This window comes from Myodes glareolus, chromosome 14 (assembly GCF_982192425.1).
Source record: "Myodes glareolus chromosome 14, mMyoGla1.1, whole genome shotgun sequence".
Lineage (NCBI taxonomy): Eukaryota > Metazoa > Chordata > Mammalia > Rodentia > Cricetidae > Myodes > Myodes glareolus.
This window is the reverse complement of record NC_142039.1, coordinates 75,960,779-76,021,726: the sequence shown is the minus strand read 5'-3', so window position 1 is coordinate 76,021,726 and position 60,948 is coordinate 75,960,779. Positions and strand designations below refer to the sequence as shown.

Here is a 60,948-nt window from a genome sequence, read left to right as displayed (position 1 = left end):
AAAACTCCAATAAAATGCCCTGCTAGCCAGAGCCGCCAGTGCTCACAGAAGTGCATGTAGCCATTTCTTCAGTTTGCTGTAACTGTGAAGCTTTGAAACAAGAAAGTAGGGGTGGGGTGGGTCAGAGGGTCAGGGGTTAGGCTGGGCTGTTGGGCTGTTTGTGGTACCTTTTCCATCAGATGCACTAATCTTGGCTAACTCCTGATCTGCTTTGCATTGCTGTCCACAGAGGAGCTACAGGCAGTATTTCACAAGCAAGCAGAGTTCCCAGTTATTGGCTGATGTAGACTAAACTTGAACCCATAGAAAACCTCAACAGTGCCTTTTAGCAGCAGTCCATTTAGAGGTCTGGATGCAAGATTCTTACACCAAAGACGCTGCCCTTAGAAACATTCCTAACTCAGGAGGGAGGCTGCACAGCAATTTTTCTGCCCTGCCCTGTCTCCTCCAGCGTTCTAGACATCTTTGGGCAGAGAAGGGCTTGAGGAACATAGTGCATATTCATCTTGGTCCCGGGAAGCAGGCAGTGATTTGGTTTAGCTAATGTGTGTAGAAGTTTAAGGTATCAAGCAAAACAGCACAGATTGTGGCATAGGTATGAAAACCAAAATGGTTGGTGGTTTGCAGTGTTCAGTCCTGTGGGTGTGCTTGACATTTTATTGTGCATGCCCTTTAACACAGGGGGAAAACCACCTACTAATGCAAGAATTCTTTGGTTGTACCTTCAGGTCCTCCATGACTTAGTCATCACTTGTGAAATAGCTTGCTACAGGAGCAGGCCTTGCAGCAGCTGACAGGTGGGATTCGTGTTCAGGCATAAACTGGTCAGGGTGGAGACCAGAGGAATTCACAAGGAACCTTGGTAAGTCGAATACCAACACAGGCTTTTTTCTTCCTACGGTGTTTTCTCTTTTCTCTCCTGGAAGAGACATTTAGCCCACCTTTTGAATGGACATATATTTAGTACTACTCCATAGAAACACTTCTCTCTTTTTAAAAAAATGCATTGAACTTGTAAGCAAATGCTTGGCTTAAATGAGGCTGGTGGGAAACTTCCCAGTAAATGAATCCAGATTGAAGTACAGGGAGGGTTCCCGATGCCTCCCAGTTTAGTCACTGTTGGCAGGGGGAATTATCCTACAGGCATCTAGATATTTTGGGAAGAATGAAATCTTAAGCATTTTTTTAAAAAGCTGTTCTGAGGTCTGGCAGAACCCCAGACGTGTTTGCTGTTTTCAGTTTAACTTTTGCTGAACATCTTTCTATTAACTTAGGAATCTTAGCGCAGTTCAAGGGCGGCTGCCCCCACACAATGTGGTTCTGATTATTTGCATATAATCCAGCAAAGTAGCTTTGGGAGGAATTATTTATTTATTTTTTCATCTCTTTAATTCTCATTAAATCTCCATGATCTCCCCTCCACCCCATTTCCTTTCTCTGGCTTTAGTTTGCTGAATGACCTTTTTGTGAACAATAAAATATTTGCATTTGGAAGGTTCAGATTTTGTCAGACTACCCAGATTCTTCAGTCGGACATGATGTATCTCCCCTGAGGAATGAAAGTTGGGGTTGTATGGAAGCCGGGTTGGGGCTTGGAACTCTCACTACCTCTTTTATTTCTCGAATCCCTTTGGTTGGCAATTCTTCAAGCTAATAGGGTTAGTGAACATGTGGCCACTTGAGGACAAGAGCAAAGAAGAGGTCTCTACTCTTCTTAACCCGCGCTGTGTTTCCCAGCAGCCGCCTCAGGGATACTCCTGAGAACGGCTCCTTTAAGGGGAAAAGCAACTCCAGGGTAACCTATTGGAGGAATTTGAAATATGTTTCACGAGCCAAGAACGGTTGAGAGGGCAAGGGAGTGTTTGCAAGGCCTCGGCTGCGTGCGTGCGTGCGTGCGTGCGTGCGTGCGTGCATGCGTGCCTGCATGCGTGCATGAAGAGCTGGGTGGTGGCCTTGTGCGTCTTTTTAATTCTTCTAAATGTCCCTCGACTCTTGCTTGCCTAAAGCGCAGTTGCCCTGTTTGTCTATATTTTACAACAACAACAACTTGCCAAGGACAGCCCGGCTCCCAGACTGCTGGGCTGGGGGCGGCCCCCACTGCTTTCCACAGCGGGGAACCAGTGGGAGGACAGCTGGTAGCCGAGGAATCCAGGAATCAGGCAGGTCCGGAGGCCTGTGGAGTTGCCAACCTGGCAGCCCTGTCTGATTGCACAGGGTTCCAACGTTTTCAGCTGCCCCCATCGACCAGTCTAGTGCTCACACAACACTAGCTAATTTACGTGGTCGTCTGCATGGAGAGTCCATAGCGGACTAAAAAGCCAAGAATACGGGGATCCAGTGCTCAAAACCTGTGTGTTAAAAACAGGTCTATTTTCCTCACCTATGGAACGTATCTGCCCTGAAAACACCTCCAAGTCGAGGTCTTGCATCATGACCGGCTCCATTTGCGTGCCCTTTCTAGCTTTAATTTATGATATGCTCTGCCCAGGGCTTAAGCTGTATTTCCTTTTTAGCAACGCAGTTTTTACTTCAACTTTATAAAGTATTTAATAACTTGTTTGGCTTCCAGGATCACTGCTTGGGGTAGATTGGAAGGTCAGGAAAGCAAGGGAAATACAGTTACATGAAATACAACTCAGGAATGAGATCTGGTTTTGCAAAGTGACAGTCCCGTAGAGATGAATCTCATACATACTAAGAGTCGACCACTTAAAGTAGACCTTTCAGTTTTGGTGATCTGTTCACAAGGTTGGGCAGACATCACTGTAGTCCAGTTCTGAATATTTTATCACCTTAAAAGAAACCCTTTCTCTCCGCCCCTGTCAACTACTAATCTATTGCCACGGACAGCTCATATAGAATTATAGAATGCATGGCCATTTGTGACCAGTCCGCTGGTGTATGAACCAACACTTTATTCCTTTTGCCAAATGGTGTTCAACTGTATGGTACACTGCATTTGCTAAGTGATTAGTTGTTGGATATGCAGGGCCTTGTGCAAGTGCTTGTGCGAACACATGTTCTAACACACCCTGAGGAGTGGCATTGCTTGGTCATATGGTCATTTTTAATAACTGTCTGATTTCCAAAAGTGTTGTGTAAATGTTATAGTCTCTGAAGACAGGGAACAGGGGCTCTAATCTCTCTCCACGCTTACAGGCCCTTGTGTTTCTTATTTTTACCATGGAGTGAGCGTGAGCTGGTGCCGCTGTGGTTTGGTTTGTATCTTTCTGTGACTGACAGTATTGAGCATATTTTTGGGGATGTATAAGGCTATCTGTATGTCTTTAGAGAAGTAGTCATTCAGCTCCTTTACCCATTTTAAAGCTGGCTTACCAGGTGTGGTGGGGCTTTAATTGCAGGACGCTGGAGGCAGAGGCAAGTGGATCTTTGTAAGTGAGGTCAAGGCCAGTCTGGTTTTATACAGTGAGTATAAGCCAACCAGAGCTACGCGGTGAGATTAAACAAGCAAACAAGCACACAAACAACAACCCCAAACCCTGCCCCACCCTGCTGTTTGTCTTTATATTGCCGAGTTGAGTTGTTTATATTACTGAGTTATGTAAGCTGCTTATATGTTTCAGAACTAAGTCCTTTATATATGATTTGCAAATATTTTGTCTTGTGGGTTCTCAGTGAAATCCTTTGAAACACAAATACTTTTCATATCAGCGAATTCTAGTTTATCTATGTTTATCTGTTACTTATGCTTTAAGTAGCAAATCTGAGAAACTCAGACCGTGACTCTTTACTTTGCTGTCTGCTCAAGGTTTTGCAGTTTGCTTTTGTTTGTTTGAGGCAGGTTTTCTCTGTTGTAGCCTTGGCAGTCCTAGAACTCATTCTGTAGACCAGGCTAGCCTCGAACTCACAGAGATCCTCCTGTCTCTGCCTCCTGAGTGCTGGGACTATAGGTGTGCACTACCTGGCTGGTTTTGTAGTGTCACATCTTATTTTGGGTCTTGGATAGTTTGAGTTAACTTCTGTGTAAGCTCTGAAGGGAGTGTTCAGATGTTTGGAACATATGGTCTCAGGGTTTTCCACTGAGAGTCTGTTCTTCTGCACTCTTGTTGGTTCACAGAGTCTGGGTCTGTTCCATCCACCGACACATCTGTCTCCACATCAGCACCACCCAGTCTTTGTTTTGAACACTTATTTGCTTTAATTTTATGTGTTGAAGTGTTTGCCTGTATGAATGTTTGTGTGACATGTGGGAGCAGTACCTGCAAAGGGCAGAAGAGGGCACTAGATGCTCTATGGATGGTTGTGAGCTGCAATTTGGGTCCTCGGAACAAAATCCCAGTCCTCTGTGAGAACAGTCGGTGCTCTTACCCACTGAACCTCCTCTTCATTCTTTAGTACCACCCAGTCCTTGTTACTGTAGCTGAGTAGAACTTTTTGAAGTTGAAATCTGTGATCCCTCGGATTTATGAACTTTTTTGACAACAGTTTAAATTCATCTGAATCTGTTACATGCTATCAATTTGGGGAACATCTTGCCAATGTCCTCAAATAAGAAAGCTGAAATTTTGATAATGAAGAGCAACTTGTTTGAAAATAATGCTAATCTAGAGGAGAGGGCTCCTGGTTCAACCCTGGCTTTTGTATTCCCTTAATACATTGATACCATGAGGGAACGGAGAGATGGTGTAGGGGTTTAGAGCATGGGCTGCGCTGGCAGAGGACCAGGGTTTGGTTTCTAACATCCACATATGTAGCTCAGAATCTCTGGAATTCTAGATTTAGATATTTTGATTCTCTCTTCTGGCCTCCGTGGGCACCAGGCACATATGCAGAACACACACATATGTGCAGGCAAGCATTCATGTACATGAAATAAAAATAACATAAAACAAAGATGCCATGATTGTGGAAGGAATATAGCAAATTAGGAAGTATAAACTGTGAAGTGTGTTACATGGGGAATCTCCCCCCTCAGCCATCAATTGCTATGATAAACTTGAAGTAGCAATGGATGAATTGTGTGGAGATTGCTATACTTGAGTTAAGTAACTTGCTTTTTAAGATCTTGGCACAGTGGCACATACATTGCTGCCTTGTAGACAGCACCAATTATTCTTATTGTTATTATTTTATCATTATTATCATCATTATCATCATCATCATCATCATCATCAGATGTTGCTGACTTCAGCTAAGGGGAGTATGAGGAGAAAAAAGGTACTTACGGTGTGAAGGAGAGATGAAACGGAAGCCTGAGAAGTTCATTACACAAAGGCTTGGTTCTCCAACTGATGGAACATAAATCAACGTCCAGGTCAAAGCTGGGCATTGTGAGACACACTAGCGCTTGCAATGAGATGTACAGATCATGTGTTCATTGTGTCGGTGGGGGTCTGTGTAGCCAAAGTCGGCACACAAAATTGTGAGCTGTCTTTTCCAGCTTGCTCTACAGAGCCCCTAAGTGGCTAGTGAATGATGACTGTGCCATGCTAACTGATGGGGTGTGAGTTTCTGTGTCTCACAGTTTAGGCTATTTTGCTTTTAGTTTTTGTACAAAACTGTGAGTATTGGTAGGCATAGCTCTGAATAAACAAAAGTCTTGAGGATAAAGGTTTTTAAAAGTATAAAGGAATTCTGAGATTAAAAATTTCCAACAAACAACAACAACAAAAACAAATGCGGGCAACTTGTGTAACGGAAAGACCCTCAGGTCAAGTTAGCATGTTTCCTCGGGTATTTGTGTCTGCTCTCAGTGTACGCACTGACTCTCTTCTCATTTGGTGACTGTCGTGACCTGGAGAGCGGCTAAGGAAATTGTCCAGGGTCACATGGCTGGCAAGCAACAGATGTAGAATCTGAACCTTTTGTATCTTGTTTTCCAGGCTGTGTCTGAAGAGTCTGCAGCCTTGGGGTTCAAGGGATATTAAACTTCACAGGGAAATTCTGCCTTGGGATGGGAGAAGCTGGTGTTCTGAGGCAAACGCCCAGTACTTTCTCAGAAATCACTTTTGGGTTATGAATCTCTAGTTGACTGATGGCAGCCAAAAGCTGAACCCATGATCTAGTCCATAATATTCCAAAAGATCTTGCTTGACACTCCCAGCTCTTTCAAAGAGTGGTTTGTTGGCTGCCCTAAGTCCTTGACCTCATTAGATTTATGGTTGGAGCCTAGGGGAGCTGGCTAGCATGCTGCGAATTACTGGGCTAGGCCACATTAATCACAAACTCCCTCCCAAGGAAATCTCGGGGCAAGAGAAGAAGCCAACCAGGTTATTGCAGGGCCCACCACGGGATAGCAGCTTTTCTGGGTAACACTGCCTCTAGTTTTTTAAAAAGAAAATGAAGGGCAATATTAAGGGTGGTTATAGTCACTATCTTAAAAAAATAGTAAAAAAGACTATGAGAAGAAATCCAAAGAGTGATGGGTTATGAAAAATTGATTTAGACTTATCTGAACTATAGTTCTTTCAGTTCTACCCCCCAAATCTTTTACATGTAAAAGATTTTACACAGGAGACCTCTGTCCTGCAGACATCCGTTGGCTCACACATCAAGCCTTGCACAAGCCAGCTTTGCTCTTTATTTCATAAGGGAACTGGGACACAGACTCTGCTCTGCCTGAGCCCATGGTGAGTTAGTTCATGGCACAGACAACCGGGTTCTCCCTTCTCCTGATGTTCCTAGTATCTAAATCTCAAGATCGGTAAAAGAATCAAAAAGAGGGGGAGAGCAGGGCAGTTACTGAAGACTCAGCTACTCTGCCAGCAGTTCTCAAAAAAGGGGGGACATTTATGTCTACTTTGAAGTCTTTCGAAGTCTCTAAGTTTAGTACTACACCCCCTCTGTTTTATCACCTTCTCTTATTCTAAGGCAATATGGAGTGAAGTCTTCTATGGCCATTTTGTCCTTAAACTGAAGGCTGTTTGGCTACTTCTGAGCTACACTTTCAATTCAGAGAGAAGGAGGAACATGACTGATTGTGTTTTCTGTTATCTGTTATTGTAGCAAATGCTTGTGTTAGCTGCTGTCTGTTACTGTAGCAAATGCTTGTGTTAGCTGCTGTCTGTTCCTGCAGGGAATATTCAACACAATGGATTTATAAAGAGAAAAGGTTTGAAATAATTTCAGAGGCTTTAGTTGTGCTAGAACAGCATAGTTACCTCATGGTGGTTGGGAAGCAAAACCCAGAGGCAGAGATCACACTCCTAGTCAGAGGCATTCCTATGTCCAGAATCTTCCAGGAGGCCCCATGTATGAAAGGTTCTATTGTTTTCCTAGCAACAAGCCAAGGGCATGTCTTTTTAACACAAGGGATTTGGGGAGCCATCACAGATCCAAACTGCAGCAATGCACCTCACATCGTTTCTTCTTTGCAGGTTAGTGATAAGGTTTGAATATATTACCTCCATACTTATGTGTTAAAATCTCAGTCCCCAGAGTTATAGGTTAATGGTATTTGTGGAGCTTGAGAGATGGCCCAGTTTGAAAAGGACTTCTTGGGAATGTAGTAGGGCCTAAATTCAGGATAGCCATTTAAAAGCCAGGCATGGAGGTGTGTCTGTAATCCCAACTCTGGAGGCATGGAGGTAGGAGGATCTCTAGTGGTCATCTGGCAATTAGCACACACACACACACACACACACACACACACACACACACACGGTACTGGGAAATGGGGTCTTTGGGAAGAAGTTAGATTAGATGAGGGTGAGAGGATGAGGTCCCATGAGGGCACGAAAAGACCTTGCTGCCTGAGCTAACACGCTTGCTCCATTTTGCCGTGTGACACCTTCCACACACTTACCAGAGGCGAACAGATGCAAGCAGCATGTCTTTGATCTTCCGGCCTCCAGAACTATGATAGACAGAAGTTTCTATTCTTTACACGTTGTGTAGTCTCAAGTATCTCTGTATAGCAATGGAAACTAAGAAAGGGAGAGTGAGCTCTGCGCTGTGCGCACCGGAGTGGCAAGTGTGAATCCCAGCCCTTGTGGCCTAACCTGGACCTTGAATGCAGACAGTCCTTTGAGAGCTTCCTGTAGCCATGTTGTCACCAGGCAGGACAGACCTTACCTGGTCTGATTTTTTTTTTTTTTAAGCTATTTCTTAGGACTTTAATGGGGAGTTAATGGGAACCTGCGGGGTAACTTTCCATTTCATTTTCACACAAACCACAACCTACACTTCTGTCATACAGCATATGCCTCATGTGAAGGTAAATGGCTCCTTCTGCAATCAGAGATCAGTGAGATACAAATGTTCTAGTTTTCATGCTGAGGAAACTCAGCTGACCAGACGAGGCACAACAACAGCCGTCGGGTAGTGGTGGCACAATCCTTTAATCCCAGCACTTGGGAGGCTGATGCAGGAGGATCTCTGTGAGTTTGAGTCCAGTCTGGTCTACAAAGTAAGTTCCAGGACATCCAGGACTGTGGCAAGAGAAACCCTGTCTCAAAAAACAAAACAAAATAAAAACAGAAAACAATAATAACAGCTAGAAAAACACAACAAAAACAACCCCAAACCACATGTAACTCGCCTGGGCTCTTCCGCACCTCTAAGCAGTGCTGTGCACTAAAGGAGCTGAGCATGCTGGGTAAGGGAATGACCATGACTGTGATTGTGTCATATACACATGGTTCCATTTTTAACCAGGTTTGACCAAAATGTATCTCTGAAGGTCAGGTGGCTGGGGGCTGACAGGATGATTCAGGTCCTTGGTCATTCACCAGGCGGAGCAGAAGTATAATTCCAGTCCCCACGATAAGCTCAGGAGCCCATAGACCTGCCAGGAGAAACTTGAAGTCTACATGAGTGCGCTTCAGGCAGTTTCCTGGAGTAGGGTCAACCCCCAGCATGACGTCCACCCTTCCTGAAGAGCCCAAGACACTGCTTGCTCTCCACTACTCCAATCCTGATTCTGGCCTGACCCCTCTTGCTGTGGGAGTTCCTTTAGCTCCTTCAGCCAATCACCGCTGAGTTACCAGCCCATTGGGGCGTGGTCTCTCTCCCTTTAAAAAAAAGCAACGGCCCTGGACTCCTTTCCTGTTCGCGCGGAGGGGCTGTTGTCTGGGACGGTAATCTGTAAGTTTTTTCCCCTTTGAATAAATAACCATTCTATTAATCATAATTCCAAACTGGTGTGGGATTGTCTGTGACTTACGCCTTCACCCTCTTGCACAAATTCCTTCCTTCTGGATTAGTTTTGGATTAGCTTGGTCTTTGTGAGCTACTGAGACCCGTGTTGACTTGAGGTGGCAATGAAAAGCTTAATTAGTATGGAGGGGACTGTGCAAATGAATCAAGTTAATAGGCATTTACTGAGCGCCTACCACGGGCCAGACTGTATGCACATCCTTGACTCCCATTCCAAGAAAATGTGGGCGAGTCCTTGGAAGCGGCCACATGGCCAGTGTATGAGGGTTTTCTTCCTGAGTGTGTAGCTTGCTTTCACTCACCAAGTGTTGGGGCATTTATTTGTGTCTCATTAAACAACCCTGTTGCTGTCTCCATTTTTAAAAAAGGTTTATGTTTATTGTTTTTAATTATGTATATTCATGTATGTTTATGTGTGAGTATGTGCACATGAGTAAATACACATGGAGGCCAGAAGGGGGCATGAGATCCCCCAGAACTAGAGTTACAGGCAGCTGTGAGCTGCCTGATGTGGGTACTGGGAACTGAACTCGGATTCTTTACAAGTTCTTAACTGCTAAGTCATCTCTACAGTTTATTCTACAGAATCTCAGAGCAATGGGGGGTGGGGGGACGTCTTTCCTAAAGTCATGAGGCTAATAATTAAACTTGGGACACATGCAGTCACAGCTGATTGTTGGTTGAGAACCCCTCAGCTGAAATGTTGCAAGTTTAGTTTTCCGACTTGGGGATATTTTATACATTTCACCAGTCGAGCATCCTAACTTGAAAATATACAACTTGAAACACTCCCAGATAAGGGAGCCTGTTTGACACCATGCCAATACCACACATTTCAGATTTGGGAAGATCTTAGGTTTTGTACTGTTTCATATTTCTGAGTATTAAGACTGCTCAGTTCAAGTCCCTTCTGTTTGGGAATAAGCCATAAGGCCACACATGGAACCTCCATCTCACCTCCTGCCTTTCTGCAGGATTTCTGTGACCACGCCCATCAGACCAAGCATAGCTCAGCTCCTCAGAGGTTGGCAACTCTGGAGACCCCCTGAGCACAGCCCAGCTCCACAAAGATAAGGGCAAAGGGAGCCGCTTTTCAGAGGGTAACCCCTCATTTCACCAAGATGTTATTTTTTGCTGCTGAAATGGTGGGGGTTCTGGCTTTGCTATCCTGAACCCTGTATTGAAAGGGCAGATTCAAAGGCCTTCAGCCTACTTGGTTCTCAGCTCGATTGGGCCCAGCTGAAGCCACCTTGCTTAACACTGGCCATCACTAAATTGCAGAAGAAGGGCTTTGCTGCTTTCTGTGTCTCAGCTGTCAAAATATCTCGAGTTTTCGTGTCCCTCCCTGTCCATCCAGCGCTGGCAGACATGACATTTCATAAGGAAAAGACTGAAAATGGACCAGGGTTTCAATGCAAAAATTCCACCAGGTCTGCAATAATGTGGAGGAAATCTGTTTAGCAGATCTGTTTGGGGGCAGGGAAACCGAGTAAAGGAGTAAGGCCTTTCCTGTGTAATGTTTCTTCCAGGGCCTGGTCATCAGAGAGAAACGTTCTAGGTGAGGGCGGGGGAGGGTGGGAGAGAGCGGTGATGTGTTTTCCTGTGAAGATGAGCATTTTCCCTCTTCCTCGGGGACCGTGGTAGCCTTTTTTTTTTCTTTTTTTCCTATATATAACAGCTCACAGGGGACAGCTGTGAGGGGACAGCTCACAGGGGACAGCTGTGAGGTCCTTGATGGCTCTTTTTTTTTTTTTCTTTAATTCTGTTCCCAAAAGGGCCTTAGTGGGTTGCAGCCAATCCCGCAGCTAGCCCATATTATCTGTTCAGCCTTGGATGACTATGTAGGGCCTCTTTCTTAAAAGTGAAAAAGCAATTGGTTTGTTCTGAGGACACTTTTTTTTTTTAAATTTATTTTTCATTTTACATACCAACCCCAGTTCCTCCTCCCTCCCCTCCTCCCACCGTCCTGCCTTCCCTCTTCCCACCCTCCTATCCACTCCTCAGAGGGGTAAGGCCTTCCTTGGGGAGTCAACAAAGTCTGGCATACCAAGTTGAGGCAGGACCAAGCCCCTTCTTGCTGTATCAAGGCTGAGCAAAGTATCCCACCAAAAGGAATGGGATCCAAAAACAAACAAACAAACAAACAAACACCCAGTCCATGCACCTGGATCCTGATGCATTCAGAAGGTCTAGTTCAGTCCTATGCAGGTTCCCCAGAGTCTAGGAGCTCCCACTAGTTCGGGCCAGCTGTGGTTTTCCCCAACATGCTCTTAAACCCTCCCCCCCCTTCATATAACCCCTCTTCCCTCTGTTCAGCTGACCTCCAGAAGCTCAGCCCAGGCTTGACTGTGGGTCACTGCATCTGCTTCCATCAGTTACCGGATGTAGGTTCTCTGATGACATTTAGGGTAGGAGGACACTGATCTTCACCATGCAACTTCGATGGGGAACTAGCCTAAGAGGCCGCTGGAACATGTCTGTATTTTGCTTCTGAGCCCTGAAGTGATAGGAAAAGCTGCAATAAGACAATTCCCATGACGAAGGAGCAGATTCTAAGGGCTTCTAGAAATGTTGATACACTCCCGAAATACTATGAACTAGCACAAGGTTGGAGTGTCAGGGAAGTGTGGGGCAGAAAACTCCAAGACAAAGCAGACTTGCAGGATCCTTGCCAAAGTCAGTGCTGGTTCAGGAACCCACCAAAGTCACTGACCTTCAGCTGCTCCGGTGTGATTGGGTTTAATGAGGACGTGGTTTTCCTAGTGGCACTTCTAAAGGGCAGGCCAGCTGGTGGCGGAGATGAGAATGTTTTCAGAGCGCTGGGACTGACGGCCTACGGGGTCCACTAAGGGAAGAGGGAGAAGTTAACAACTCAGTTATGCACTCAGTTGCCTGGAGGGACTGGGGCATGAGTGGCAGGTCAAGGTGAGTCCCACAGGAAGAGATGGCCAGAAAGAGTGAGATGCTGAAGGAAGCTTCAGGCCTTGGTGAGGTCGTGGGTGTAACCGAGGAGCTGCTGTCTGGAATGGACTAGAGGAGGTTAACGCCATGCATGACCCCTGAATAAAATGAAAAGCGGAACCAAGCAACCTTAAAACCCATCGCCACCACCACTGGTCATAGACACTTTCAGAGGAATGTGCCTAAAGCTAAACAACCCAAGGACATCGAGGATACAAAGATTAGAGAAGTTATGGTCAAGGAAATAAAGTGCTCTGATGTAGATTGCTGGTAAAGATGTGACAGGGACCGGCACCAGGGAACAGGCGCTACCCTACCGTCCCTAGAGAAGACGTAACCAAGGTGCGTCCAACCTTGCAACCTCTGCTCCCAACAATGCAGATCTGAAACACAGAGGTCAACGTATTTAAGAGAACAGATATAGATCCTTTTGCAGCCACAGTGGGGAATATTGTGAGCTCAGGCTAGAATGGGTAAGATTCACAGATGACCACTGTACATTTTTCAAGATGGGTGAATTTATTATTTATGTCTGAGTGTTTGGCCTGCGTGTCTCTCTGTGCATCACGTGTGTGCAGTGCCCACAGAGAGCAGAAAAGGGTGTTGGTTCCCTGAGGTGGTTGTGCACTGCCATGTAGGTGCTGGGAACAGAATGAAGCAGAGGAAGTCCTGCAGTAATTTCACTGGGCTCCCCCTCATCTGGCCTTGATTTGTCACTGTTGATGGATGAGGCAGATGCCCCAGTGTTTTATGTTCCCATCTACGGGACTCCAGCTCTAAGTTAATCTCCAGACAGACTTGGCGTCTTCCCCCGGTTCTTCATATATTGCTTCATATGTCTGTTTTCTTGTCTTTGATGGCTACTCCATTCCCGAACTCTCATTTCCTCCCCTCCCAAGTTTTGGCCAGCCTGATTTTGGATTTTTTTTTTTAAAGATGCATCCAGTGTTGTTGTTTTTTTTTTCTCACAGCCTCATTTGCATTCTCATCTATTTTGGGTCTTCCCTGGGATGCGGTACATGTGTTCTATTTCCTGTCTTCGGAAGCTGCAGCTTCAGAATGTGTCTGGGTTGGAGGCTAGTCATTTAACTTTTAACTTTTTTCATCTAATATGGAATATTTTGACCTATGCGGTGGACACTGGGCATGGTTGATGGTGGATTTGTCTTCAGGGGACAGAGACTAGAGATAATTTTCCAGCATCCTGCATCTTGGGGACTTGGCATTGCAGCATGGGTAGGATGTAGATAGTTAACACATATGTCCCCCAGCTTTTCGTCGTCAAGGCAAAGGGCAGAGAAGTGTCTACTCTCCTTTCAGCCCCTTTTCTTTGTCTTTTCACGTTAATAGTATTTTATTATATTCAGCCATATGCATGCATTATGAGTGTTTAACAAATGCTTTTTGATGTGTCTGTGTCCTGATTTACACACAAGACAATTCTATGACTTCAGAGGTCATGTTTCTTCAAGTGAGCTACTATCTCAAGTTTCCCAATGCCAGGCTGTGACTGGCCTGCTCTGCACTATAAATTGGTCTTTGATGCTTAAGAACTTAGGACTAAGTGGAGCTTGCATGGGTGTTCTTTGCTTACACTGTAGGTCATTCAGGATATTTTGAAATTCATGTCATGTTGTATATCTTCACATTCTATTATCTAAAAATAAAAAATTAATTACATGTGTGTGTGTGTATGTGTGTGTGTGTGTGTGGAGTGTGTGCTGGGGAGTGGTATGTGCACAAGAGTGCAGTTGCCTATATAGATCAGAGAGGGCACAGGATCTTCTGGAGTTGGAGTTACAGGTAGGTGTGAGTTGCCGGATGTGGGTGCTGGGAATTGAACCTGGGTCGTCTGCAGTAGCAGGAGCTCCATCTTAACCACGGAACATCTCTCCAGTCCACTGTGTTTTTCATTGTTCAATGATATTCCATTTTATATGGACATACCACAGTTTACCCATTTTTCTATTAAGGGTGTTGGGCTGTTGCCAATTTTTTCTTTGTTTGAATAAAATGGTTATTTATATATGAAGCTTTTTGGTGATTGAGCTCCTGCATCAGTTTTTCTTGGAATATGTCAGGTAGGGTTGTACCATTGCAAGATCCCAGATTCAAGTTAGTCAGAAAGCTGAGTTGTTTTCAAATGATTATACAATGCAGTGCATACCATGGCTAACACTTAGTTGACTCGGCTTGAATTTTAATCCCTCTGTTGGATGAGTAGGTGCGTCTCCTCTGTTGGACAAGTAGGTGCGTCTCCTCTGTTGGATGAGTAGGTGCATCTCCTCTGTTGGATGAGTAGGTACATCTTGGGTGGCTTTGCTTTGTATTTCTGTGATAACCGGTGGTGCTGAACATGTTTTAATATTCGTATGACAATTTAAATACTTTCTTTTTTTTTTTGAGGCATCTGTCCAAGTCTTTAACAAATTTTCACTGAGTTATTTGAATTTCAAACCTGTAATTTACATTTGAAAAATCTGAATATGCCTCAGCTAAGAGCCAAATATATCCCTGCATTGCCATGGACTTTCAAATTTAAGGCCTGTCTATTTTTGATTTTGTTTTTCAGACAGGGTCTTACTAGATAGCCCTGGCTGGCCTAGAAATCATGTTATAGACCAGACTGGCCTTCAACTCACAGAGATATCTGCCTGCCGTTGCCTGCTGAGTACTGAGGTAAAAGGTGTGTGCTACCATGTCCAGTTCAAATTCACTATCTTAATCAATTCAATCAGCTATTGATCTCAATCCATTTTCGCACTTGGTAGAATAAGAAACCTAGGTGCACAGACACTGCAAACCTCCCTTAAGGCGAAGCTTCACACCCTGAAGCCCCAGGCCTCTACGTAGGAGACGGTGCTGAAAGGAGAGCTCGGCAAGAGAGCACACCATACCCACTCAACTTGATCCTGCCTTTTACAAAAGTGTTTATTTACATATGCCTTACAAGGCACGGATCCTGCAGAATTCCACGGTCTCACCTCATCGCTGTGTGTGATGTGTGACTGTCACCATGCCACATTTCCACTGTGAAGTCTGTCGTTGTCATCCCACCCCAGTTCCTTCTTGGAGCAGCCATGAGTCTGCTTCTGTCGCCGGAGATCAGCTCGTCCTAGACTTTCCATAAGGACTGACTGATGCAATCCATGATCTCCTGTGACTGGTTTCTTTTGATCCCAGCTTCATTTAAAACCCTTGGGAAAAGATTGTGCACAGTTCTGTGCTTCCTGGATGTTTCCTGTTCTGTCCCCTTGGGGGCAGATGTGACTGAGCTCCAGAGAGAAGTGGGGTGTCTGTTAGTTCTAGGTCTTATTTTTCTGGAGAGTAGGATTCTCGTTATCTTCCCCCCTCCCAATACTTTTCTATACTAAAAAATTAGGTTAAACCTAACAATCACATGTGCTTGTGGGGCAAAGTGTCCTATTGAGAACACACATAATTGTCAACTCAGGAGACCTGGAATGTCTCTCACATCAAACTCTATTTATTTTGGCTTCCTTCAAAAATCAACCCCCAACAAGCCTCCTGACACCCGGCGCTCACTCTCCTTCCTCATGCTCCGACTGAGTATGAAGTATTGGGAAGACACAGAGGAGACAGAGTGCAGTTGGCATGCACCCTCCTCCGAAGGTTGCTGGGCTGAGGCTGAGGGTTGTAAAGAAATGTTTACTGCGTTAAGTGAGCCCCTGAGATTTAGACCTATTTACCCCGGCAACTAATCTTGTTTACTTAGACTACCAAGACACTAAAAACACTCTTTGAAAGCCTGCAATTGCTTTAAAACTATGGGCCACTCTCCTGGACTGGACATAAAGAACTCTAGTTCCTTTCGGATAAGGCCATGGGTGCGGTGGTGGGAGAGAAAACGTTCTGCTACTTCCAGGCAGCTTCCAGACAGATCTTTCCTAACTGTTCAGACTTTAAGCACTTGAAAAGAGCCAGAGAGGAAATTATTTTTATTTTAAATTATGTGTATGTGTGTGCCTCTGTGTGGGTGTGTGCAGAGGTGTGCACGTGTGCGCAGGTGCCCACAAAGATCAGAAGAAGGTCCCCTGGAGTTACAAATGGCTGTGAGCTGCCTGACGTTGGTGCTGGGAGCAGAACTCAGATCCTCTGAAAGAGCAAACAGGACACGTTCTTACCCAGTGAGCCATCTCTCCAGGCCCCATACAGGTCATCCTTAAGGAATAAATCACACATGTCCAAAACCATTTATGAACATTTTTAGAGCAAATTCCTCAAGATTCCCTGTCATTCGCTGTCTTTGCTCTTCCCTCCCAGCACACAGGGGCTCCACAGGAAGCCCCAGGAGTGGTGCTGTGTGCATCGTAGAGCACAGAGTGAATTATAAAAATCTGTGCTGTTGTAAAGATCAAAACGTCTACCCATCTGGGATAAATAAATCCCATCACAGAATTTATGAGGGGGTTATCTTGAATTATGTGCTGGGTGTTGGGTTTGGCACGTAATAAGTATAAATGATCCTCTCAGGACAGTAGATTAGCATCCAGCAGAGAAAAAAGCCAGGCATCTGTGGAATTTAAATGGGAAGATGCCCTATCCCTACAGAGAGAACAGAGCTCCCAACACCAGGAAACAAAGTCGAATCCTTGTTTTTAAGCTTGGTATGGTCTCCTCCCAGAAGGGAAAGAGCTGATTTATCTCCCTATGGCTTAGAGCACAAGTCTGACTCTCTGGATACATTCAGTTCTAGGTCTTTCCACAAAAGTTTATTTGCTGTGTCCCAGGTGAGTTGCACCAGGGTGACTTGTGGACCCGTTTGTCCAATCCTAAAGAGAGGTGGAAGGAGACCCTCTATCCACGCACACCCTCCCAAACAGCTTCATCTTCATTTCCATCCATACAACTCTTCCAGCTGCCTCTGAGCTGGGAATATGCAGCAAGGGGAATGCAAAGACCTACCGCCCTCTTTGATGCTAACACACTTCAACAGGTGTCCTGGGCAAACTGCCCTGCAGACTGCGTGAGAGTCAAAGGCATAAAGGCACCTTTGAATCTTCTCAGGTCGATCAAATCTCCCTGAAACAGGGAAGGAACTTGCAGGAGAGCTCACAGTCAGCGGAAGATGACCTAGAAATAAGGCGTCCCTGAGAGGGCAGATGGATGTTTTACCAGGAGTTCGGGTGTGGCTATGGCTTTTGAGGCTTACAAAGACCCAGCGTGGCACTGACGATGGCCCTTACTGACACTGTGTGTGGAACTATTCAGGGGAGGTGCTTTACAACCAGCTTACCTCAACCTGTGTGGTTTAAGTTTACAAGAGGCTTCTTCTGGTCTCTTCCCCCTTTCTGGCTGTGATGGTGTTTTTTGTGTGTATGGGTATTCTACCTGCACGTGCAACTGTGTGTGTATGGGTATTCTACCTGCATGTGTGTCTGTGCACCATCTGTGTACCTGGTCTCTACAGAGGCTGGAGGAGGCCATTGCATCTCCTGGAACTGGAGCTACGGATGGCTCTAAGCTACTGTGTGGGTGCTGGTAACCAAACCGAGGTCCTCTGGAAGAGCAGCCATTGCTCTTACCCAGTGAGCCATCTCTCCAGAGCCCATTCCTCTGTTTCTTTACTAACTGATTTTAACCTCAGGATATGCAGTATGCCCAGTCAGTGCTGCAGGCTCAGTTGTTTGGTCCCCTGAACTGTGGTCTGTTCAGCACAGCTGAGTGCTGGAGGGGGAGTGCTTGGTTCATTTAGTTCACCTGGGAGAAGGGTGCGGCCTGAGGTTGAACATCATTTCAGGGGTTCACCAAACTGAAAACCTAGCTACATGGTGGGGTTGGTGACGTGGTGATGTTGGTGACGTGGTGAGGTTGGTGACATGGTGAGGTTGGTGACGTGGTGAAGTTGGTGACGTGGTGAGGTTGGTGACGTGGTGATGTTGGTGACGTAGTGAAGTTGGTGACATGGTGAGGTTGGTGATGTGGTGAGGTTGGTGACGTGGTGAGGTTGGTGACACGGTGATGTTGGTGACATGGTGATGTTGGTGACATGGTGATGTTGGTGACATGGTGAGGTTGGTGAAGTGGTAAGGTTGACAACGTGGTGAGGTTGGTGATGTGGTGAGGTTGGCAATTTTCATCTGGAACCAGATGTGAGGGCCTGTGGTGAATCTGGAGGACACAGGCTGTGTTTGGCAGTGACAGCCAAATCCATCTGGAAACTTTCGCAGAAAGCATAGCGAGACCCTAAAACCTGAAGTGAAGTGGGGCTTGTTTCCTTGCAACACGAACCCCACCACTGGTTCCTTATGTCCTACAGATGTGAGACCAAGTGCTTAAAAACATTATAAATCCTGTAGATTATTAGCTACACACAAGCACACATGGATCCTGGGTCTACCCATCAGGTCTTTCCTCAGTTACCCCTCTATGGACTTGGTCAGCTGTGTGGACTCTCGAAATGGCACCAGCTTTCACATTGCTTGCGTGACTTGTGACATGTAAAATATTAACATGTAAAACAAAAGTCTTCGAGTGGAAGTAGGTGGCACAGACGCGTCACCTCCGACGAAGATACTCTTCACTCCTTTCTTCCGTCAACTCTCCGGGATCAGGACTGGCAATTACAAAGAACAGCCCACATTTGCTGACCATGCTCAGGTTGTGGGGACTCTCTGCCACTGTTCCTCAGTCCTCACTGTTAGGAGATGCCACCCAGGAGCATGGGCCTGGGTGCTGGCACTGCTTTCAGTGGGAATCCCTTGGGCTGTACTAGAAACCACACTGTGCCTGTCTGCAGGCACCTTAGGACATCTCTCCACCACAGAGGTAATGTCCCATCGTTCCTGGCATTTTCATAAGAAGAAAACTGAACCTCGAAGAACTGGATCTCCTGGCAACACAGCAGAGCTGATGTAGAGAACAGAGGGTAAGGGTCTGACAATCTCTGCTTTTCCGCATGCAGTTCATGGCCCAGATGTTAGGGGCCTCCTGGACCTAAGATGGGGCTGGAAACACCCCCTCTACACATGAGAAATGATGTGCCTGAGGGGCAGAGCTGGCTGCCCCAGGCCAGGCTGGAAGGAGCACAGCAGCCGCTAGGTCTGTGGGAGGAGCATACGGGGGAGAAGACAGACAGCTCACTCATTCCCCTTCACTTTTTGTTCATTTTCTGGCTCCACAGCATAGATGCAGATAAGATCTGGGTAGACCCACCCTCCTGCCTCCAGAGTATCACATTCCCGCACTGTGGATGAATGTTTTCTCCTGGGCTGGAACATAGGCTGCTGGAGATTGTGTTTACATTTTTCTCTTATCTCAGGCAGCCTCTTTTGGTCTCGCTCCTCTGTGTGTTCTGTTGGATAAACTTTGCTATTCGAATCTTCCCGTGGTCCATAGGACTGACCGTTCACCTTCGCTGAACCTCTACACTTTCCTTTCCATAAGACATGTGAGTTGTGCCTGAAAGCCTGCTTGTGTAAATCCCTCCCTCCTGGTCAACACTGAGATGTCTCCTCCATCCTCCCTGGTAGAGAGAAGATGTCTCCTCCATCCTCCCTGGTGTGCTGAGATGTCTCCTCCAAACTTCCTGGTGCTGCTGAGATGTCCATTACATTCATTAACTTGCTGGGTGGGGACCAGTGTTATGAGTCTACCACCCTTCATGAGAATACTTTTATCCCAAAATCTTGCAATCCTGAGCTCATCTTTCCCTTCCTAATAACAAATGCTCCTCTGTCAGTTTATAGAACGTTGAAGAAACATTGGCTTTAGTCTTAACAATACAGAAACCATTTTTTTTTTTTTGCTCCAAGCCCCAGAACAGTGTTTTGAGGAATTTTCTTTTTTAAAAAACAGAACAAAGAAAAATTGCAATAGCCAAGTTTCTTGGCTCTTACTGTTTCCTTTCAGGCCCTAAATGGTAACCAGACATGAACTTAAATTCCTTCTTACCCATAGCTGCCTTCCCCTTCCCTTTTTTCTCTGGCGATTCATTATTTTCTCCAAATTAAAGCATTCTGGTTGGAATGCTGGAGCATAAAGAGACAGTGCAGCAGGGAGTTCCCGTTGCTCAGAGGGATCACATCGCAGGGAAGCCTTCCTTGCCAGTCTCTGATAGGATTAATTGTCTGAAGGGAGCATGCTTCTATTAGTTAGATAAATTTTAAAAGGAAGTCTTCCCACATCACCCATGATAGTGAGGTGGATAAACAATGTCTTAGGATATTTTAGAGGCTCCCATATCTAAGTCTGGAACCATGCTCCCAGGCTGAGGTTTGAGAGTTCCGGGACAAAGCAGAAGCTGACTGATCCCTGCTTTCTCAGACCTGACAAGAGAGTGGATGTGACAGGATATTAACAGTCAGAAGAAGAAGTGAACTTCCATCTCCTCTACGGGTACATGGGAAGAGGGGAAGCTTGTCCCTTCTAGGAGTGTTGTGCTGTGGACGCGCTAACACAAGGTTTCTCCCAGAAAAGGCCATGGTGTTGGCTGGGAGCGAATTTCGTATATGCTTGAGAGTAGAGGATGGCGTGCGCAGAAGCCACAGGATGCGGGAGGAAATTGCACAGGCATGAGAAGACATGAAGAGGAGATGGGGTTCTGAGTGTGGGATGCAGAATAGAGAGAGGGGCCGCTGGAACCAATGGGCCAGAATGACAGAGTGTTCTTTATCCCCAGACCCAGCGGTGTCACCTCCACTGAGCAGTGACCTGATGACCATTGCAGTCTAAAGGACCCCTCCTGTTCCAGTGCAGACAACAGATGTTTTCAGAAGAACAGAAGGGATTCATTCTAACATTGACTGTCTCTTATGTAGCATAGGTCTTGGCCCCTCTGAAGCAGTGAGATGTTCCTGTTCTCTGAGAGCTCAGTCTGTGAGTGAAGACAGACCCTGAGCGGGCACATCGAGAGAGAAGAGGCCAGGCCCCATGGTGGTGAGCACACTGGGGAATATCAATAGTGAAACAGGAGCAATGAAGAAGCGCCCTGGCATGGGGACTTTTATAATGGGGTCCTATTAGGTATCAGGAAAGCCTCTTACAGGAGACAGGGGTGTCCAACCTAGAGCCAAGCTCATTGCCTCTGAGTCCTTCACATTCCGGTCCTCAGACATGATGTCTCTGGGGATGCTGCTTCTGCCCACTCTTCTCCTTGGCCTTTGTGTCATTCCTGTGCAGCTGGACTTGAAAGAAATTCAAGAACACCTAGCTCAATTCCCAGACAGGGACTGCTGCTCCGACTGGGAGCTATCCCAGGCTCCTGGTTAGGTTTTCAGTCCCCCACCCCATATTTGGCCCTTCCATCTGTGCTGAGTCCCTGCATACTGGTCCCTGACCACTTTCATCTCTGGGTTTATGGAGACTCCAAATACCTGCAGAAAATGATTAATGATCCATTTTATTTCCTGGCATCTCCTAATGCAAAAAGTCTTGGACAGCAACCAATTTAATTTAGACTCTAGAAACAGCCATTTTTTCATCCTGGCTAATATTAACGATATTTTTAAATGCCTGAAGCATTAAGCAAATTTAAGACCCTCAAATAACATTTTTCCATGTATAGAGTTGCATTGAGCGAAAAATCCAGATTGAAAATAATATATGAGAAAACGATTCTTCTTTCTCCTTTGTTTACTTAAAATTTGAAAAATTTATAAGACATTTATTGTTTAAACTTATGAAAATATTTTTTCATAATTGAATTTTGTTGCCTATAATTTAACCTAGAATACAGTTTCCTGGAGATGAAAATATTTTAGAAAGAAACGGTGTAGCTAAACTAAGGCAGACCAGCTGCGCAGGTTCCTAGGGTGTTCTCTGACCCGCCAGCTCTCTTTATTTTTATATTTTTAAAGGTCTATTTTATTTTATGTATATAACTGCTTTACCTTGTATTCATGTACGTGTACCATGTTTGTGCAGTACCTTCAGGTGCCAGAAGAGGGCATCAGGCCCTCAATAATTGTGGCTACAGGTCATTGTTGAGATGTTGTATAGGAGCTGGGAACTGAACCTGGGTCCTCTGCTCAGCCATCTCCCAGTTGTCTCTGTAGCTCCTTCCAGCTCTTTTTATGTAATTAATTTCTGAGAGAAAAATCAGGCGTGTCTGGGTCATAAAGGTCCCTAGATACTAAAAATGTAGGAAGAAATTTTATCTGGGTAGAAAGAAATCTATCAGAAAATCTTTGATGCAGCCCTCTGTAGAAAGACTTTCTGTGTCTCCCTTCTCTTCTGGGTGACCCAGATGTTTCATGAACTCAGTTTGCAGAGATAAAATCGATGTGCAGGAAAATGAGCTAAGCTTCTTCGGTTCAAACAGATAAGTCCCCATGGCTGTCATACGCTGAGAGGACATTCTGTATGGCATACTGCTTGGACAGAGCCAGTGTAGGGAGCCCACCTGGGAACACTGGAATTCATGTTTGACTCTCGCCAGATGCTTCATTTTCCTCTTATGTGATCTGAAGAGGTCAAAGTAACACGTGAACTTTTAAGATTCTCCAGGTTGGTCCTTTCTCAGCAATGCCACAGAAATTCCAATGCTGAGATTCATGAGCCTGGCTCTGTGGCAGTGACTGCGGGAAGCTGGCACACTAAAGATCCAGTGGATGAGCTTTCTCTTTCTCCGGCTGCTGGACAAACACAACACTGTGTTTCTATTCTCTTACGATTTTGGAAACCAGAAGTTCAAAGTCAGGGTGTCAGAGAACGTTAATCTCCCCTGAAGGAGCTAGATGCAAATACAGTCCTCTCTTCTAGTACCGAGTAGCTTCCAGCTGTGGCTTGCAGCTGTTCCGCACTTTGTGCTCTGCATCCTTGGTCCTGTTGTGTCCTTGTGTCTGTCTTTGTCCCTTTGCCTTTCTCCTTTAAGAGTGCAGGTAACTAGCTGCAGTTTAGGGCCATTGAAATGATTCCATAAGGCCTCACCACACATAATCTTAGATACAGTCGTGCTTTCAAATAACTCATTTTTACCTTAAGGAAGGTCCCAGTCCTTAGGACCATCAGTGACCTTACCGTTCTAGTCCTGGGTCCATTGTGATGTGCTACAGGAAAAGCCGGCAGGCAGGGGGCCAGCGGATGAGTGTCTGCTTGCTCACCAGATCTGGGTAACCGGACTCTACAGAACAAACGGCTGAGCAAGACCCACAGCGACCACAGCGCCATGATTGCTGCTGAGTTTGTTTATGAGAGCAAAGAAAGCGGCCATGTTGGGGAGCCATGGTGGTTTTCACATCCTGGAAGCTATGTAGAAACAGCTAAGCAGGAATGCATTCCCTGGGCGTGCAAACTGATTTCACGTTCAAAAGGACCACAAGGCATGAACAATGAAAAAAGAAATCTTCCCAGGCTTAAGACTATGAAATGGCTTTCACAAGTTCTTGATTTGGCCAGTTGGGGACAAAGGAACATGCCACTGTGATGTTCTGACTGATTTTCCCGGCATTTGGGCTGCTGAGGACACACAGGAAATGAAGCACATGGCTACGGTTACTGAACCTTGCGCTGGGGCAGGTTTCCCTTCCTAACCTCCATAGGCCAGGAAGGGAAAGCAGTAATGGTGTCTCAGTTCCCAGAGTGCAGTTCTGTTGTTCACCGCTTTAGGTTTAGAGCACAGCAGGATGCCCTTCTGAAGGTGTTCTCCGTCAAACCAGGTCTTCTCTTCTTCCGTGGCAACGCTCATGAGAGAAGCTCCAGTTAGTCAGCTTCACTGTCTTGGGACTCTTGAGAAATGGCAGTGATGTCCTCCTGGTCATCAAAAGCTCCCAATCCCCAGCCTACTGCTTTCTTTTCAATGAGTCGCGCGTCTCTGGTGAATCTCTGTAGAGACGGTGGATCTGGTGGATCTGGTGGATTTGGTGGATCTCTGTAGGTTACGCCCTGGGACAACCTGTCTTGACTTGATCAATGGATAAAGCGTATCTTCTCTTTGCCCAAAAGTCTAGGAACTCATTCCAGGATATAATATGTAGCAAAACTCGTGACTACTTGCCTTTCTATGACAGCCTTAGACAAGATCACTTCTAAGGATCTGCTGGCGTTTGAACCTTTTATCTCTTCTTGCGGATATTGTGTAGGCATTGCTCCTGTCTAGGAGATTCCTTTCTAGACCTGTTCTTCTGAGCACACTTCCTCGTATATCCAAGCGTGTGCAGTAGTGGTCCAGTGTCTTGGCATCACCGCACTGATCTTGGGATTGAATAGCTACCATACCCAGATTAGTGCTAATTTGATTGGTTTGCTAATAATTTACTGATTGAACTTATTGAAGCCTTCCAAATGTTTAGAAAGTTGTGTACACCCAACTCATATAGATGGAATTATCTTTGGGCCACCAGCCCATAGAAAATGACGTGGAGACTGCTTATTAGCCATGAAGGCTCAACCTTAGCTTAGACTTGTTCCTAATTAGTTCTTATAACTTAAATTAACCCGTATTTAAAATCTACATTCCTTATGTGACTCAGTTACCTTTCCTCTGTTCTGCTGCCCATCCTGCTTCCTCCTCGCCTCGCTGGCGACCCTGCCTTTCTTCCTCCCTGAGACCTCCCTGTCCCAACTTCTTCCTGCCTAGCTGTTGGCCATTCAGCTCTTTGTTAAACCAACCACCGTGACACATCTTCACACAGAATAAAGGAATATTCTGCAGCAAACTCAGACATCATTCTGCGATAAAATAATCTCTTCGGCTTTCTCCCTTCAGCCTTTTACTCTGAGCCTCTCTCAATCACTGGAACAGAAACCAGACCTGACTTTCCCTCTGTAGGACTCTTCTACCAGGCTCCGGGATTGCAAATTGCTGACTTCCCTCTCCTCTCCTCTCCTCTCCTCTCCTCTCCTCTCCTCTCCTCTCCTCTCCTCTCCTCTCCTCTCCTCTTCTCTCCTCTCCTCTCCTCTTCTCCCCTTCCTTCCCCTTTCCTCTTCTTCTCTCCTTCCCTCCCCTCCAATCTCCCCTCTTCTTCCCTCTCTTCCCCTTCCCTTTCCTCCCCTCTCACATTTTCTTCTTGTGGTGCTAGAATTCAAACCCAGGGCCTTGTGCGTGCTAAGAAAATGTTCTACCAATGAGCTATATCTCTACCCCTTATTTTTTTGAGACAAGGTTTTGCTATGTAGGTTAGGCTGCCCTTGAACTTACTATGTAGGGCCAATCTGTCCCTAAACTCATAATTTTCTTGTCTTTGCTTCCCAAGTTACAGGTGTATTCTATCACACATGCCTTTATTACTATGATTTTTCAGCTGAAGCTCCAGAAAGAGTCTGTGTGTGAGAAGCCTTATAAAATAATAATAATAATAATAATAATAATAATAATAATAATAATAATAATAAATGAGACAGGGTCTCACCATGTAGTGTTTATTGCCCTTGAACTCACAGGGATCCCCTTACCACTTCCCTCTGTGTGCTGGAATTAAAGGCTGCATTTGGAAGAGCATTTACCAGGCAAAAAAGTGTATTCATGATTGGCATTTCTCCCCAAGACTAAAAGAGAGACTTTCCAAATCTCCTCTTCTGGTGGAGGAATCAGCAGGTAGATTGGGCCATTCGATACCTATATGTCTTGGCCCGCTCCTATTGCTCATAAATAATTATTCATGGTGCCCTGCTGTGGTTGGAACATGAATGATCCCAAAAGTACATGTGTGGAATTTTACTCCCCAGTGCAATTGTGCCAAAAGTGGGGACTTTAAGAAATGTGTAGATCAAGTCTCCAGTCTCATAAATAGGTCAGGGCTGTTTGTGGGAGTCGGATTGTTAGAAAGTCTTCCCCTGCTGATAAGTGAAGAGAGAGAAAGATGGCCTCTCCAGATGCGGCCCCATGACCTTGGCTTGCCCAGTCTCCAGAGCCGTGAACCAGACAAGTTCCAGCACTGTCAAGTCATTCAGCCTGCAGAACTTTGCGAAAACAGAAAAATCAACAAAGGCAGGCCCCTTTTATTTTCGAAGCTCTTTGTATGGACAATAAATTTTATTATCACTCTAGTAGAAAAAGTTTGAGAAGTTCTCATCTGATAGAATCTTCAAATGAGGACCCCAGTTGTCCCTGTCATCAAGGTGCGTATGAGGATGGACGTTTGGGTTAGCAGAACAGCAAATATGCAAACTGTCATAGTCAAGATCAAGCACGGTCAGCTGCTCAGTGCTGGAGAAGGCCTTGTATCCCGCAGTTCTAAAGGGCCTGGGAGAAAATGGTGTATGACAAGAAGCAAATACAATTAAAAGAAATACTTCAAAAAGAACGTAAGAACTGGGATAGAGGAGAGATCTGAGAACGTGACTTATGGACCCAGATGGCCATTGAACTCATGAATCCACAGCAACTGTGGTTACTGCTCCAAGACTGAGCCTGTCAACCTTCCAGCGTGAGCGGAGGAGGGGCCCGCGAGGGCTGACTTCTAGCTGAGGAGCTACTGTGCCGCTGATTTTAGTCAGCTAGTAACGAGCTCTACACTTTGATTCAAAGCGAAAATTATTGACAATCTCGGGAATATTAGAATGCAATCAAATTATCATACAACAAACTTTTACAATTTATATAGTTATCTCAAGAGGGTTCTAGAACTAAAGACAATGGTATAATAAGTAAGGTGGCCCTTGGAAACAATAAAGAAATGGAGGGAAGGAGGAAAGGAAGTGTGGAGGAAGGGAAGGAGGGAGGGAAAGAAGGAAGGGGGAAGGGAAGGAAGAGAGGAAGCAAGGAAGGAAGGAGGAAGGAAGGGAAGGAAGGAAGGATGGCAGGTGGGAGGGACAGAGGGGGGGAGACACTTAGATATTCCCATGAACAGCACTGGAAATCTGCAGCAAAGGCAAGAAGTTTAGTGATCTGCTCTTCGCCCTTCAAATGTAGTGTTCTGTTGACACACTCTCTGGTAGGTTTCCTCCCTCAATCAGCTTACTTGTTTCTGTGCTGTACACATTAAACAACCTGTTTCTAACCTGGTTATGACTTCTGAGAGATTAGGGGTGCATAGCCAAAGCACAGTTACGGAAGTCCACGCAGCTCCCACATCTGCTGGGATTACACTGTTGGTCCTGTCTTGACCCTGGCCTCGTCTGTTTCTGAGAACCATTGGTCACCTTTGACCCACATGTACTGACCTGTGCAATAACATGTTGAAACATGTGGTCAGTCATCAGTTTTCTTCAGCTGGCATATGAGCACCTATGATTCAGACGCCTGAGCACTTCTGGCAGCCAACACTCTAGGGGCTGGCAAGCCAAGTGGTTTGACAGCCATTGCTAGAGGACTTCCCTCCCTCTACGATCTTACCCTGAATTTTGACATAAGAGTCACCTCACTCCTCCACCTACCCTGAAAACAAAACAAAAGGTGATGTTTGGTTCTCAGTGTTGTCCCTGAGCCTCCAGGGCCAGGAGCCTCTGATAGATCTGTCCGAAGGCCTTTCTTCCCCGTGGGCACAAATCCCCAGGTTTTTATTTCCTTTGGTTTTATAGGTGCCTCAGCCTGCTGCCTGCATTCTTCTGTGGTCGGCTCACCCCTCAGCGATTCCCGGAGGCTTACTAATCTCCACCACACCACGTTTTATGAGGCTTGAGTTGTGCCCGCTCTCTGCTGCTTTTGTTTCTTCTTGCGTGGAAATGATTCGCTTTTCCCTTTCAGAAGCCTTGATGTTCGGTGTCTTAACCTGGTCTGAAAACAGAGAAAAGAAACTTCACGCCCTAGCTATCAGAGAGTCTGATGTCCAAAACCTGAAGGGATCAGCTTGGGTCTAGGCCTGAACCGTGCTGTGGCTTATCACTATGTCTGGCTCCCAGAACCCACACTGTTGTTTTCCTGGGACCTGCTGGAGTTCTGTTCTGAGGAGCATCTTTCCACAGACGGCAGCTGTATTTCTGTCTGACATAGTTTCTAACATCTGTCTTCATCGTTCTAAGATGGTTTGCACATGTCCATTGTTTTTTCCTGCAGTCCCACTCAGGATACTGGACATGTGGCTGCATCCCGATAGGAGATTCTCAGGAAATATTCTTTGTTCAAAAAGGACGTGTCCATAGTCATCTGTACAGCTTGGTTCAAGGGAACAGGAGAGTTACCCCAAAAACTTCTATCCTATTGGCCTGCTAGGGCATTTAAACCCCAATTGTCAGGCCACGCTTGTTTACCCGTGGCACGTGGGTTTCTCAGAATTGAAGTTAGCCTACAGAAGTCATTTAGCTATTCACCTTTAAGTGTGCTTTTCTGTCTTCCAGTTTCAAGACCCATATATGTGAGTGTGGATCATGGACATTAAACATTTTTGAACAAGCTAATCAAGTTCTGAGAAAGGGAGCCCTATGCTCCTGACTCTGCCAGTGGTTGTGGTGGCCTTCCTGGGATTAACCTCACTCAGCCTAACCTCTTTGGGAAGCTCCAGAGAGCAGGTAAGGCAAGGAAAGAGGGAATGTGAAGGACGTGGGTCACCCGACCCCGTGACTCTCCTTTGTGTGGTCCCCAGGGTCTGGGGAAAAGAGTGACAGAAAAAGCCCCAGGTTCTTGACCTATGGTTTAAAATTTGCTTTTCATTTCCTTTTTGGTAAGAGCCTTATTGAGATATAATCATCACACTATGCAATTTACCCACTTAAAGTGTATAATCAAGTGGGCAGTTCGCCTGTGCCCAATGTACAATGATCAAGGTACTAAATAAACCCATACTTTCTCAAAACAGCGATAAGGAGTGCCCAGCTCGGTGGCTTCACACCTCTACAGTCTGTCCAGTGGACTCTGATCACATTTCCTGTCCTCGGCGTCCTCCCTAGAAGGTCCTCAACCACCACCGTTCATACATTCCCTTCTCAGCCCTCAGGTGCGTTCTTCTAACTGGTGGTCTTTCCCCTCCACCCTTCCTTCACGTCTCCCTTCTCATTTTAGCTCCTCCCAGGCAGGACAGCACCTGTCCTCACAGGTCCTCAGTTTCCAGGACTCAAGACTGCTGTGGTCTGAATACGGAATGTTCCCTGCATGTCCAAGTGCTGACTGTTTGGTCCTCAGCTAATGGCTCCATTTTGAGAGGTTTTGGAAACTTCAGGAGATGGGGCCTGGGAGAAGAATGTGTGCGCTCTCCCAGGTTACACCTGACTCCCAGGATGCTCTTTGCTCTCTGCTTCCTTCCTTCCTCCTCTTCCACAAGTTCCCTGGTGTTCCAGCCAAGCTCACGGTATACTTGACAAACCCCTGGAAACTGTGAACAAAATAAGTTCTCCCAGCCGCCTGCTGTTTGGCTACAGCAATGGTAATGGTTACAAAGGCAGTTCAGCGTCAGGGATAGAAAGGCAGAGCAGGAGAGGGCCGTGGAAAGAAAAGTGACCGTTGTCTTAACCAGATGTGTCTCTTTCGGTGAGCTGCTGTCAGGGTTCCCACGAGATGGCAGAGGGGAAGACAGGACATTGGACCCCAGGATGCTGGGAGTTGTGCCCTCACCTTCTGTGTGAGCTGGAGAAATGACACGCCTTCTCTGAACCCACGAGGCTGCGACACCTCTGGTCCTTATAGCTCTGCCCCCGAGGATGCTGCTGAGCCCTCTGTCTGCTGTGGAGCCAGTGTCTCTAGCTGCCTGCCCCACAGACTGCAGATCTCCTTTCCCCACTCACCATACCCAACACACACTCTTATGAGGATGGAATTTCCTAACGCCTGGGGTCTCAGGCCCATGTGGCAGAAGAAAGGGCAGAAGGAAAGCTGTGCTTTTGGGTGTGCAATGAGCCAGCACTAAATTAGTGTGAAAGCCTTGTCTGCAAGTTTACAAACACACAATTACAGCTCGCACAGTTATCTAAATCCACTTTCTTGCCTTATAATTTTATGGTTAGAAGCATTACAGTTGTTTTTAGATTTTCATTATAACTACGGTAGCCACAGATGGAACCCAATAGTGTTTGCTTATTTGTGTAGCAAATTACACCCCTCAGCGAGCTCCACTGTGTAATTTGCACGGGGCGTATATTCTAAAAAAAATAAAAAGAGTATACATTGGTCTCAGGGTCTCCTTCTTTAATTCTATTGTCTTCCCAAATCAGCACTTGAGAGTACAATTTAAGAAACAAACTGTACATCAGCCGATGTTAGATTACACGCATACCGGAGGAGGAACAGCTGAGTCAGACGTCCAGTTCCCCACATAGCCCGGTAATGAGGAGGGAGTCAGCTGACTTCACTTATTATTTACCACAGACTGAACTCTGGCATCTTATTCTCTTTGTTATCTTGGCACAAGCTCGGGCCATCCGGGAAAGAAGAGCCTCCTTCAGTCGGCCTCCAGGCAGGTCTGTGGGGCATTTTCTTGATTAATGAACGATGTGGAAAGACCCAGCAAATGTAGGTGATAACAACCTTGGCCATGGCCCTGGGTTGTGTAAGAAAGCAGGCTGAAAAGGCCAGGGGCTCAGCCAGTCAGCGTTGTTCCTCTGTGGTTTTGCTTCTGCTCCTCCCTCCAGGTTCCTGCCTGAGTTCCGCCCTGCCTTCCCGCCTTGATGGATCATGATCGGGATGCGCAAACCACATAAACCCCTTCCTTCACAGGCTGCTTTGGGTCAGCAAGCAGCAAACTAGGGCAGTCACTTGTGGATGATCCTAGAGGAGGAACCTGGAGTCAGAAACCCCAGAGTCACTAAACTCCTTAGTTCCATGTATCCAACAAGGTGGGGCTTTTCTTTGTTTTGTTGTAATTGTTTTGCATTTCTTACCTTTTGGCTGGATCGTTGCTCTTGATGTCTTCGAGGTCCATCCATGTTGTAGCGTGTGTCATGATCTCCCTCATTGCTAAAGCTGAGTAATCTTCCATAGTATGTATTGCTGCATTTTTTTCTTGGTTTTTTGAGACAGGGTTTCTCTGTAGCTTTGGAACCTGTCCTGGCACTGGCTCTATAGACTAGACTGGCCTTTAACTCACAGAGTTCCGCCTGCCTCTGCCTCCCAAGTGCTGGGATTAAAGGCGTGCACCACCACCACCCAACTGTGCTGCATTTTTGAATGCACACATCCTCTGATGGACACTTAATGGCTTCTCTCTCTTAGCTATTGTATATAATACTTCTGTGAACATGGGTGTGCAATATCTTTTTGGGGTTACATTTTCAGTTCTTTTGGGTCAATACCCAGAGAAGAACTACTATATCGTGCATATGAATATACAAACTAACATTGTATTTGCCCGAGGAAGGGCACACTAGTTTCAGTAGTGGCTGCACATTTTAACATTTCTCCACATCCTCACCAGTATTGGCCTTTTTGTCATCCCAATGGCCCACAGGCGTAGTTCGTGAGTTCTCTCTCCTCTGGCAGTTGGCGGCATGAGCATCTTTCTGCATGCCTGCTGTCTGTTTGTGCAGACTGGAGAATGTTCTAGCCCTTTTCTCGGCTTTAGTGTTGTTGCTGTTATCCGTTCTCTGGACATTCTGGATATGATATCTTCTCAGATACAAGATTTACAAATATTTTCTCTCATTCTGGCCTTGAGTTTTGGCCAGAAAGCACACTCAGTCCGTGCTCTATAAATCGCAAGATATCACACAGGCAAATCATTTTCTGAGTTGTACTGAGTTCAAACAAGAAGGCATCAGAAACGGCTCCACGGGGTTGGAATTTTGCCTCAAAACATATTAGAAGTATCTTGAGGGGCAGCAAGTGCTGTCCTTCCCAGCAGGTTAATTTTCTTTTCTTTTCTTTTTTTTTTTTTTGTTCAAGATAACTTTCTGCCATTGGCATGAACAGAATTTGGATGAATTCCTTTGGCTCGACAGTGGAAATTCCTTTTGTGAGGGAGGACCACTGCCAGAGGGGCCAGCTGAGCAGGGGTCCAGACAACAGGACCTTGAGCGCCTCTGAAGAGGACAAATCCTTCTCTGTGGTCTTTTCTGGTCTTTCTCAACAACCGCCGAGCTCCCCTTGAGACTCTTCTTGCTGTACCCACTCAGGGATTTTGCTGTAGAGAATTTTATCCATCCTTGCTACTTCTCCGTTGGTTTCCTACATGGAGCAAACATGTCTTAGGAAGTGGTAAAGCTGGATTCGCTCAAAAGGAATTAAAAATAAGCAGTACATGTAGAAAACTGGGTGGAATGATAGTTTTTCTTCCTAAACAATGAAATATATTCAGTAAATGTTCAGTTCCTATGCCACATCTAGACCTTTCTAGAGTCCAGTTGAGCTCAGATGACCACGAAGGGCTCTCTAAATGACATCGGCATTGCTTACAGGTCACACATCAAAGTGGGGTGAGGCTCACAGCAGGGGTCTCATTCCTGCTGTAGCCCAAAGGTTGACTTGGCCAGGACTCAGGAGCCTTTACCCCCGACCTGAGAAGGTGAGGGGAGAGGTCCTAGTCATCCTTCTGAAAATTCCCCATGGAAACTCCCACCTTTGTCCTCTGTGCTTCTGCAGCTCAGAAATCAGAGGTCTTAGAAGTCTCTTGGGACTGGCAGATTTACTTGCATCATTGAACAGAAAAACATATTAATTCAGTTACCAATTAAATAAATTTGACTTAAAATAATAACATTTCCCTCTTTCCCTCATCCTTCCCTTTTCTTCCTCTCTCTCCTTACCTCCCTCCCTTCATCTTTTCCTCCCTCTTTTCTCTCCTATCTTCTTCTCTTTCCCCCATCGTCCCCCCTTCTGTCTCTTCCTCCTTCCCTATGTTCTCTTCCTTCCTTCTACAAAGGTTCAGGGCTCCTGCTTGCGTTCTTGCAATGATACGGGAGTGAATGGAGCAGCCACTGCCCTGGCTTGCAGGACTGTCATACGATGATGTCATACAAAGATGCTTTACGGCATTGGGCTGCAGTGGCAGCTCTCTGCTAAGACTGGAAAAGCCCCGCAAAGTGAGATAACATGGTCACTCCTAGGTTGGAGACCCTGAGCAGGAACACGTTTTCAAAAAGTGAACTAGGGGACTCAGTAACTGTCAATCATTTTGCAGAAAACTCTAAGGATGATGGAGTTGGGGCTCTGATGGCCAAAGAGAGCTATGCAGGGATCAGGCTTACAGGGGCAGAAAGGGGCGTGGCTAGTGAAGAGCCGGCAATTTCGGAGGTCCTTAGATTTTTCAGAGGGGACAGGTCTTGGCCTATCGAGAAGCTGGAAGTGACTGAGATGACCCCGGTGAGGACGATGGAGCATCTCGGAAGGCTCCGAGGGACTCAGGGGACAGCAGCAGCTCCACTTCCGGTCGGTTGTTACTTCCCCAGTCACCCGATCTACGGAACAGGATGGTCAGGCTGAAGATTGAAGAGGGACAAGATTGAAGAGGGACGTGTCTGAAGCTGCACAGCTCACAGATGGCGAGCCAGGACCTACCCCGCGGGAGGGCACAGAACCCGCCCTTGTCACCTACAGCTGGGCTGAGGGGAACCAGAGTCAGAAAGCACTGTGGAGCCTCTGTGGCTTTGTAAACTTGTTCCAGTTTTGGGGGCAGTTGTGGGGTGGCTTAGGGACTGTCACTGCGTGTAACCAGGCCACTTCATTGCAAAAACAGTTTTGTTTCCCCTTCCTTTCCTGGGTCTCATCCAGGAACAGGGTTCTGACCCCCCTCCCCCAGGCCACAAAGCACAGAGAAAATGGACACAGCAGGTCAGTGTTGTCAAGGGGGGGAGCTTGCGGTTAGGACGTTACGCGTGGCCACTAGCTGAGTGGGCATTGTGCACTGTGCTTACCAGTGCGCTGCTAAGAGAGGAAGGGCAGATTTCCTAGTTCAGTCTCTTTTGTTTGTCTGAGATCTTCCTTCTTGCCAAGCGGTGACAGGAAGTACGCACACACACTGAGCCAGTGTGCAGAAGAGCAGAGGGGCCAAGGCTGCCCTTTCCTTTCTGTCTCCGTTCTCATGTTTGTGGGTCACATCCGGTGCCAGGGTGGCTATCTTCAGACTGGGCTTGGCCTGCTGGCCTCCCCAGATGTAAGGACAGTAGAGGACAGCCTGCTTAGGAATGAGAGCGACCTTTCCCTTAGGGGGAACATGACACCTAATAACAAGGGCCATAGGTGAGAAAAAAATACGATATAAAAGTCATAAAATTGAAGATTTTGTTCTGGAGTTTTCAAGCCTCATATAAGAGACCTACATATTACTTAGACTGCAATTAGCCCTGAAATATAGTTTCAAAACTGCCTTTTTAAAAAATAAATTGTCAAAAGCATATAATAGCTTTTTAAGTTATGTGAACTGGGGCTGGAGAGATCGATGGCTCAGCAGTTAAGAGCACTTTCTGCTCTTACAGAGGACCTGAGTTCAGTTTCTAGTGTCCACGTCAGGTAGCACACATATGCCTGGCATTTCATCTCTGGAAATCCATCATGTCTGGCCTCTCAAGGCACCCACACACATAATTTAAATAATTTACACAATCCTAAAGAAGAGATACGAGGATCAGTGGGTGAGGAAGATGGCTGGGATAAAGTGCTCGCTTCGCAAGCATGAGGAATGAGTCGAAATTCTCAGCACTCACGTTAAAAAGCCAGGGGAGGCAGCATCTGCTGGTGACCCAGCAATGAAGTGGGAGAGATGGGCAGATTGCTCGGCTTGCCTGGCCAGACAGTCCAGCCAAGTTGGAGAGCTTCAGGCTTACTGAACAAGGTAGGGAAGTGACAGAAGCCACCTGCACCTGGCCTTTATACACACACACACACACACACACACACACACACACACACACACACACACGTGTGCATGCACACACCAGACACACACATGCACATGCACGCGCACACACATGCATGCACAGACACACAAATGCACGCATGTACTCACGCACACATATACACGTGTGTGCACCCACATGCACACAGGCACATGCACACACAAACACACACATGTATACACAGCTGCACACATGCATGCGCGTACACATGTGCCTGGCACATGCACCATGCACGTATGCACACGCATGCACACATTTGCGCACACATGCACAGGCACATTGCTTTAGAACTTTCTCTCCTGTGGTTGGATTTCGACATTAGACTTTCACATCCATGGTGCTTTCTTTTTTTCCCCAAGTCTAATCAATACAAATTTGTTTGTTGCATTATAACTCACATGGCTGAGGCATTTATCTTAATACTTGGAAGACTAGGGCCAGGAGTCAACCATCAACCTCTTTCTGTCCATCAGGATTCAAGTTCATTCTATGTCCTTCTGAGACACTTGTGCCTCAGTTGGCCCTGGGGTGTCTCTGTGTGGCTGTGCTGAGTGCTGATTAAAGATCTGTTTTTGACCTCCCGGGCCTATCAGCTGTGTGTCCTCAAGCAGCCTGCTTGACCTTTCTGAGCCTGAGTGTTCTTACTCTTAAAGACAGGATGCCATGGCAGCCTTACAGAGTTCTCAAACCAGCCTAAGTGTTCACGTCTGTCCATGGCAGATGTTTGCTATATTTTAATTATTTTTTCACCCTGTGTCTGGAGCCTGTTGAGGCTTGAGGTGGTGTGTGGTGTGTGGCCAAGCAGAGAAGCTGAGGAGAAACAGACCTTGAGTTGCCTCTGCTGCCTCCATCCCCACTGTACTGCCTCCATCCTCCCCACTGCGCTGCCTCCATCCTCCCCACTGTGCTGCCTCCATTATCCCCACTGTGCTGCCGCCATTATCTCCACTGCACTGCCTCTATCATCCCCCCTGCGCTGCCTCCATCCTCACTGCACTGCCTTCATCCCCACTGCACTACCTCCATCATCCCCACTGCACTGCCTCCATTATCCCCACTGCACTGCCTCCATCATCCCCACTGCACTGCCTCCATCCTCCCCACTGCGCTGCCTCCATCCTCCCCACTGTGCTGCCTCCATTATCCCCACTGCACTGCCTCCATCATCCCCACTGCACTGCCTCCATCATCCCCACTACACTGCCTCCATTCCCACTGCACGGCCCAAGAGCACAATCCTTCTGCCTAGGGTTGTCCTGTGTCAACGCCTACTTCCAGGGAGAAATGGAGATGGTCTAGATGTCACTGCAAAGGAGATCTGGACTCAGGGGAGAAAGACGACTCTAGTCCTCAGCACAGGACCACCATGAGGCATCTCTCCCAGCTTGTATCTCTTCACACCTGTCATGACCCGCAGGGAAGAGGGATGGGTGATGTGTGCAGAAACATTTAACAACTCTAAGAGAAATATTAGTGGCAGCAACGGTAGAGTTTCCTTTATTCTCCAGTGCTCAGAGCTCTGCTCTCTCCTGCTATATTTCTGGAATATTCCCTGGAAATGCTTTTGCTTAATGTCCTTTCATGTTTTCCAGTCTTCTCTTCCCCATGGTACAATAGCTGCCATGTACATACAGACACAAAGACATAGATACATACACTACATGTTGTGCATACGCAAGTGCACACACATATGTCATATCTGTACACAACCATACATATATATCCATACTTGGCATAAGTGCACTCATCTCCCCCCCCCACACACACACAACATACACTGACATACCCTCCACCATCTTTAGGATCTTGTTCCCTTGGCTGTCTGAAGGGATAGGCTGGCTATTTCTAGACCTGTAATGTGTCCTTGTAACACCCAATTGCACTGGGCAGACATAATGTGGACCCAGGATCCCCCAGCCTTCTGTGAAGGACCAGATCATTGACACTTTAAGGTTGGTAGGTCTCACGGTTCCCATTGCAGTGACTCCACCTGCCTGTTCTGACACAGAAGATCCCAGGGACAATTTTGAAATGAACCAGTCAGGCTATGATACAACAGAATGCTATCTGCAAAAACGGACACAGGCATCTTTGTCAGGGGGCTGGGGTTTCTGTGGAGCTCCTTTGCCTGTGTGGCTGTCCTTTGTCAGCCCTGGTCATAATAAAAAAAATGAGGACAGCAGTGGTATCTCAGACCTGTGGCAGGTGACCAGGGCAGAGTTTCGGAGTAGCTGAACTCTGAGTGCCCTGACCTTGGGGGCCTGACTGTCCCACCCTGGCTCCTCAGGCCAGGCTGTGCGGCTCCAGTCAGTGAACTCTGGAGGCAGCTGTGGTGATTGGTTCCAGGGGCCGGGACGTGGAAATTTACAGGAGGGCGGAAAGGCTGCGCTCTGCCAAGGCCTGGTTCAGAGCGCAGGGATTAAGCCTCTGGCTAGGGGATTAAGCTGGAATTTCACATCCATGGATCCCACTTGCACCAGGCTCCAGGCTGGGCCGGGTTCCTGTGTGGGTCTCAGAGGTTTCCATGTGCTCTGGACACAGGAGTCAAGAAAGAAACTCCGGGCCCCCAGTTTCTGCTTTGGGGCTCGATTTTGTATATTTCTTCTGAATCTGAGATGAGAGCATACTTTGGAAACAGCCAAGAAACAAGAAGGAATTCACCCTCAAGGCCAAGAGCGGCTGAATGGCTGAGTGCTGAGCTTCAGTAGGGGTGCAGAGCGGCGAGGGCACAGCACTCACATTTCAGCCCCGGGCTTTGTTCTGCTGGCTCTAGACAGCTGCTTCCCCAGGGCTCGGAAAATAACCCCTGCTCTCCTAAGAGCCATGTCCTTGCTCCCTAGCACCATATGCCCTGGCCGCAGACAGGATTGATTTCAAAGGGAACGTTCAGTTCCCAGTTGTCCTTCTGGAGCCTCCGTGGGTGTCAGGCCTCTCAAACTGGGGAAGACGCCTCCTGGCTCCCTGGTTGTTTTCGTTTTCATGCAGAAAGCTTGAGACCCAGACAGCAAGCTGCATGCTCTAGAGTCCAGCATCTAGGGTGGGAAAAAGGAGGTTTAGAGACTCTTTCTCCACAAGGCTTCCGTTCTAATCTGCCACAGTCCTGGGTACACATGGGCTCTGCATGGGATGTTACTCACCAGTTCTTCATTTGAAACTGTGCCACGGATGGAATTTTTTTTACCTTTGACCTTGAGATAGGAAGAAGTTTTGAATCTTGTTTTGTTTATCCAACCGCATTGTATCAGACTAAATCAACTTTGGTGTACTTGCAAGGAAAGCTCCTGTTTATGCTGTGTATCCGTTTGCGTAGGATGAGTTGTGCTGCAGTAACAAATGACCCCAAAATTTAATGACTCAGAAACAATGTTTTCGAGGTGGGGAGATGGCTCATCAGTTAAGAGCACTGGCTGCCCTTCCAGAGGACCAGGGTTGGGTTCTCAGCACCCGCAAGGTGACTCACAACTAACTGCCTTTAATTCAGGTTTCAGGGGACCTAATGCCATCTTCTGGTCCCCAAAGACACTACACACAATGCTACTTTGGCATGCAGCGAATGAAACACCCAGAAACATAAAACAAATTTTAAAAAAAGAGACGCAATATTTTATGTCTCCCAGGACACGTGCTGATTTTTAAGCTGTGGTGTTTTGTCCTTATTTCCCACAGCCAGGACTGTGGTATACCCGAGATTCTTTTTTCTGACCAATTGTGTCTGAGCACCTGTTCTTTAAATAAAGTTTTATTGACAAGTACACATGAAGGCTCATTTGCACACCTCCCGTGATGACCTTCTGTCTACAAGAGCAAAGCTAGGCAGTTGGAACAAAGGCTGTGTGGCCCCCAGCACTGGCCATTTTCTCTCTGATCTTTATATAGCCAGGTGGTATATCCCAGCAAGCTTTCCACTGCAGATGCATTTACGTGTTATTTCTTTCAGTAGAAACAAACCTTAGTTGACTAAAGCTAGAAAAATTGACCTAAGGACAGGTAACAGTGCAATAGGAAGGTGAAGACCAAGGCTCCCAAGGGCGCATGCTCCCACTACAGCAGTGACCTCTGTGACTGTGAGTCCCCCCATTGTCCGTCTGTCTGTGTGTCTCTGAAGCCACTGTGAGGAGTCACCTATATATCGCTTTTCTGTGATCTGAAGTGCAGGGTGGGCTTTGTTGACTGACCACTTGTAACCCATGTTCTTCTGCTTGAAAGCAGGGAAAAATGAGAGCAAGAATTCTTCAAATTTAGAAGTAGGAGGGGAGCCCCTTGACTCCCCTATAGACTGGCACACACACTAGGGATTCCATTCACATAAGCCCTGCTGAGGGCTGCTGGCAAAGCCCAGAAAGCCTGAATCATCCTTCCGCTGAGTGGGGACAAGACAAGAACAGTAACAAGGGACTTCTTCTGTCTCCCCTTACTGCGGTGTTCAAGCATTTGGTAGGAAGCCGGGCAGAAGGGCAGCCACCTTGACCAGCTTTGCTCGGACTTCAACTTCTTAACTCAGGTTTTTAAAGGTTGCCTTTAGCAAACTGCTCAGAGGGATTTGAAAAGGAAAGAATAGTAAAGATGTATCTCATGGTAGAGGGCTTACCTAACGTGTATGAGGCCCGAGGCTCCACCCTCAGCATCACAGAAATAAATAAACCAAGAAAAAGGAAAAAGCTAGATTGAGTTTCATTTCCTGGGTTTTTTCTTTTTGTCATGTTTTCTTTTTCATTTAAGATCTCTAAAAATTTAGTCTGCCATGGCGCCATGACCATCGCAAGAGGCAAGGGGTGATGCTGAGCCTCGAACACTTCATGTTGTCATTCTTGTGTCCCCGGAGTTGTGGAGTGCCTGTGTGTCTTCAGTCTCACAGAGTTGGCTTTGTCTGTGCAGGAGTGAGTATAGGAGATTCAGATGAGGCCAGGGGCTTGCTCTGACTAGTCTCATTTCTGAAAACACTCTCCCACAGAACTCTCCAGTTTGTATCCAAGTGAAGTTATTAGTCTATAACATTGAAAGAGATATCTACTGTGTATTATTGTTCAATTTAAAACTTGTATTCAACTTCTGAACTATGACCTTACAAGTAGATATTCTTAATTTCTCTGTCTAGAGACTGACACACGGTGCTGGAGGAAGCCAGGGCAAGGCATTGGGTCCACTGGAGCTGGAATTACAGGTGGTTGCCAGCTACTATGTAGGTACTGGGAAGTGAACCCAAGTCCAGAACTTTTAACAGCTGAGTCATTTCTCTAGCCCCTTATCCTCAGTTTTAAACTTTGTCTTGACAGTCTTCTTCCTCCTCCTCCTTTCTCTGCTTCTTCTCCTTCTCCTCACCTTTTTTTCCTATTTCTCTTCTTCCCCTTTCTCCACCTTCTTCCAGGGAATGTTAAATCTCAGAATATAAATCTGCCTGGAAAGTTCTCTAACTTTTGACCTCTCTGAGCTGATTGGAGAAGAGAAAGACTCATTTAAACACTCAGAGGCAGAGTCTGTGCATGGTCTTATGAGAGAGAGAGAGAGAGAGAGAGAGAGAGAGAGAGAAAGAGAGAATGTTTGTGTGTTGTTAGCCAAACCTTCCTCGGAGTGTGAAGAGTTTTCCACACCTGTTACACCCTCATTGTGATGTATTTGATGGAAACCGCATACAAAGTAGACCCACATCTCCACTGACTAAAATACAAATAGCATTTCTGGAGTTGGTTCAATGTGAAAAGATTCTACCCTTTCTGGACCACATAGGATTCACCTTGTGATTGACAGAGCCTGGTGGCGGGGTTGAAGCTCAAGAGATGACGTGGATTCTGTAGCCTGCCCGCCCTCTATAAAGTGATGAGGCTGGGAAGAAGAGGACTAAACACAGGTGGATCAGGCAAGAACCCGGTTCCCAGGTGGGAACAAAGCAGCCAGCAAGCAGTGTGTAACAGGAGTGGAGTCACAGGCGTGGAGGAGTTTGCATACCAGCGACAAAGTTTCCTCTTCTCAGTCTTTTTCAACGGCTCACGGTTTTATGCGCCAGATGCTTTGATTGAGGGCCTGTCCCATCTCCCAGCAGAGAGTAGGTAGGGTTCTTCCTGGAACCAGGACTCTAGCATCATGCCCAGTCCTTGAATTCCAGCTCCACATTGTCTGCCTTTACGGTGTCCTTGGCCCGGCAGTTGCTTTCCTGTAACTTTACTGCAGCATATAACCTGGTGTGTTTTAGGTCCTTGTCATCTTCTCTAGTCTTCTGCACAAAATTAACCACCCAGAGGTGTGGAAAAACTCAGGTATCAGAGGAAATGAAACGCAGGTGCTGCAGACTTCTGCGCTCTGAATTCATGGCAGCACTGTCTGCAACAGCCAAGACATGGACCAGTCTAAGAGTGTATCGACTGATCAAAGAAAAGCGAACGTGCATACAGTGGAATGCTAGCCTCAGAGAAGAAAGCCCCCATCTCCTATGGCATGGATGAGCCCCAGAGGCTTAGTTAAGCAAGATGTGTTTGCTTGAGGGAGAGCATCCTTTCACGCTCAGATGTGTAGGAAGGTTTCGGAGGTATGGCCTTACCAGAAGAAATATATTACTGGGAGCAGGCTTGGAGAGTTTGAAGACTTATGGCATTCCGGTTGGTCTTTATTTTGTGCCTCTGTTCAAATGTGAGCCCTCACTTTCTGCTTCTGCGGCCATGCCTTCCTCTTGTTTCCAGGTCTCCCCGCTGTTCCAGACTCCTATCCCGCAGGAACCTTAAGTCAAAATAAACTCTTTCTCCTGTCAGTTGCCTTGGTCATGTTGTCTTATCACGCAACAGAGAAATAGCTGCTAGTCCAAGAGGCATGGACAGACACCGCCTGATATGACTCGTGTGTATTTATCTGAAGATATCAAGCCCATAGAAACAAAGAGAAACAGGGTGATTACTTGGGGCGGGGCTGGGCTGGGGATGGGTGTGGTGTGTGGGAAATAGGGGCACACTGGTTAGAGGGTGCAATGTTTCCATTAGGAATAATCCCCAAAGGTCTATTGTACAATGACAACTGCTGATAATAATTTATAATATATAAGGAAATTGCTGCATAGATTTTAAACGGTCTCATCATAAGTATACAATACAATGATATGTTAATTATCTTGATTAAATCATATCACAATGTCTGCATGTGTCTAAACATCACACTGCATACTGTGAATATTAAGTATACTTGTTCAGTAAAATTTAAGATCATGGACTTCTCTATGAACTCATGTAGCCGGATGGCCATGTCAGTCCCCCACCCTACTTCTTTCCCTTTAGGGACTGAAGTTTGGGGGGTCACCAAGGGCTCCCCCAGGAGCTACTGACTCTACTAGAAGCCTTTTTTGAAATTCTCAGATATGGGAGAGCTGGGGCAGCCTCTGGCCACAAAGGCAAATGCCATTCCTTCTCAGTCCTGTGTTTGCTGCTGCCTCTGGTCCTGCTCTCAAAGTCCAGAGTGAAGAAAGGAAATGACATCACCATCTTCCACAAGCCTGTGTTTTGCAGAGATGCTTTTTCATGACTGATTCTTTGAGAAGGCCAGTTTCAATCCATGTTCCTTGTGTTGTACACGGTTCAAGCATTTCCACATTCCCATCTGGTGATGGCTTATCTTTATTGATAACCTGTGGAAGATTCTAGTTACTCTCTGTAATACATGGAATGCTAAAGATGACCAGCCCTGAGATAAAAATCTGAAATTCAATAAACATCAAACTCCCAAGGCTGTCTGAGCATCAACATGACCTTCTAATAGCTGTATAGTTTGGAACGTTCTGGAACTCAGATATTTTGGATTCAGTGTGCTCAGCAGCAATGCTACTTTCTATCCTGGCACATTTTTGGATAAGGAATATATTGTCAACCTACATTTAAGTTTACAGTTCTTTTTTTAAGGACTTGTATTCAAAAAGGAGAACCTCAAAAGGAGAACCTTGGTATTTCAATGGTAGAGATACCTGAGGGGTCACCTGGTCTAACTCTTAGTTTTGCAGTGGAGACTCTGAGGCAGGTAAACCTTTCCCCTGTTACCCCAAGGCATCCTACAGTGAGGCTCTCTCCTGTGGTTGGCTGCTTGCTCAGTCTCAACCTGCTTCTCTTCTTCTCTTGTTGCAATGGGAAATAGAATCACCAAGATCCTTTTTTCTCTTTGTGTGTGCTTGTGTATCCGTATGCGAGTTTGCGCAGGTGCATGCAGTACCCATGGATGCCAGAGGAGGGCGCTGTGTACCCTGAAGCTGAAGTTGTGAGGCATCTTGATATGGGGGCTGGCAACCAAACTCAAGTCTGGACCAGCAACAAGCTCCCAGCCGTCTCTTTAACCCCAGTCTCTGCTTACTATAAATATCCCTTTAGAGAAAGGATTATCAAATGAAAATATCCTAAAAGGCCAAATACTCTCCTCACAGTGGTATGAGTCCATGCATGGACCGGCAAACGGGCAAGGACGTGGGCACCAGAAGATAGGATATGGCCTCCCTGAGGCTTGGTTCCCTTGTGCTATAGCCAGCATCCCGTGTCCAGTAATCAGTAGGTCTAGGGGTGGGGTCTTGTGGGGTAGGGGATGACTTGGAGGTTCCAGACCTCTGCAGGCTTCACCTCCAGGTCTGATTTTCTAACAGTGCCGTTCCAATTGGCATTTGTCTGTTTGGGGGAGGTGCAAGAGCGTGCTTTCAAACCCTTGGGAATGCTGTAACGAGAACCATGTGCACACGGAATGCCGAAGGAGCCACACCTGGGACACATTCAGCCCGTGACAGATACTTGTGTGGCCAGAGAGCTAGCGCCTTTTCAATGTGCCTCTTTGGTGAAAACGTGCAAGCAAACACAAAGAACCGATAAAAAATAAATATTGTGTGGAATCTAAGTTTTAGGTGAGAGTTCTTCCTTCCTACCCTCCCTTTTTCTCCCCCTCCCTCTCTTTCTTTTGTCTCAATAAAATGCAACAGTCTTGGCCACACTTAAACTAAGAGGAGCCAGGCAAAGAGGAAGCCCGAGTTAGAAGGGAAAGCCAGCTCTCTTCAGCCTGATGTGCGCCTTCCCACTCGCCCTCCTCGTTCCCTCAGGGATTCTCGAGTTACCTTCCTAATGAAAAACAGGCCTTTAAAAATGACTTGAGACCAAATGAAAAATGATTCGTATCTGAGCATGGCAGTTGGGGATAGGCCCTAGGATTTGTACCGGGAACTTCTGTGGCTCCTCCCCCTACCCCCATCCTGGCCCTGGAGTTACCAGGAATATGGGGAAAAGAGAAACGGGGCTATAACTAACTCCAGAAGAAAAAAAAAAGCTCACTGTTTTTTTTTGTGTTTCTGGTTCGGCATGAACTATGTTTTTGTTCAATTTGCTCTGAGTGATTCAGTGAGCAGTCAGTCACTTGCTGCTTTTGACTCAAGGAACCCAAAGTTCCGGGTATTGTGCAAAGAAGAAATGGGGTTAAGAGGACTCGGTGAAGCCTGCGCTGCTGCTGCTGGCTTGGCTGAAGGTGCCCTGCAGAGCGGTGTTGGTCTATCTTGGGCTTCCTCCTGTCACAGGCCTCACCTGTTTCTTGAACTCCGCCCACTTACAGCCCTCTGTTCAGGGTCCTACTGGCTTCTCATACTCTTGTTCCCTGGCCGAAGCTGGTACTTCTTGAATTGTGTGATCTCGTCCATCACACAATTCACCACCTCAGCCCAGTTCCAGCCTTTTTCTTCTGTTTCTCTGTGTGAGGGCACTAACTGTACCCTACTGCAGCGTGGAAGGAAGTAGCTACAGCCACCGCAGGCTCCTAAACTCCTTCGATGAGAAGGGAATGTATCAGTTATTCCTGAAACTCCAGGTGGATCCAGGCTCTCCAGTGTAATCGTCAAAGTTAACCATTGCTAGGACTCAGACCTTTCTGTTCCTGGGATTATTTATTCTTTTAGGCAGCATGTTGTACCCACCCCAGCAAAGGATGATCCAGGGTCGCTATTATCTAGCTCATCCAAAATGACGACGAGCAGAATGCTTCCTCCTGAACGCACCCTGTCCTGCGATGTATTCTTTCCTTTCCTTTCCTTTCCTTTCCTTTCCTTTCCTTTCCTTTCCTTTCCTTTCCTTTCCTTTCCTTTCCTTTCCTTTCCTTTCCTTTCCTTTCCTTTCCTTTCCTTTTCTTTTTTTTCCTTTTCTATTGATATTTATTGAGCTCTACATTTTCCTCTGCTCCCCTCCCTGCCTCTCCCTTCCCTCATTCAATCCTCCCCTCAAGGTCCCCATGCTCCCAGTTTACTCAGGAGATCTTGCCTTTTTCTACTTTCTACTTCCCATGTAGATCAGATCTATGTAAGTCTCTCTTAGTGTCCTCACTGTTGTCTAAGTTATCGGGGATTGTGATTTGTAGGCTGGCTTTCTTTGCTTCATGTTTAAAAACTACCTAGAGTGAGTCCATGTGATAATTGTCTTTCTGGGTCTGGGTTACCTCACTCAAAATAATGTTTTCTAGCTCCATCTAATTTTGTGCAAAATTCAAGATGTCGTTATTTTTTTCTGCTGTGTATTGCTCCATTGTACAAATGTACCACATTTTTCTTATCCATTCTTTGGTCAAGGGGCATTTAGGTTGTTTCCAGGTTTTGACTGTGACAAACAAAGCTGCTATGAACATGGTTGAGCACATGTCTTTGTGGCACAATTGAGCATCCTTTGGATACATACCCAAAACGGGTATTACTGGGTCTTGAGGAAGGTTGTTTCCTAATTTTCTGAGAAATCGCCACACTGACCTCCAAAGGGGTTGTACCAGCTTGCATTCCAACTAGCAATGCAAAAGTGTTCCCTTTTCGGTCCTGGGATGTATTCTGACCAGCCAAAGAGAGTCAGGGACCACTTCTCACCCATTCTGTGGCTCTAAGGATTAAGGGTTAGTGACATTTGACCCATTTCTGAGACTGGAGATACAGTCCTTAAAAGTCTTCTTTAGAAGGAAGGTCATGTCCCAAGTGTTCAAAATAACAGAGAGTGGATAATGAAGATTGTCTTAGGGTTTCTATCACTGTGATGAAACACCATGGCCAAAAAGAAGTTGGGGAGGAAAGGGCTTATTAGGCTTCCACTTTAGCGCTGATGTTCATTGCTAAAGGAAGCCAGGGCAGGAACTCACACAGGCAGGATCCTGGACACAGCCACGGAGAGGAGCTGCTTACTGGCTTGCTTCCTCTGACTTGTTCAACCTGCTTTCTTTAGAACCTGGGACCACCAGCCCAGGGATGGCACCTCCCACCGTGAACTGGGTCTCTCTCATTGATCACTAAATGAGAAAATGCCTTACAGCTGGATCTCAAGAAGGCATTTCCTCAGCTGAGGCTCCTTCCTCTGATGAATCTAGTTTGTGTCAGGATGACACACAAAATCACCCAGTGCAGAGATGAAAACTATTGCTACTGCATAGAGAAAAAGATGGAGGCAGTTAGCCTGTCCCTAGAGTCAACCAGAACGCAGAAGCCACCTTTTGACTATGGTCAAGGCCAGCAGTGCGTCACAAAATCTTTCTTTTCCAGTCTGTACTTTGAGTTGAGAAATGGCCCTGTTCTTTACAATGAAGTGAATCCTTGTCTGGAACAAACAGGTAAAGCTACTTTCCCAGGCACGCAGGATGTTCTCTGGGACATCCGTTGTCTTTGTAACCCTTGACTGTATGATACAAAGAAGATGTGTTCTAATGAGTGCTCCTTTGTGGAATTTACTGGTAGAAAGCCAAACAAGAACACAGAAGAAGGGCTAAAGCCAGAGGCTCTTCAGGTAGGCAGTGCCAGGCTGGAGTGGGGCGGGCTGACTGGTTGGTGTGAAGAAAGGAAGCGACTATTACCCTCATTGTTCCAATGGCATCTGTGACTGTATCCAGGCAGGCATTTGTGGGAATGTCCTTCCTTTCTTCTTTCTCTCTTTCATGTATCCATCAAACATTTCCTGCTCTTCTTCTATCTATTGGGAGTACCTTGGGGTATTTGGCATACTGTAAATTCTCAATAAACATACTTAAGTAAACAATACCTGGGGAAATGACCCTTTGTTTCATGGTTATAGGAAAAGCATCCTTGAAATAACACCTCTGCTAGGAGCTTCTGCCATGGAGAAGCAGAGTGGTCCCTTGGCATCCCTGGGGAAGGCTGCAAGCCCCCCCCCCCGAGGGTATCAGTGTCTAAACACGCTCAAGTCTTTCACACAAATGGTGCAAGGCTTGCATATAACCACTCTCATCCTTCATAGGCTTTCAAAGATCAAATGCTGTGTAAATTATTGCACTGTGTTGCTTAGGGACAACAAGGGGAAACCTTTGCCATGCTTGGTGCACATGAAATTATTTGGAGGAAGTTTTACAATAAGGTTGATTGAATTTCAGACAGAGCCGTCAGAGATGGAGGAATGGCATGCAGGTTATTATACAATTTGAATTGTATGATAAAGATGATTATTGAAAACAATAGTTCACCAAAGCGGGGCTTCCTGCTATTTTCCCTTAGCATCTGTTATTTCATTTACCCCTCTGTGACAACTTTACAGCTTACTCATATTGATTGTTCCCATTTTATAGAAGATAGAATGAAGGTGAAGCTAAGCTGATCTGTTTGACCAGGATAGCAGTGGCTTTAATTGACAGAGAAGCTAGCAGATTGCAAGATAGGGCTGGAGGGCTGGGTGAGCGAAGAGGGAGTTTTCACTGTCCATTAGATAAATGGTTTGTATTAAAATGGACCTGACAGTTTCAATAAGGACTTTGGTTATCTCTTACTCTGTGTTTGGGGTTAGAGTTTTCTCATCTACGGGCATGCTGAGGTCCTCAGTGGGACTTCAGGTCTCATTGTTAATACTTTGACACCCATGTCAAGCAAACTTGGCCTTGACCTAGCTGTGACAACTGTGAACTTCTGCCATTTGCATTTGGCCTGTTTGAAGTGTTAATCTCACTGGGCAAGAATAAGACCACTACCACAATTTTTGAGTCAAATTTGAAGCAAGTTTTATAAAATAATGGCCAGGACAATGGACACTGATCAGGTCCTTACTTGGGATTCCCAGAGAATGACCGCCGATTATGTGAGTTCCATGCTTATAAAAGCAAAGCCCACAAGTTTACATACTTTCTGCCTTTGTTCAACTGGGGAAAGCATACATCCTGATGTCCTCCTGCCTCCGTATGACCAAGTTCATCCTAAGCAGCTGGGTCGACCAACCGTGTTTACCGAAGTGAAAACACACAGCTGGTTATCTTACGGGAACAGTCCCAGCATTCCAAGAATGCTATCTGTCTTTGGGCAAGAGGGACTTACAGGTTAGAGAGGCAATTTCGTTTTATAGATCTCTTAAGCACAGTAATTAAAATTGAAACCTAACTTTAACCCTTACAATTCCTCCCTTGAGTTGTATCCTGAATCAAATCCTTGACTCTGTATTGGGTACCTGTTTATATTGGGATCTAATAACCATCAGCTTAATGGTACCCAGATGGGAATTTTTGTATCCACTGAAGGCACTAATGATGTCAGAGCCAACAGTAATTAGCAGAAACAGAAGGTCCAGAGGCCTAGTGATGCCTGACGTCAGAGATACTGTGAGCTTAGTCTTCTATTTCATTTCAGCTTCCCTTTTTTTCTGCATTTTTTTTTGAGTACAGCCTAATTATCTCTAATAGTTCATGTGGTGGTTTGAAAGAAAATGCCCCTCTAGGCCCTTAGGGAGTGGCACTATTAGGAGGTGTGGCCTTGCTGGAGGAAGTGTGCCACTAGTGGTGACCTTTGAGGTTTCAGATGCTCAAGGCGAGACAGACATCTTAAGTCAGTCTCTGCTATCCTGAATAGACCTTGTGGAAGGAGGGACAGTCCACAGCCTCTTCACCAGACTGCTGAGGTCAATGCCTCGCTGCATCATAAGACAGGGATACCCCAATTTCTGGGGTAGTGTCTGGTGCCCATAGCTGTGGCCCTAACTCTTTAGCCTGTCCTTTATTATTTATTTTTTAAGGTGATGTATCAATAAAGACATAATATAAAACATTTTATAAACTTAAAATGTCCTGTAGACTAATAAATCTAAATATTTTTAAAAAATGCTCTTTAACATATATCCAGTTTTCTTAAATTTAGATTTTCTGTGAAACTCCAAAATTTTCTCTTAAGGAACTTTAAAACCTCTCTGTGCTGGGTTCCTGTGATATCAAAAATAAAGTTCCCTTTTAGAGTACTGTTTTTTCTACTTCCAGAGGGAAGAAACAGGGCCCAGCCATAGTTTGGACAAGGCAAACCAAGCTCCCACACTGCAAACAACTCAATGCTGGGGTTCCCTCGCGGTCTTCTGGGCTTCCCCATCAGGTCTGGTTTCCAGGCCACCGTCTGCTCCGTGTAATGCAGCTGGAGTTTCCGGTGACTATCACATGGCACCGGCATCTCCAAATCTGCCGGGGTCCCCCATGGCAACTGGACTCTACTCAGGAACTCTAGGCCTGCCACCCAGTGCCAAGCTTCAACTGCTCTTCAAGACCCCTTCATGCCTTTAAAACCAACACCATCTGAGTGACTCTTACGTCACTGAGTTCAGCTCCCAGGATAAGGTACATTCTTGTGTACAGATGCATGGAGATGCAGCTTTAAGACCTTACTAAACAAGTATTGTTTTAAAATCTTATCTTTCATAAACTTTGTTTTTATGGTTTTGTTTCCAGGACAGAAATTATCATAATAAAATCCATCCTAATCGAAAGGGTCTTGGAGACCTGCTGTTGTCTCCTTGGTTGGTTTGTGGTCATCTTTAATCAAGATGGAGGTGAAGCCACAGGACATCCATCCTTTCCAACCTAGCGAAGATTGTTGCCAGCCACGTGGCAGCCTCCACTTCAATGGGGGACAGAAACTAAGAAGCAAACTATGTGTTACTTATATCCCAAGATGGCCTCCAAAAAATGAATGAGACCATTACCACAATTTTTGAGTCAAATTTGAAGCAAGCTTTATTCTGGCCAGGACAATGGACACTGGTCAGATCCACACCCAGGATTTCCAGAGAATGGCCCTGAATTGCATTAGTCAGGTGCTTATGAAGACAAAGGCCACAAGGCTGCGTACTTCCTACTTTCAGCCAGTTGGGGGAAAGCACACGCGCTGACCTCCATCCTATGTATGATCAAGTACACCTTGTGTAGTTGAGGCAATTTGCTGTGGGATATTTGATCACACAGTGAACCATGCATGAATATGCACTAATTAAATAAAACCTTGAGTCAAGAGACAGAGTCAGCAGCTAGTTGACAGGAAGTAGCCAGCAAGAGTTAGAGCCCAGAAAATGGACAGAGAAATGCACAGGAAGTAGTAAGGAGAGACCTGGAGTTTGGTGGTCTTTTCTGGTTTTGAATGTCTGAAAAGATGTTCTCTTGCTGGATCACCAGATAAGGAGGGTCAGCATGTTGCTTCTCAGCTTCTCCGAGCTAGCAGGTTTTCACTGGAGCATCTGACCCCCAAGTCTTTCTTCATAAAATAGAATGATAGAGAGTTATTTAAAAACTACTTGCAGCTACAGAGGCAGAGGCCTCTTGCTGGATGATGAAGTTCTGAAGGGCCTAGACCTAAGCAGCAGGATGGTGTAGCAAGATTTCTAAAAACCCAGAGACAGATATTGGGGTTCAACTTGAAGGTCAGAAATGAAAAACAGCCAGGCACTGACTCTTACCTCTACCTCGATCTGCAATGTTGATCCTTCCTCCAGGAGTCCTCAGAATGGACTGTGCCTGAGAACTGTCTCCACCCATTTTATATTGCTCTCTAGGGACGGGATTAAAGGTGTGCACCACCACTGCCTGGTCTGTAAGACTGACCGATGGGACTGTTTCACTCTCTGATCTTCAGGCAAGCTTTATTTATTAAAATACAAATGAAATATCACTACAGGGTAGTGACTGTGGAGCGACAGTCAGTAACTGAAATAGCGGTAGATCCAGGGGCAGCCGTTGTGCAGTGGACAAAACAAAAGCAACCAACCAGGTTTACTGAAGTATCTTCCATAAACAGTATCCCCCCAGTATTCCACAAAGTTTTCTTGTGGAAATCCCCTTGGGCAACTGGGATTTACAGGTTAGAGGCCCTTGTGTTTTCTAGATCTCTTAAGCACATAGATACTCTCTCTGGCCCCAGGTTTTGTTTTGAGAAGCTGCTGAGAAGGTGACAGAGACATTCACTACAAACCCAGCTAGAACTGGCCCCCAACCTGCTCTGTAAGAACGACCTTGTCACTGACTTTGTGAATGTCTTTCTCTTTGTATTCTTATTTATGCAGCTTTAAATTTACTCGCCTGGAAAGACTATCAGTACGTGGCAAAGGGAAGCCACTCTGGGGTCCACATGTCCACATGTCTGGATCTGAATCCAGGATCTGTGACCTTGGCGAGGTCTTGAGTCTCGCTGTCCCAGATTTCCTCATCTGTAATCAGAACCATCTAAAAGAATTGCACAAAATGAGAAAAACATACCCAGGTATTTATAGCAGTTCCTGATGTGGAGCTGGTATTCCATCTGCAGTGACTATTGTGACATGGGTATTTGGATGCTTTTCTTGATGTGAACTCTGCTGTTGATCTGTCAGTGGAAGAAATATGTGAATATGACAGTCACTCCGCCCTTCATTCCCTCACACAACTAAAACACCTGCACTGAGGACAGAGATGCTCGGGGCTTGGGAGGAGCAAGGGAGGCTCTTCTTCAAATTCACAGAGGAGAACACAGGTTGTGAAGCGATAAGACACGGGAACTTTGTAATTCCTTGGAGAATTTCTGTGAAGGAAGCATGCTGGGATCTGGGACAGAGCTCAGAGCCTCAGCTGGAAGGTCAGGGAGGGACCTGGTGTCTGGTCTGCTGAAGCAGGGCAGGCATCACATGGCATTTGCCCCCTGACCCAACAGAGTGGCTGAACACACCAGTCCAGAGCATTGAAGAATATTCTTGTAGATATTATAATGCATAAGCCTGCTTAGTATATCCTCCTGCAGTGGCCCCAAACAGTTTACACGGAACAGGAGAGAGGAGAGCCAGCCCCTTTGGAGGGCTGGTGAAAATCCTTCCTGTCCAGCTGTGTATTCAGGTTTCTGCCTTTGGACGTTGGAAAGCTGGCAAGTCAAGACTAGCCCTTTGTGTTCAGAAGTTATGAGAAGTTTGAGATCCCTCATGGATCAAAGAAATAATCGTCCTGGAAGGTTTTCGATGTGGAAGATCAGGAAACACACATGAAAACTTGTGAGATCATTTCTAAAAATGACACTGAAGATCTTGATTATTCTAAAATCATTTGAAAGGAGTGAACGGTAAGAAATCTTGATCTCAAGACGACATCAGATTCCAACCACGATGCCATGATTTCCACCTGGGAAACATAGCATGAAGGGAGGGACTCGCTAATGAGAAGAGATAGCAGAGACCAAAGAGAGAACAGGAGGAATCCGACACAAAATATTAGGAAACAGCTCCCCCAGTGAGCAAGTGGGGTTTCTTTTAGAAATAAAAATTGAGTCAGAGAGAGAAAATGAATTACTATAAGAATCTGGATAGGCAGATTAAAAGTGGGCCTGTCAACTTACATCTTTTTATTATTTGTGTTTATGTGTGTGTATGTGTGCATGCACACATGTGTGTGCACAGCCTGCCTATAATTGCCATGCCTATAGAGGCCAGAAGGCATCAGACCCTGTGGAGCTGGAGTTACAGGTGGTTGTGAGCTTCCTCACACGGGCACTTGAAACTGAACTCCGGTCAGCTGGAAGAGCAGCAAGTGCTCTTAACCGATGAGCCAGCTCTCCAGACCAGGACTTGTCGTTTTATGTTTGGAGAAGAACTTGCTAATACCGAGTGTTCATTTGAGAATAGAGGAGGAACATTGCCCATAAAGATCCTGCCAGTGTCCACACCCAGCGCTCTTTCCTTTGAGATGATAAACACGAGAGGGATACCTGTGTTCTTCAGGGTGGCCCTAAACATTTGAGCCTGTACCAAAGGGAAGACCGTGAAGAACGTGGAACAATACTTACACAGAAAGAAATAAATTGGGATCTCTTGCTCCTTAGAGGAATCCCTCAATAACAAATCATTGGAATAAAGAGATTTATGCCAGTTTTCCTGATGGATGATTGATACACATAACATCCCTTTTAAAGAAAGCAGTGGGAGTGAGAGTCATGTCAAAATAAGAGTCCTACAAAATATGCAAAACTTTTATGGAGAAAACTAGATGGCACAATTAAAGCATATCAGCAAATTCTGCTCAGTGCATGGTTGTTTCCTTCCTGAGAGCAGCCAGAACAAAGCATCACAGAAGGAAGAAAAAACAAGTATATTTGTTCACAGGTCTCAGAACTGGGGTCTTGAAGTGGCCACAGGGCCAGGTTTGTCAGGGGTTTCTGCTCTGGATATGACCTTGTCTCCTCCCATCAGTGATTTCTGGCAGCAGCTGTCAGCGTAGAGTTTTTGGCTGAGGTTAGTTGTCTCTTGTCTCTGCCTCCAGGTTCCCATGGGCTTGCTTTCCTCCACTTTCGTATTTTATAGACAGTGGTTAGATTGGATTAGGGTCTGCTCTGCATCAGTGTGATATGATTTTAATTATGTCTGCAGCGACCCATTTTCAAATAATACCATGTTCTGGGATATCAGATGTTAATATTCAATGCATCTTAGAGGAATAGTTCCTCCTGTGATCATGGATAAATATAATGTTTGTGGACATCTATAATATGTGACTTGTGAATGGTTGGATAGTTTTTACAATGCCAATTTCACTAAAAATTCTGATAGGGTTTATTTTATGACGTAAATCAAAGATAAATGCTGGAAACAGCCAGTATAATCTTTCTGAAGAAGATAATCTTTTTGCTTTGGTGGAGGAGGTTCTTCTGTTTGTGTGTTGCTTTCATTGGTTGAATAAAGAGACTGCCTTGGCCTTTTGATAGGGCAGAAACTTAGGTACGTGGGAAAGACAGAACTGCATGCTGGGAAGAAGAGCAGAGTCAGGCAGACGCCATCAATCTGCAGCCTGAGATGGACGTAGGTTAGAATCTTGCCGGTAAGCCACAGTCACGTGGTGATGCACAGATTTAATAGAAATGGGCTAATCAAGATGTGAGAGTTAGCCAATAAGATGCTAGAGATAATGGGCCAGACAGTGATTTAATTAATACAATTTCGGTGTGGTTATTTTGGGTATAAGCTAGCTGGGTGGGATGGAACAAAGGGGCCCCCGTGCTCAGGCCCTCTCTCCTTCGACTACATTACTTCCCTAGAAGTAGAGACACTGTGGAGTGAGAGAAGCTAAGACAATGAGTTACCTGAAAATAATAAAATGAATGTAATAGGCAAGCCAGGAGTAGTTCTACAGAAGCGTCAAGTTTTGTTTTTTGAGACTTGTTTTATTGTAACCATGTCTGATGGGACGCTAGCAGTGCTGGAGGGGCTGGGACAGAGGTGTGTCTGATTCTAGTTATATCTCAGAAGATCAGATTTTCATCACCTGTCCTTGACTGTGCCAAATACTGGTGTGGTCTGTAAAGTTTCTGAGGCAGTTCATCTTGGTTGTTAGCTTGATAAAACTTAGACTCACCATGGAAACACATCTCTGGGGTTTCAAAAGGTTTGCCTGAGGAGAGCCACATTCTAAATATGAACAGCATTATTACCAGGCTGAGATCCCAGACTGAACCAAGGGGAGACGGTAAACTGAGCATCAGCATCTGTCTCTCAGCTTTTAAGTTATGTGTGTATCCCTGTGTGCAGGTATGTGCACATGCGCGCTGTGCCCCTGGAGGCCAGAGGCATCGATACTCCCCACTCCCATCAGCCCCAGCTTGAGTTACACAACGTGACCAGCTGCCTCAAGATCCCACCTCCAAGTCTGCTCTGTCACGATATACTCTGCCATGCTGCCAATCACTATAAACCCCTCCTCCCCCAGTTGCTCTTGTCAGGTACGTTGCCATTGCTATAGCAACAAGAAAAGCCATGACCTCAATGGCCATACACTCCCTTGCACCATTTTGGTATGGCCTGGGTGTGGGTCGGACACCAAGGCCAATGCTGACGTTAGACAGGTAGGTGGTTGGTACCACGACCACGTTTTAGACTTTATGTAACAGAAGTACTCATACATTGTTGGAGCACGAGGCTTCCTGGGGCCTTAGGAGAATTTCTCTTTGAAAGAAGGAGCTCAGGTTGCTTCCCATGAATTGAGGGTCTGTTTGTGTTCACCGCACTCGTTTGTAGACTCCGTACCTGTTGGGAACCCACACGGGATCTGTGAGATCTGAGACGGCTGGGGTAGGGAATCCCTTTGAGAAGCTCACAGCTATGGCGGCGACAGGACAAGTACATGGCGCACACAAGAGTGGGGTGTTCTTGAGGGCGCTGCTATTTTAGCATGTGCTTTATTAGTGTAGTTTGGTTTTCTTCTTTCCACTGTCATTAGGGTTGTGGCGGGGTCTGTTCTATGAACTGCTTATAATTAGCGCTGGCGTCAGCCACCATCTGTTGTAATCCCAGATGCACAAGGTTGCTTTGGACAGCCAAAGGCTGAGAAACGGGATGGCCAGAGAGAAACAATGAGAAATGCACCAAGCAGGGTCAGCTGATTTTCAATGTGTGGGTCTGTGGGAGCCCAGGCGGCCTCATCTCTGAGCCTGGGTGATCCATACAGCAGAATGGGGGCGGGGGTTGCTGATGTTAGGCATTTCTGTCTGTGTTTACTGGGACTATCAGCTCAGCTACATCCAGTCCTGTGATGAGTCAGGTAAATTCTGACCTCTGCAGCCTCTCAATGGTGCCCTCAAAGCAGTCATTCTGATATGAAGGAGACAAAGCACAAAGCTGTAGGCGAGGGAACCAGAACTGACAGGCTTCTGTCTTGCTTGATTTGGCTCTTGATAGTACCTCATATGCACCCTACAATTTGAAAGCACTTTAATGTATTTCATTTGTTTCTCCTAAAATTTATGAAGAATATATTTAAAAATTGTTGGTAATGCTTTCCTTTAAGGAGTAGGGGTATGGGGATTTTTACATGGAACCTAATTATTTTATTCTTCCAATTCCAAATTCCAAAGGTTTTAAGAATACACAGGGGGAAAGAAGAATAGGGAAAACGGGGCAGGAGCCTGGAGAGGTGGCTCAGTACTTTAGAGCACTGGCTGCTCTTGCAGAGGACCCAGGTTCAATTCCCGTCACTCACATGACAGCTCACAACTGTCTGTAACTCCAATTGCAGATCATCTGATGCCCTCTCCGGCTTCTGCAGACATTGCACACACGTGATACACATACAGACAGGCACATCTACACACAAATAAAGGAAGGAAAAGACAGAGGGGAAAAGTGTAAATAAGAATCACGCCTCATTCCTTTTCTTCTCTCTCCTCCCCTTTAAAAAATTCTTTTTGAGAGAGTTTCTCAGTTCCCCTGCCTCAGGCTGCCCAGTGGAATGACAGGTGTGTGCCACCATCATGAGCCTTTCGTACAGTGTTGACATCCTTGTATGTGTAAGATTACTTTGGAGTAAAAAGTTAAAATGGTGGCGTTAAGTGATTGAAAGCATGCTGTTCTTGAACAGTGTTTGAGATGGGCAGTTACAGTAAATGTCCTTGGGCCTTTCTTGCAAACCTGAGAAGCGTGAATTCGGCCAGCTTTGAAAGAGTCTCTTGTCCGGTTTGAGCACGGTGTGACAATGGGTTCACTCGTAGCTCTTACTGAATATAAAGCTAAGCAAATTCTTCCTTTATTTATTTTGTTGCATGTATGTAGGCACTTACAGAGGAACTCTCTGCTCCTTTTCTGGTCACATATCTTCTATAATCATATCTGGAATGACTCCATTGTAAAGTTCATTTGTTTTAAGCTCAGCTGTGCTCACTAAATATACAGAGCTGTTCACCCACGTGGCAGTCCTGTTCCGAACAGTCTTCCTCCCCGGAGGCGTACCTTGGACCCATTCTCAATACTCTCCCAGTCTCTGTGCAGATCTTAGGAGACACACTGTTCTGAACGTTTTACGGGAGAGGAATCTTGGCCTGTGTGTGTGTTTTTATCTGGCTTCTTTCACCTAATGGAAAGTTTCTGAGGTCCATCATCCCTGCTTTCTCTGGGAAATGAAGTTACTCAGAGAATAAGCAAATAGCTCATACTTGGTCCTAGCAACGAAGAAAGTAACAGACTCCCACACACAAAACCTTCAGAGCAGACCTCTCACAAGTGAACCTCCTTATCCAGAAATCAGCCTGAGGAATTTTCTTACCCAATCCTCCCAACAAATATACACACACAAAACCAGGGGACTTTCTGCAACCCCTCCCAGAACATGGGAGGCTGCGACTGCTCTCATTTCTTAAGTGAGATGGCAGAAAATGTCACAATGGGAAGACGCCCGACTAGGGGAAAGCTTGGAAGTTGCATTTGTTAGAATTAGAAAGCAATGTGCAAAGCTGAGCACTGGGCATACACACGCATGCATTTTCATCCTGGTGAGCCGAGGACGAGAGCTGATGTCTGAGTGATCATAGCTCACAGCCAGCAACATCTTCAGAGACTGGGTTTCTGGGCTGAAAATCAGAAGCCACAGCAGAGAGATGGAATTGGCCTCTCTGTAATAAAAATAAAATGTGATAGCCGGGACCTGACCGAGTGTTTAAGGATCTCTCCAGGGTTTTACTGAAGGTCAAGTTCTCAGCTGAGACACGCCCTGTGATAGCATAAACAGGCTGCAAATGTGTCAGGGATGCCAGAGGAGCCCCATGTCACGAGAGCCTGTCTCCTGCAAACCAGATTCTATTTGTTATTTTTTTTATATAGTAATTTGGAACATCACATTGACTTAAAAGGAAAAAACAGGTTTAAAAATCTCATGGACAAAATTTTCTTGTCAGCTCTGATAACTTGGAGATGAGTTTATAATATTTTAAATCTCCTTGTGATGAGAAAATAAAACAAGTATTTACTTATAAACACATGGATGAATCTATAACCTTACTTTTCAGGGAACATTGCACTGTGGTGGGAGAGGAGTCTTCTGCCAGCTTTTGTTGCCATGGCTGCTGAGGGCGGAGCCGAGGGGGCAGCGAAACTAAGGGCAAGGTTCACCCCACATGCTCTGGCTGGTGGTTTAATCGCATCTTCCAGCAGGGGGCTCAGACTGAGCAGTAAATGTCTGTCATGATAACAGTGAGGTTTCTCTAACCTGACCTCATCCTTGGGGAGTTTGTTATTGTTACCTTACTTTGTCTTTCTCTGCCACTTAACTTGTCATGGCGTCATTCTATTGTGCGAATGCGGTCAGTCCTGTGACGTCCCACGTCAGGAGCAATTGGACCTTAGCTATGTTAGCATGATGTTCAAATGACAGATGAGCTAATTCTGTGCTCTGTGGTTTTGTTTGTTTGATTATTTTGAGGCAGGGTCTCATACAACGCAGGCTGGCCTCCAACTTACTTTGTAATTTTGGTTACTTTGAACATTCTCCTATCTCTCCCTGAGATTACAGGTAGGTGCTCTGCCGCTGCTTGGGGGCCAGCCTCCAGCACTGCAGGGCTCAAAGGGAAGCCATGGATTCAGCACGTGTAATGGCTTTTTTTGTCTGAGGGGGTTAAGGGACAAAACCACTCACACACTCCCTTGAAGGTTTCCTTCAGACTTTTTCTTTATTCTTCCTTTGCCTTCTCTAGTCTTTGTTTTCCTGGTGATTTCTTTCTCTCATTCTTGATGTTTTCCTGCTTATTCTGTCTTTATTCTTGATGTTTTCCTTTTAACTCTCTCACTCTTGATATTTTCCTTTCAACTCACTTTAACTCTGTCTTTATTCTTTCCCTTGCAGCTTATATACCCCAGCTAAATCTTCCAGGCCCTATAACAATTGCAATGTGGTTACATCCTGTTTTTCAAGTGAATGATTGCAATGAGTACAAGTAAAAACCAGCATGTTTTCCACATCCCTTACATGATTAAACATTTTATGTTTTACAGGTGAAAAACTACTTATCCCCAGAACCCACATACATCCATACCCAAGCAACTTGTTATAGAGGAACAGAGTATAAACAAGCAAGGTGTTCTGTTACTGGCCGGCTGCTTTTTGCGGTTACAAAGAAAAGATCAATTCCTTTATTATTCATCTTGAAAGGTCATCTTATAAGGAATCTTAAAGGAATCACAAACCTGAACTCCTATATGTGAAAAAGAGTCAGTCGGCTCTACTTTAAATCTTTAGGGTACACACCCACTCTTCAATAGTTTCTTATATCAGGAGATTGGGAGCAGAAATGGGTACAAGGAATTAATCATCATCTTTGATCACCAACCAACCCTAGCAAGGAAAGTACATCTGTTAGTAATAATTGGGCTGCCTTGTATTTGTTCCCTGGCATTAATGAGTTCTTCATTCTACTGTGTGTATATGTATATATTGTCTCAGATACACACACACACACACATATCTATATTTATATATCTATACATATATATCTATATCTATATCTATATATATATATATAGATATATGGCTTTTATTAGAGTGAGTTTTAGGCTGTGGTTCAGCTAGCTCAACAATGGTGTCCTGTGAAGGAAAGGCCCAAGAATCCAGTACTTGTTCAGTCCATAGGCTGCCATCTCAGCTGGTCTTCAGTATGTACCAGAATCCCAAAGTGAGGCTCCAATGCCAGTGAAGGGCAGGTCTTGCTATCAAGCTGACAGCAGTAGTCTAAGAGGTACATAGAGGCACCGCCTGACTGTAGCGAACAGTGCAGTCGCACCAGGGGGTAGAATGAGTGAGCCTTTTAAAAGTCATTAGTTTTGGAGGCCACATACCAAGTGAGATGCTGTGGGTGTTGCTGGTTACCCAACAGTGTGGTTCAATGGATAGAGGACATTAGCACACTTGGCCCGTCTAGGAATCGCTTTGTTCTAACTCCCATTTCTTCCCTGAAGAAATCCGGCCACTTGCTGCCATCCGCTGGCTCTCAGGAAGGGGCCTGATCTGTATCTCAGTACCCAATAGCAAGACTGAGTATTCCTGGAAATGAACCTCCTAACAGGTCCTTTCTTCAGATTTACAGAACCCAGGCCTTCAGTGGGCTGCAGATATCAGCAGCCCATGTCAGAGCAGGGGACAGAGCACCCACGTTCTAACTGCCCTGGTGCCTGCCCTCTGAATGTGTCCCCCATGGGTTCCTATGCAGTCTTAGGCTTCCAAGCACAGCCTCTGTCTGTGGGTAACGGTCCAGCTACTGTGGCTTTTGTCACTTTTTCCAATTGAATCCTTTTCCTTGACTCAACAATTTGTTCTCAGGCCACTGACTTTTTTTGTATATTGAGCAATATATGTGGGTTCTTGGTTACCACATTAGGGAACCAAATTTCTCCGAAAACGTCCTTGGTTTTGTTCTATCTTTGGAAAAAACAAATGGAATTTATGTCTTCCCAGAGTCATAGTTTTCTTCTCTGCTCTGAAAGCTGAAACATGCAAAGGGCATGGAGAGGGATTTCTTAGATTTTTTTTCCACTTGTGGCCCCCTTTCCTCCCTAGGAATTTTAAAATAATTTATTATTTTTAGGTACGTGGATGTGCACGTGGCCATGTGCACATGAGTGTAGGAGTCTGTGGAGTCCAGAAAAGGCCATGGATCTCTGGAGCTGGAGTTATAGGCAGATGTGGGTGCTGGGAACCGAACTTGGGTCCTCTGAAGAGCAGTACTCATCCTAACTGCAGAACCACCTCTCCAGCCCACTCCACAGGAGTTTATATGTGATGCCAGGCATATAAAATAGGTGTAGAGATAAAATGTTTACTGGTAATAAGTCCTGAAGAAATTTGTTCTAAAATGGTTTTGCATACATAATGTCACTTTAAAGACAGAAGCAAATGCGGAAACTGAGGTCAACGTGTTTGTTTAGTTTTACACCAAGAATTATGCTTTGCCTAAGTACCAGATAGTTCAGACATAGAGCCTCCCCCATGTTCTTCAGAGTTCATCTATGTTTAGATTTTATAACCATCAATGCTAAGAACATGCTTCCCAAAAATAACAGAGAAATCAGCTCCAGATCTAGGATGTAAGTTCAGATTTAGGTAAGCAGCCAATCACCAAGGATCTTCATATTGCCTCTGCCTGGAAACAGGAGTTCAGAGACTCCTGGGCAAGAGAGCAGAGTGTGGAAGAGACTTGCCAACTGTGCTCCAGGCTTCGGGCTCCATTTCTACTGAAGGGAGAGGCAGAAAGAGAGAGAGGAGTAAGAAGGAGGAGGAAGAAGAAGATGAAGAGGAGGAGAAAAAGAAGGA

At 45.8% G+C, this 60,948-nt stretch overlaps 2 long non-coding RNA genes across 2 annotated transcripts; both read left to right on the top strand.

Moving 5' to 3' along the window:
• The first annotated feature begins 740 nt into the window (after positions 1-740).
• Positions 741-30,018, top strand: LOC146892123 (uncharacterized). Its single transcript, XR_015005246.2, has 4 exons — positions 741-862; positions 20,859-20,976; positions 28,255-28,425; positions 28,713-30,018. It is a non-coding gene; the product is annotated as an uncharacterized LOC146892123 (long non-coding RNA).
• A 146-nt stretch (positions 30,019-30,164) lies between these two features.
• LOC146892122 (uncharacterized) lies at positions 30,165-32,091 on the top strand. The gene is made up of 2 exons (XR_015005247.1): positions 30,165-30,681; positions 31,727-32,091. It is a non-coding gene; the product is annotated as an uncharacterized LOC146892122 (long non-coding RNA).
• Positions 32,092-60,948: the final 28,857 nt, after the last annotated feature.